This window comes from Alnus glutinosa, chromosome 2 (genome assembly GCF_958979055.1).
Source record: "Alnus glutinosa chromosome 2, dhAlnGlut1.1, whole genome shotgun sequence".
NCBI classification, from domain to species: domain Eukaryota; kingdom Viridiplantae; phylum Streptophyta; class Magnoliopsida; order Fagales; family Betulaceae; genus Alnus; species Alnus glutinosa.
The window spans coordinates 1,812,380-1,884,468 of record NC_084887.1 but is presented as its reverse complement, the minus strand read 5'-3'; the positions used below and the strand labels follow the sequence as shown (position 1 = coordinate 1,884,468).

General features: G+C 34.0%; 7 protein-coding genes and 1 pseudogene across 8 annotated transcripts; 1 reads left to right on the top strand and 7 right to left on the bottom strand.

Moving 5' to 3' along the window:
- Window positions 1–10,415: 10,415 nt before the first annotated feature.
- LOC133862079 (uncharacterized) lies at window positions 10,416–10,833 on the bottom strand (annotated as a pseudogene).
- A 1,760-nt stretch (window positions 10,834–12,593) lies between these two features.
- LOC133862075 (receptor-like protein 7) lies at window positions 12,594–15,613 on the bottom strand. The gene has a single exon (XM_062297938.1). It carries the CDS (start codon window positions 15,611–15,613, stop codon window positions 12,719–12,721), a length of 2,895 nt encoding a protein of 964 aa, XP_062153922.1. The 3' UTR covers window positions 12,594–12,718.
- Window positions 15,614–29,320: 13,707 nt separating this feature from the next.
- On the bottom strand, window positions 29,321–32,853 carry LOC133862069 (receptor-like protein 53). Its single transcript, XM_062297929.1, has 2 exons — window positions 29,736–32,853; window positions 29,321–29,590 (listed from the first exon to the last, which is right to left on the bottom strand). Exon 1 carries the CDS (start codon window positions 32,851–32,853, stop codon window positions 29,779–29,781), a length of 3,075 nt encoding a protein of 1,024 aa, XP_062153913.1. The 3' UTR covers window positions 29,321–29,590; window positions 29,736–29,778.
- Window positions 32,854–36,792: 3,939 nt separating this feature from the next.
- LOC133861566 (transcription initiation factor TFIID subunit 6-like) lies at window positions 36,793–39,691 on the top strand. Of its 2 annotated transcripts, none has more exons than XM_062297353.1 (3): window positions 36,793–38,651; window positions 38,753–38,854; window positions 39,240–39,691. In XM_062297353.1, exons 1-3 carry the CDS (start codon window positions 38,612–38,614, stop codon window positions 39,557–39,559), a joined length of 462 nt encoding a protein of 153 aa, XP_062153337.1. In that variant the 5' UTR covers window positions 36,793–38,611; the 3' UTR covers window positions 39,560–39,691. The 2 variants fall into 2 exon arrangements, with proteins under 2 accessions (XP_062153337.1, XP_062153335.1); XM_062297351.1 differs by having other exon boundaries at window positions 37,109–38,651; window positions 39,159–39,691.
- Window positions 39,692–40,198: 507 nt separating this feature from the next.
- Window positions 40,199–40,657, bottom strand: LOC133860173 (uncharacterized). The gene has a single exon (XM_062295831.1). It carries the CDS (start codon window positions 40,620–40,622, stop codon window positions 40,209–40,211), a length of 414 nt encoding a protein of 137 aa, XP_062151815.1. The 5' UTR covers window positions 40,623–40,657; the 3' UTR covers window positions 40,199–40,208.
- A 2,621-nt stretch (window positions 40,658–43,278) lies between these two features.
- LOC133862066 (receptor-like protein 7) lies at window positions 43,279–44,838 on the bottom strand. Its single transcript, XM_062297925.1, has 3 exons — window positions 44,236–44,838; window positions 43,764–43,993; window positions 43,279–43,480 (listed from the first exon to the last, which is right to left on the bottom strand). Exons 1-3 carry the CDS (start codon window positions 44,836–44,838, stop codon window positions 43,279–43,281), a joined length of 1,035 nt encoding a protein of 344 aa, XP_062153909.1.
- Window positions 44,839–49,957: 5,119 nt separating this feature from the next.
- On the bottom strand, window positions 49,958–50,335 carry LOC133862064 (leucine-rich repeat extensin-like protein 6). The gene has a single exon (XM_062297922.1). The coding sequence runs from the start codon at window positions 50,333–50,335 to the stop codon at window positions 49,958–49,960; it is 378 nt and encodes a 125-aa protein (XP_062153906.1).
- Window positions 50,336–67,761: 17,426 nt separating this feature from the next.
- Window positions 67,762–68,172, bottom strand: LOC133862053 (uncharacterized). Its single transcript, XM_062297905.1, has one exon. It carries the CDS (start codon window positions 68,170–68,172, stop codon window positions 67,762–67,764), a length of 411 nt encoding a protein of 136 aa, XP_062153889.1.
- Window positions 68,173–72,089: the final 3,917 nt, after the last annotated feature.

Sequence of the window (72,089 nt, the reverse complement as noted above, 5' to 3'; positions counted from 1 at the left end):
TAGTGATGTGTCAAATGTAAAACATCACTAATTCTTTCATTTATTTTTATTTTTTTCTTCCTCCTTCCGTTACAAAAATGCCTACAATTGGATGCCTAATCGATCGTGATAGGATCAAATGATCGATCAAACTTGACACAAGTGAAGGTTTGATCAAATATCTAATTCATCTTAGTGCATCGGTCCGACCTATTGTAACAGGAACATTCGATCAATCAAACTTGACACAATTATAGGTTCAATCTAACATGCGATCGATCATGACATGATCATAGGATCAATAGAATCATCCAATCGATCCAAGTGTATTACTCCGGTCGAAAAAACCAATTTTTCGAAAAAAGAAACTAAAAATTTATTTTTTAAAAACAAATTAAAAAATTAAGGAAAACGAAAAAAAAAAATGAAAATTAAACAACGAAAAAGTTTTTTTTTTAAAAAAGAAAAAAGAAAAAGAAAAAAGAAAAACCATTTTTCTATTAAATTAAAAAAAAAACGAAAAAGAAAGATTTTTTTTTAAAAAAAAATAAAAATCAAAAATTAACTGAAATTTTTTTTAAAAAAAATCCAATTTTTTGAAAAAAAATATAAAATGAAAAAAAAACTAAAAAGTTTATTTTTTTATTAACAAAATAAAAGAAGTAAAGAAAAACGAAAAAATATTAAAATTAAAAAAAAATTTGAAAAAAAAAAAACAAACGAAAAAGAAAAAAGTAAAACCAGTTTTGTAATAAATTAAAAAAAAATGAAAAAGAAAATTTTTTATTTTTTTTAGAAAAAAAAAAAAGAAAAAAACTATAAATTAAGAAGAAAAAAAACCAATATACATAATTTTTTTTTTTAAAAAAAACTAATTAAAAAATAAAAAAATCTCATCTTTGAAAAAACAAAAAAATATATAGACATAATGTTTAGTAAGGTTACTAATTTTGCATGTTACTAATTTAGTAACGTGGACAATTTTGAACGTTACTAAATTAGTAACATGCAAAATTAGTAACATTATTAAATATTTGAAATCATATTATTTTTTTAAAAAAATTTGTTGACATAATATTTAGTAACATGCAGAATTTTGTACGTTACTAATTTAGTAATATTCAAAATTGTCCTCGTTACTAAATTAGTAACATGTAAAATTCTGCACGTAAGTAATTCTTAAAAATTATATTATGTTTTAAAAAAATATATTGACATAATATTTAGTAACATACAGAATTTTGCACGTTACTAAACTAGTAACGTTCAAAATGTTCCACGTTACTACATTAGTAACGTGCAAAATTTTGCATGTTACTAATTCTTAAAAATTATATTATTTAAAAAAAATTATATTGACATAATATTTAGTAATGTGCAAAAGCTTGCACGTTACAATTTAGTAACGTGCAAAAGCTTGCACGTTACTTTAGTAATGTGTAAATTTTTAGCATGTTACTAAATTTAGTAATGTGAAAATTTTTACACGTTACTAAATGCTCAGGTTTTTGTAGTGAAGACAAATTTGTCAAAATAGTAGGGGCACCGTAGAGCTAATGTTCACCAAACTCAAATCAAGAATTTGTAGGCGGGTCAAATTTTGAACTAGGCTTCTTAGGCTGGGCTTTTTGAGTTCCAAATCATTGTTAGAAGACAATCGAGGGATGACAAGTACTGTGACAATTGTGAAATTTCTAACGGTATTTGACCAGAAAACATAGAGGAAGAGAGATTGAGATGTGTTAGTCTTGAAAGATCACGTACTTGGGATGGGATGTGAGAGTTGTTAAAGTGATTGTAGGCAAGGTTAAGCCTTTGGAGGTGAACAAGGCGAACAAGGCTATTGGTGGAGTGAATAGAACCAAATAGACAGTTGTTACTGAGGTAAAGGCCAATTACATGACCTATGTCCTCATCGCACTCCACCCTAGCCCAGGAGCAGCAATCACTTTTGTCACCTTCTACTGTCCAAGACGCAACCTTTTGATCAAGTAGGAAGAAAATAAAAAGATGGAGATTTGTTGATGATAAAGCTCTCCTTGAATTGCAACAAGGCAGAGCTGTCATCATGATGGCACAAGGGTTGCATGGAAGGAGAAGAAAGGGTGAATAAAAGATGCAACTGTGAAAGTAAGAAAAGAAAGAGAGAAAGCGAAGAACCCATAATTAATTTTTTGTGTGGCACTCTTAGATATAGGCTTGGGAGTGAAGCTTAATTGGAGAGAGCTTTTATTTATAGGCTGGACATGGAGAGTCTTACAGGCGCAGTGGACCAGACCATGCACGACGTACCCCAAAGTCCATTGTTTTTTTTTTTTTTTTTGGTGTTACAATTCTTAGAGAAGTTTATTTATTTAATGCAGAATTCAGGTAATTAATTATATGTGAATGGTTTTATTTTGATTAATTCATTACTAACCGAAACAACGTAGTAATTAATTATATATGATTGTTTATTACAAAGTTATATTAGCTTTTAGATTTGTATGCAATTAGTCATAATTAAGATCAGGTCGTCTTACTTATATTTAATGCATAACTGTTGACTGTTGTGAATAATAAACGACCAAGTCCTCCACGAAGTGCAGTGCAAGTTTGTAGGGAATATTGCTCAAAACAGGGGAAGACAGAAGGCTTCTCATAAAAAGAAGAAACACGCCTCCAATATGAAAAGAAAGCTCCAAAGGGCAGGAATTAGCTAAAACAGAAACAATCCCTACAATCAAAAGGAAACCACCAGTGCATGGAATTGAAAGCCCGGAGAACACTCCAGCAAATCAAGCCGGAAATCGCTCTCCCAAACCTCGAAACTATAAATGAACCTAAGTCATTGACTCCTGTAATCAGATTGATAATAATTATACCTGATTGATTTGATTGTAATCATATTTGATATATGATTTGATTATCATACTTATTTATCTAATTTTTTTTGTAAATATGGGTATTTTGTATTGTAATATTAATACTCAAGTAAATAAGAGGAAAATGTTGCCTTAGAGCTTTATCTTCTGAATATAAGTTATAGACCGAAGTCATCAAACCCTTGTGCTTTATTTTCTATATTTCGCTTTATGGAAGAAATGGAAATGTCTTTCGAGGATTAAAAAAAAAAAAAAAAAAAAAAAAAAACTTGGTTATGGAGACATATATGTAGAAAAAAACTAGAAAAACGTAAGGTGAATCATGAAAGCTCGTGGCGTAGAGTTTGCGTTGTTCAATTAAAGTTTAGCGTGCATCCCCGCTGATTAATATATATATTTAAAAAGAGATGATTATTGGAGTCCTTAAAATGAATTTTTCAACAGAAGTGGTGATCATGAGAGACATGAAAAATGACTTTTAGGAAAGAATTAGGTCCTCCACACTATGAAACGCTGATTATTTACTAATAATCTAGCTTATTACGAAATAAGTCCTCCACTATGAAAACGACGAAGTCCTCCACTAGCAGGTCTAAAGTCACCAAAAAGAGAAGTCGTAGTCCACTATGTTTATTTATTAAATAATTATAGCTTTTAGATTTGTATGCAATTAGTCATAATTAAGATCATGAGGTTGATCTATTATATATTGATGTTTCAAACTTCACATGTCGTCTTTGGTCTCGAATTGTTTCTGCTGTCGAAACTTCTTCCTCAAACAACCTAAGGACCGCCATAATTTTCAAATATTTTGGTACGACTCCTTCCTCGATCTAATGATCTAATTATACTGTTAAATTATTGATTAAAATAAACGATTAGTTAATCTAATATCAAAATAGACGTTTAAGTTCGAATCTAACTCCACATTATATATATATACCATGGAGGAGAGCCTAAACTCACATTCAGTTCTGCTTATCATATTCAACCTCTTGGCTATCAAAATCAGAATTATGTTATTATATATCTGTCATTTTTAAAAATATGATAATTTTTTTAAGAAATACGTTTATTTTTTATTATTATTATTATTTTTTTTTAAACCAACCAAAAATCTATCTTTCTTCTTTCTTTTATAGATTTTGATCAAAACTTATATGTTATTTGTTAGAATATATTATATTAATTATATTATTCTAACATTATTGATACCAAGTTCAAATGAAAGTTTTACTCTTTATCTTCCCAATGTAAAATTGGGGTGTTACAATATATATATATATATAATAGACTGAAATAAAAGAAAATTTTCATATCCAATTTAGGAAAAAAGAAAAATGGTTGTCCGCCATACACTTCCTAACTATTAAGTATTAACACACCTTGCATATTCTTCTCCTTGACTTCAGTTACTCCTTCCAATCCCACTCTTTCAAATAATAACATATATCAATTACCATCCAAGTACATTGGCTAAATAAAATATAAGGCTCTTTGTTTCGGCGTAAAATAATTTTTAAAAAACTTCTTGTGTTTTTTGGTGTTTGGTGCAATGAAAAATAATAGTCAACCGAAAACATTTCCAGTTTGATAGAAAAAGCTTATTAATTTTTGTAAAATGGTTTCTATTTTTTAAAATTGTAAAGTGTTATCTCTCACGGCATAGATAGTTACGTGTGTGGGGTTATCTCTTACAACCGGTTTAAATAAGTTTTTTAGAATATTTGACTACCATTGTCTTAAATCTAGTCTGCTAAGAACAGATTTACTCTTTAACTATTTTTGTACATGGATTAGTGAAAAATGAAAGTCATAGATAACACTTTATATATTGTAAGAATTTTGTTTGTATTTATGACTATGTAACCTCATAGCATGCGGCTATGATTTTGCAAAGCTTTATGCTTTGTTAAGCTTTATGCTCATGATCTTTGATCAATGAAATACTCAGATCTTTCGTTAAAAAAAAAAAAAAAAAAAAAAAAAGTGAATAAGAAGAAAATGTCACCTTAAGGTTTTATCTTGTGAATGCATATAGGTCATAGACCGAACTACGTAAAATCTTTTGTAGTTTATTTTCTTTATTTCGCTTTATCCAGTATTTTTAAAAAAAAAAAAAAAAAAAAAAAAAAAAAAAAACAAAACTTGGTTATCAAGTCATGTTGAAGAAAACTGAAAGTGTAACGTGAATCATGAAAGCCCGTAGCGTAGAGTTTGCGTTGTTCAAATTAAGTTTAGCGTGCATCTCCACCTATTAATATATTTAGGACAGAAATTTCCTACAAACCAGATTGTATGAAATTTCCTACAAACCGGTTTGTAGAAAATTTCATACAATCTACATATTAGACTGACATGTCTCCTTTAAATATATGAGAAACATATGTTTTTTTATTAATGCTATTAAAAAAACATGTGAGAATCATATGTTATTAAAACAACATGTGCTTCTCACGTGTTAAGGGACACATGTCAATTTTATATGTGGGTTGTATGAAATTTCATATAAATCAATTTGTAGGAAATTTCTGTCCATATATTTAAAAAGTGAAGGTTATTGGAGTCCTTAAAATGAATTTTTCAACAGAAGTGGTGATCATGAGAGACATGAAAATGACTTTTAGGAAAGAATTAGGTCGTCATCCACACTATAAAATGGTGATTATTTACTAGGAAAAGCTCAGTTTTTCGTAGTAATTACACAATGTGAAACTTAATACTCAAGTCATAATTATAAACCTTCCACTCTATGTGGGCTACTCCTCATCTTCTTAATGTGAAACCGAAATATTACAATAAGAGCTGATTAGTTTGAAGTTTCTTTAGAATTTCTTATAAAGCTCAGTTTTCCTAATAATTAGACAATGTGAGACTTAACATTTAAGTCATTATTATAAACCTCTAATTCTATGTAGGCTACTACTCATATTTTCAATGTGAAACCGAAATATATATATATATATATGACAGAAATTTCCTACAACTCACATATGAAAGTGAAAAATGTCCTTTAAGCATGTGAGAATCAAAAAACATATGATCCTCAGTTTTTTTTAATAGCATTAATAAAAAAACATGTGATTCTCACATGCTTAAAAGACACATATCACTTTTATACGCGGGTTGTAAGAAATTTTCTACAAACCGGTTTGTAGAAAATTTTTATCCATATATATATATATATATATAGAGAGAGAGAGAGAGAGAGAGAGAGAGAGAGAGAAATAAATGAAAAAAAAAAAAAGAAAAAAAAATCAAATTTAGAAAAAAAAAAAAAAAGAAAAAAAAAAAATCTTCGTCTGCCTTAGTAAGTTTCACTTTTTCGTAACTATTAACACAACTTGCATATTCTTCTCCATCACTTTAGTTACTCCGTCCAATCCCAATCTTTCCAATAATAACGTATAGAGATGTGTTGGCTTCGTAGCAACTTTTCATAATAATTGCATTATAATGTTGATGTGTTAAGTATTTTTAATTTTTAATTTAAAAAAAATTCTAGACACATAAGTATTTTTGTATAATTGTTGTGTAAGAATTGTGCAAATAACATATCTCTAACATAAATGGTTACCATCCAAATCCATTGGCTAAATACAATATAAGGGTCTGTTTGTTTCAGCATAAAATAATTTTTGAAAAATATTTTTCGTATTTTTTTGTGTTTAGTACAATGAAAAATAATAGTCAACTAAAATCATTTTCAGTTTAACAAAAAAATATTTATTTAACTCTCGTAATATGGTTTCTATTTTTAAAATTGAAAACATTTTTTTGAGTTTGTGCTTTCTATTAAAAAAAAATATATGTTCTCAAAGACATTTCAATGTCACGTAACAATTAATTTAATGAGATCTAATTTTGGCCGAACAACTTGACCCCAGCTTTGACGCCTCCTCTGTCTCTCCCCTGCCTATCCATTCTCATTAAGGAGTGGAAGGGGGGCATCTTCATTTTATTTTATTTTATTTTATTATTATTATTTTTTTCATCTTCAAAGTATGATGGAAACAAAAACTAGTTTCTTGATTAATATATTTCAATTTTCAACTGAAAAACCTTTTAAAATAGAACCCGATATTTTGCTATAGGCTATAGCCGTGCTGCTTCTTCTTCTACGTTACTGCCCTTGTTGCATTAAAAATTCTTTATATTGCTCCTAGAAACTATTGCTCATGCCAAATTTTTTTTAATGGCAGATTTGGGTTGTTGCTCATGATATATTTTAGCCATTTAAGGTATGAATATAAAATAACTTTTTTTTTCTTTTTTCTTTTTTTTTTTTTTTTTTTTTTTTTTTTTTTTTTTATAATAGGGCTAAGGGCCAGGCCTAATTATTTTTATTTTAACCTATATATATATATATAATGAATAAAATATTCAAAAAAGAGGAGGGCCATAGCCAATACTGACCATCCCCGGCCTCAGTTTCAAACAAGTACAAAAAAAGGCGGGAGGGGAAATGTAACGACCCACCCCCAATAACACAATATTTTTCACTTTTGGCTCTCCAAACTAGACTTTCTAGGAGGTCATTCATCCTGGGATTGCTCTCGCAGAAGCACGCTTAACTGCGGAGTTCTGATAGGTTTATCGCCCTCACGGCTTTAAAACGCGTTGTGTCGTAAATGATGCATTTATACATATAAGCACATCCTCATTCCCGGGCGATGTGGGACGTCACAATCACCCCCTCTTTGGACCTAGCATCCCCGTTGGCGTCCCTCATTGGGCTTGTACACGCTCCCACCATCTCAAGCTGGGCAATGGCTCTAATACCATTTGTAACGACCTACCCTCAATGACATAATATTGTCCGCTTTTGGCTCCCCAAACCAAACCTCTCAAGAGGTCATCCATCCTGGGATTGCTCTCGCAGAAGCACGCTTAACTGCAGAGTTCTGATAGGTTCACTGCCCTCACGGCTTTAAAACGTGTTGTGTCATAAATGGTGCATTTATACATATAAGCACATCCTCATTCCCAGGCGATGTGGGACGTCACAGGGGAGGGGGCGGGAAGGAGAAATTAAATTGAAAATCACAACACAAAATAAGGGTAGTTTCAACAAATACAACCCTTTTAATTGAATATGTAGTTTGTTTAAATTGATATCCAAACTATTTTATTTAATTTTAGCATCTCCCCCTACTGAGTGGCCTTATTCAAAAGGTCTTCATTAACCAATCATGCTTCCTTACGATCACAATAGACTAAATTATTACTCCAACAACAAATCCAAATTCATATCCAATCACAACTATTTTCCAACCAAATTCAAATGGCGATCCAGAATCTTGATTTTCTTCAAAAATTGAAGGTTGAGAAGACGGCTCATTAGAATTCCCACATTTCCTTGTCAATGGTCTCCCACACAATCTTGGATTCCCCTTGAATGAATTATTTTCAAATGTATCAAATTGATTCCCTTGTGGTTTTGACCCTCTTGTTTCTAATGGGCTTGAGTTTCGCCAACCCTAGCCCACAAAAAGACTGTCTACCACTAAGTCCAATAGTTCTCCAAGATATCAAAACAAAAAAAAAAAAAAAAAAAAGAGGAAAACTTCACTTATAATTTCTTATCTTTTATTATTTTTACAAAAAGCTACTCAAACTTCAGAAAAGTGTCAATTTAGAGTATCCATCTTTCAATTTTTTTCAATTTTAACCCTCCATTAGAATTTTTCATTAAATCCCATCACAATTCTCAAAACATTCATGTGTTTATTTATTTATTTATGGGGTAATTACCTTTCCCCCCCATGAACTACCAAAAAATACGCGATGCCCCCATAAACTACCAACTCGACCAAAATAGAGCATTCAACTATCAAAGACAACCATTTTCCCCCCTTCCGTCAGTTAGAGATGTTAAAAGAAATAGTTAACGAGTCATGTGCCGTTTTATGTGGGGGCATGTTAGAAGATGGTGGTAGTTCATGGGGGAAAAAGAGGAAGATGGTGGTAGTTCATGGAGGGAAAAAAGAAAGAAAATGACAGTAAAACGGCATGTGACGGTCACGTGACGCGTTGACCATTTGTTTTAACCCCTTTGACTGACGGAAGGGGGGAAAATGGTTGTTTTTTATAGTTGGATGCTCTATTTTGGTCGAGTTGGTAGTTTGTGGGGGCTTTGCGCAAAAATTGGTAGTTCATGGGGGAAAAGGTAATTACCCCTTTATTTATTTTTAATAAAAAAAACATTATAAAATTTTTCAAAGATTCAAGTATGGGTATTTTTTTGCAAATTACATTAAATTCTGACCAACAACTAAATCCTAGCAATTTTCTTTTCTTTTCTCTTTTCCCCTAAAAAAAAAAATAAGTATTTTGACATGATTTAATAGTAAATTATAGCTAAAGGTTGAAATTTAATAAAAAAAAAAATTGATAAATGAATACCCTAAATTGAAACTTTTTAAAATTTGGATAGCTTTTTGCAAAAGTGATGAAAAATTAAGGGTTATAACTTATAAGTGAAGTTCTCTACAAAAAAAGAAAGAAAGAAAGAAAAAAAAAAAAAGTACAATTTATCCTATACTTTTACTACTTTGTTTTCAGTACGTAATATATACTCCTAATTGCGTATTAGTAATTCAAAATAATTTATTCAGGAAAGATCAACACCAAATTGAGATAGCTAGCTATTCTCGATGAAACCATTGAAATCTTTTTTCTTTTTTTCTTTTTTAAAAAAACTTTGGGTTTGGAGAATTGATATTCATCAATTATCTCCTTAGACGTTCGCATTCGCAACATATTTTTCACATTACTTGATTTTGTTTTGGTAGCACTTGGTGACCATGAAATGTGGATTACAAGCTCCCAAATTGTAAACATTATTTGCATGTACAAGTATTTCGTCCCAACATAATAAGTTTTAATAAGCTTATCTAACTCCATTTATGACTAGCAAAGATGAAAATTGACACCTTTTCTTTTGTCCCGTGAGATTTTTATCAAATTATTATGAAGAGATAATTTTACTCACTCATATATGTACAAATTACACTTGCACATAGAATTTTAGAGTTCTCGAGACCAAATCTTTTGGTAAATTTCTATGAAGCTTTTATGAACATTTAATAATACTGTTGATCATTTGTTGATTGTCTGGAATTTGGATGTGTTAAGCCTATTTACTGGACCAAGATTAGCAAGTAGTTGGAGCTGGTATGACCACTAGAGTCTAGAGCTAGGAGTGACAATTCGTACGTGTTCGCATTCTGTCAAACTATTTGTGTATAACTATATAGGCCAATCATAATCGACTCATTTAATTAAACATGTCATACTCTTCAACCTTAACTTGTTAATTTTGTGTCGGATTCGCTAGTCGTATAAAAAATTGTCACTTCTTTAGAATCCTTAATAACCATCTTAGTTGACAAAACAAAGTTCATTTATTTCCATTAATACTATGATCAAAATTGAGGAAATAGAGGAACCAAAGCCAGAATGAAAATTACTTCACTATAGTGTAAAATATGGAGGATGCAATAGTTTCTAATCTGGGCAACCAACATAATCAGAGTTCGAATATTCAATATCTCCAATATATAGGTGAATCTAAACGGCTACCCTTGTGAACTCACGTTCAACAACTTTCTTTAGGAAACTATCCTCTTTCAGGGCCATCTGAACCGGCAAGAACCCAATGTCATTAGCCATAGTAAGCATCATCTTCTTAGTTTCCTCCTTGAACTCCTCAAGATCAACTGCTCCATTGGAGTCATGATCGAATTGCATGAACAAGGAATCATAGACACTAGCAAGCTCATCTGGGTCAGGCTTCACGTCTATCCCAAAGTGGGTCTCAAAGACCCTCAGACTCTGCAGCTCCTTCAACATCTCTGCATAGGAGAGAAGACCATCTTGGTCCGTGTCAAGGCGAGCAAAACGGTCACGTATTAAAACATTGAATGCTTCTTCATCCTCCACGAAGTTGAAGATGGTGGCAGCATCCGGCCAATACTTCTACACTCATTTTTCTCTTAAACTTGAAGATGGAGACTAGGGTTTTGATTTTGAATTTTTTTGATGAAAAAGAAGGTGGTGTTCTCATGTATATATATAGCCATGTTTAGAGGCGTTATATTTTTGTAGTAGAGCATGTGAACACATGTATGCTGTTTTCAACTCTCCCACTTTTCAGCCTCTAGTTTCTCTTTGCCATAGTTTTTTCAATTCTCACACCGTGCTTGGTTCGGTCATATTTTATCACATGTGAGTTTAAACGCTCTCTTGAACTTAGAATCACTGCTTTGATATTATGTTAAAATAATCAATTGTTTCAATAGAATAAATTTAATCATTTAATTAATATACTAACTTGAGTTCTCTCAACAGTATTATTGAAGGATTACGTGAAGTTCTCATGTGTGTCAAGTGGAATTGTGAAATCAATGGGCTTAGAATGTCTAGAAAGTCGAACAAATTAAGACGGTGACTACGGAAGATCACCGACCCAAAAGGGGAAAAAAAAAAAAAAGACTTGAGGAAGGTCAAAAGCATCCGAGAAAGGAAGGTTGTTTTGGGCAATCTGAGAAGACCATCCTCCATATATACGTTGTTGGATTCTTCATTCTTGTGGGTAGGAAAAAATGAATTCTTGACTTCATAAACAAGGAGACCCACAGATTAATTTTACTCCCACTTTCGGTCACCAAAGCCAAGATTTTTTTTTTTTTTTTTTTTTTTTTTATTTTAACGGGGTAAAGGGAAGGCAAGATTCAATTGTTACCGAACATAACAAAGGTTTTACTTCTAGCATTATTACACTTTATGATTTTTTTTTACTAAGATTATTTTCAAATTGGGAGAAAATTCTTTCAATTAAGTCTATTGCATTACATTGACGTATGGCCTTATTTCTTCCCAAGCATGTAATTCTTACATGCATACATGTTTTATTAAAAATGTACAAAAGAATTAAAAACAAATATGAAAATCTAAATTAGATATACAGAAGGTTGACTTGCAAATAAATTGGAACATTTTATTTCCAAAGCTTACCAACTTTTGAATCCAACTCCAGTGTGTTCCTTTCGTAAATTACATCGCAGTGCTAGTCCTCTATTGATCAAAGTGAAAGTATTCTCATTTCGTCCCTTGTGGCTTCCTCTTGTTATTGTAGTTCCTATTAGTAATATCAACCACCAGTCCAATTTCTTTTCTCCTTTTTCCTGTTTAGTTGCTTTAATTTGTTTTGTTTTGTAAAACATGAGAAATGTTAAATATCACATAATTATCCTACAAATATCTTATTATGATGTGATAGAGTGTAATAGCCATTGGATTAATCATTGTTAATATCCAATTAATAACTATTAGACCTTGTCATGTCAGCATAATGAGAAATTTGTAAATATTAATATGGTATTTAGCATTATTCACCAAAAAAAAAAAAACTAAAAGAAAAAAATTAAATAGAAGCTAAGTTGGCATACAAAAGATTATAAGTTATGAATCAATTACACTACGTACCCAATGAGCGATTGGTCTAATGCTCTATATTCAAACCCTTAAGAGAAAAATCTTGTACAAATTCAGAGAATTTTGGACCACAACCTTGAATATCACAACACAAAATAAGGATAGTACGTATCAACAAATACTCCAATGGAAGCACAGACATCCAACGATGACAAGAAAAATTAAAATTACAAATTAAAGTATATATAAAAGATCCTACCAAAGCATTTTACATACAACATCTTAATGTCATACTTCTCCAAAATACACCAAAACAATAAAGAAAAAGGGAGGGAACACATCACACATACAAAACTAAGATTAAAAGTAGAAAAACGACTATAACAATACATACATTGCTTTGGGAAGGTATCTTGTCCAGACTGTTTTATTTCATTTCAACGTCTCCTCCTACTCGGTGGCCTTATTCGGAAGGTCTTCATTAACCAATCGTGCTTCCTTACGATCACAATGGGCCCGATTAGTACTCCAACAACAAATCCACATCCATATCCAATTACAACTATTTTCCAACCAAATTCAAATAACGATCCAGAGTCTTGACTTTCTTCAAAGATTGAAGGTTGAGAGGACGGCTCATTATAATTCCCACATTTCCTTGTCAATGGTCTCCCACACAATCCTGGATTCCCCTCAAATGAAGTGTTTTCAAATGTATCAAATTGTTTCCCTTGTGGTATAGGTCCTGTGAGATTATTATGAGAAACATTGAAGAATCCTAAGAAAGTAAGTTCTGTTAGCTGCTGTGGAATCTCCCCTAACAATTTGTTTTGAGAAAGGTCCAATGCTTCCAACTCTGTAAGTTTTCCTAAGGACAACGGGATGTGACCGGTGAGATTATTATTAGAAAGATTGAGCAACTGAGCTCCATTTAAATTTTCAATAGATTCTGGGATCTCACCGACAAATTTGTTGCTAGAGAAATCAATGGCCGTGAATAATTCTTGAACCTTCTCGTAGAAAACATTCCTGCCTTTGTTTGTCATCATCATAGAGTAAGTATAAGGGTGAGGAAAATCCACACGTCGAACAAAACCTTTTTGTATTACGAAGTAAGAATTTTCATGAATATATGTGAAGGGATGCACATTCTCAAAATTTCTGGCCTTCCAATTTTCAAAAAGTCTTAATGGCAGCTTTCCTGTAAAATCATTGTAGGAGATGTCAAGGATTCGCATGCTGGGGAACTTCAAATAAGTTTGAGGGGTCCCAACTGGACCGTTGAATTTGTTTGACCGTAAAATGAGGACCTCTAAATTTGGAAGATGTCCCAACCAAAATGGAAATATATCAATGAATTGGTTATCACGAAGATCAAGGACCTTTAGCATTGTGCACTTGGCCAGCGATCTCGGTAAATGCCCTTGGAATTTGTTTTGACTGAAATTTATCATCACCAAGTTGCCTCCTTTTATCCAACTTTCTGGAATGCTTCCTTGAAATTTGTTCAATCGCAGGTCAAGTATCGATAAATAAGCACAAAAGCTGTCCAGGCATCGAGGAAGTGAGCCAACTAAGTTGTTATTAGCCAAATCAAGAACTTCAAGAGAAGTTAGATTGCAAAACAATTCTGGTATATTTCCAATCAATGAGTTGTTTGAAATCTGAAAAAACTTGGTGGAAACTGGTGGAATAGGAAGCGATCCTTGGAGCAAATTGGAACTGAGATCAAGAAAATATAGAGAAGTCCATGGAAGAAAAAATGAATGTTGACCAAAGCCTATGAGAAAGTTGTTAGAAAGATCAAGATATTGTAGACTTTTAGTACTTGTGTTCCACATCCATTCCGGGACTTGTCCATGAATCATGTTGTTGGACATGTTTAAATACTCCAATTCATGTTGGTTTCTTAGGAAATTCGGAAACACGCTCAAGTTGCACGAAGAAAATCCTAAAGCAACAAAATTTTGACGAGTTGCATTGGCATCAGTTTCTTTAGTAAGTAACAACAATTCATTACCAGAAATATCCAATGAAGTAAAATAATTGAGCTTAACAAACTCATCAAACTGCACAATGCCGTTAAGGTAGTTCTCAGAAAGATCAAGAGCTTCAAGATTCTTGAGGTTGAAGATTGAGTTTGAAATTTGACCATGAAGCTTGTTGGCTGCAAGGTCCAAGAAAAGTAATTGTGTGAGGTTTGTAGTCACAAAAGTAATTGGACCAGTTAACCGATTGTTGCTCAGGTCAAGGGCGATCAACTGTGTCTCGTTTATAAGCTCGAAATGCATTTCACCACTCAAAAGATTATCAGACAAATAAATGCCCAACAGTTGTGGCATGTTTAGAAGCTCAAAAGGGATAGGACCAGTCAATTGATTGTTGGAAATTTCTAAAAAACCGAGTTGAAGAAGGTTTCCAAGTGAAGGCGGGATTTTACCCACAAAAGAGTTTAGTGAAAGGTCAAGATAAGTGAGTTTAGTGAGGTTACCAAGTGAAGATGGAATGGACCCCAAGATATTGCAACCTCTCATTTTCAACTCAATCAGGAAGCTAAGGTTTCCCATGGAAGCGGGTAGCTTACCTGAGAAACTCGTTTCTGAGAGATCCAATGTCTCAAGCCGACTACTCCATGTAAAGCCAGACAAATAGCTGGTGAGGCCATAATTGCCACCTACAGAAAGAAATCGTAAATTTGATAGCTTGAAGATGCCTACTGGAAATTCCCCGTGCAAACCACAATCACCAAGAGAGAGGGACTTTAAGGATGACAAATTTGTCAAAATATTAGGCACCGTAGAGCTAATATTCACCCCACTCAAATCAAGCATTTGTAGGCAGGTCAAATTTCGAAGTAGGCTTCTTAGGTTGGGCCTTTTGAGTTCCAAATCATAGTTATAAGACAAATCAAGGGATGACAAGTGCGACAATTGAGAAATTTCCAAAGGGATTTGACCAGAAATCATAGAGTAAGAGAGATCGAGATGTGTTAGTCTTGAAAGATCACGTACTTGGAATGGGATGTGTGAGTAGTTAAAGTGATTGTAGGCAAGGTTAAGCCTTTGGAGGTGAACAAGGCGGAAAAGGCTACTGGTGGAGTGAATAGAACCAAATAGACAGCTGTTACTGAGGTCGAGGCCAATTACATGACCTGTGCCCTCATCGCACTCTACCCCATCCCACGAGCAACAATCACCTTTGTTTCCTTCTAATGTCCAAGACGCAACCTTTTGACAAGTTGAAGCAAAGAAAGATGCAGAATTGTTGATGATAAAGCTTTGCTTGAATTGCAACAAGGCAAAGCTGTCATCATGATGGCACAATGGTTGCATGGAAGGGGAAGAAAGGGAGGTGAATAAAAGATGAACCTGTAAAAGTAAGAAAAGGAAGAGAGAAAGCGATAAACCCATAATTAGTGTTTTGTGTGACACTCTTAGATAATAGATCGATATAGGCTTGGGAGTGAAGCTTAATTGGAGAGAGCTTTTATTTATAGGCTGGACATGGAGAGTCTTACAAGCGCAGTGGACTAGACCATGCATAACCCCAAAGTCCATTGTTTTTTTTTTGTTACAATTCTTAGAGATGTTTATTTATTTAGTTTGTTCCAATTAAATGCAGAATTCGGGTAATTAATTATATATGAATGTTTTTATTTTGATTAATTAATTACTAACCGAAACAACGCAATAATTTCCTAGAGATGACATAAACATAGACAATTGAGACTTGAGAGACATGTAAACGACTACTACGAAACAAGTCCTCCGCTACGAAAAAGGCTAGCAGGTCTAATGGTTCGTTTGGGTGTTTGATTTTTGAAATTAAATTGAATTCTTATTCGGTTTGTGAATTTCGATGCAAATAATAGGTGTTTGGGTGATGAGTAGAATTTAAATTCTATTTGAAATTGTGTTTGTGTGAGAGTTATATGAGATTGTTTTTTCACGGATAACTATGACAAGAAATTATTGGAAGTATGAGAAGTTGTGTATAATGATTGATATTATGCAAATTAGTGTGGAATCATTATTATTTAATATAAATAAATATGAAAAATTATTATTTAATTTAAACAATTATTAATTTATGACAGGTAGTATGATAACTTGTACCAATGGGTTGCAAAAGCAACCCATTTTCTCTGTGCATCAGACTTTGTGGGTGGTGCCTTGGAGTATGGTTTGGTTTTAAAATCAAAGGAAAAATGGGTTATTTTTTCGAGTTGGATGCGGGTTGTTATTTAAATACCCAAATTTGAAAAACAAAAAAAAACGCAAATAGAATATTTTTTTATGGTTTTGCATCCAAACAAACCATTAAGTCTACAAAAAATAAAAAAAAGTCGTCCACTAGTCACTATAGATGACAGGGGTGGATATACATAGGGGCTTGGGGGCCAGGCCCCCCAAGCTTTTCCCAAAAAAAAACCTAAAATTAAAATTTTACTCCAAGTATATATATTTTGTTTTTAGTTTTGCCTTCCAATTTTTTTATTTATTTATTTATTTTTTTTTTCAATTTGACCCCTTCAGATTGCAAACTTTGGCTCCGCCCCTAATAGACGATTGTTTATCACAAAGTTATATTAGCTTTTAGATTTGTATGCAATTAGTCATAATTAAGATTAGGTCGTACGTCTTACTTATATTTAATTCATAAGTGTTGTGAATAATAAACGATGAAGTCCTCCATGAAGTGCAGTGCAAGTTTGTATGGAATATTGGTCAAAACAGGGGAAAACCTCATAATAGAAAGGGTCCCGCCCAAAAGAAAAGGATCCTGCATGGAATTAAAAGCACCAGACAAAGAGGGAACACACCTCCAATATGGAAAGACGCCTTGTCAAGAAAGCTCAAAAGGTAGGAATCAGCTAAAACAGAAACAATCCCTACAATCAAGGAGACCACCGGTGCATGGAAAGCCCGGAGAACACTCCAGCAAATTAAGCCGGAAATCGCTCTCCCAAACCCCAAAACACGAAATGAACCTAATTCATTGACTCAAGGTACCAACTTGCTTACACCTTATTTTACTGACTAGCTTTCACTTATATTCTGTTTCGTAATCGATCTCTTGATTGTGTTTTTCTCGATTATTGACTTTAGCATCAAAGGTGGTGCCACCGCCATTACCTACTTGTACAGCACATCACACTTGATTTCATGTTCGTCTTGAAGGACTCTAAGATCACTAGCCACCATGCGTGACAATTACATCAACAATTGATGCCGATCGACAAGAAACCTCCCAATTCCATTTGAAATAGAAATAGAATCATTTATAATTAAGACATAATATTATAATATCTAATAATATAAATAATATCGCATTGATTAAATCTTCCCCCTCTTCCAATTAAAAGCAGAATTCGGGTAATTATAAGTGGTTTTATTTTGAGAAATTAGTAAACGAAACAACGCAATGGTGCTCACTCACCAATTACCATGACATATATATATAAGCAAAGTTGTGGACTTCTTCACACACACACACACACACACACACACACACACACACACACATATATATATATATATATATCTTTTAATTTTATTGAAGTTTCCCATCCTTTAAAATTGTTAAAACCCATCCAATTACTTTTATCACATTGCATGTTTAACTTTCTGTCGAATTGTAATTGTTCTGTTACATCAAGTTTGAGGAGGGTTTTGTTTCAGAAATTTGATTGTAATCTCTTGTAATCATATTGATAATAATCAAATTTGGTTGATTTGATTGTAATTATGTTTGATATCTGATTTGATTATCATATTTATTTACCCCAATTCTTTTATAAATATGGGTATTTTGTATTGTAATATATTCAAGTGAATAAGAGGAAACTATCACCTTAAGACTTTATCCTTTAATTGTAAGTCATAGACCAAACCCTTGTGCTTTATTTTCTTTATTTCGATTCATAGAAGACATGGAAATGTCTTTCCAGCTTTAAAAAAAAAAAAAAAAAAAAAAAAAAAAAAAAAAAAAAAAAAAAAAAAAAAGAGAGAGATTATGGAGACATGGAAAAAAAAACATTAGAAAAGTGTAATGTGAATCATGAAAGCCCGTGGCGTAGAATTTGCGTTGTTCAAATAAAGTTTCAACTGTTCCTTTGCTCGAATTATATGGCGCAATTACCCTTGGCCTTTAGACTTTGCTGCTCTTAATTTCTCTAACACCATAGATTGGGTCAAGCTAATTATTTCTCCTACTCTGTTAGGGATCCCTCCTATTGACCGTCATAAATTCCAAATTTTTGCAACAGTTTCTTGTGATCTTCTATGGTATTACAGAAATAAAGCTTTCCATGAGGCTCTATCATTTAATGTTCTTCAAGTTTCTCAGCATATCAATAAGGTTTCTTTGGAGCATTTTACAGCCTAGAATCAAATCCCAGCACATGTGGAACGTTGGATGCCTCCTATATTTCCTGGCTACAAATTCAATTTTGATACTGCTATACGTAATACCTTCTCAGCTCAAGCCATGGTTTGCCGCAATCATCAAGGTCATATTATTCATATAATCTCCCAAATAAGGCCTCCCTGTCTTCCAAATTATGGTGAGGCCTTAGCAGCACACTTAGCTGCTTCTTTGGCATGCTCTCTAAATTTCAATAATTTTATTATTGAAGGTGACTCTCAAGTGGTTATTTCATCTCTGCAACATTCTCAGAATTCTCTTGACAGGCGCATTTATTTCTCCTATTATATATGATATATCATTGGCTGAATTCCAGCATCCTTTTTTTGGAGTGCTAGGAAAATCAATAGAAGTGCAAACTTCTGTGCTTATTTAGTAGCACATTGGGCCGCAGCCAGATATTTTTCTGGCCACATTCCCATTGCGCCTCCTCATTTTTCTTCTGTTCCTATTGTAAGTGGGAAAGATCCATCCCCTACTAGGTTTTTAGGTTTATAGCTTTTGTTTGCTTTTAGTTTGTTTTTATTGTTCGGTTTCAATGTACTTACAAAAAAAAATATAAATAAATAAATAAAGTTTAGCGTGTATCCCCACCTATTAGTATATATATATATATATATATATATATATATATTTAAAAAGTGGTGATTATTTACTACTAATCTAGCTTACGAAATAAGTCCTCCACAATGAAAACGATGGAGTCCTCCACTAGTAAGTCTAAGTCACCAAAAACCTAGTGGCCACCATAATTTTCAAATATTTTGGTATAACAAAGTTTAACTAAATGAATCAATTAGAGTTGGACTATATAGTCTTTTATATATATATATGTTTCGATACAATTTGAATCCAATATAATTTGAATCCTACATGTGATATTTATGACTAGTATTTTTTAATACGACATTCAAATCTAACACAAAATTAATAAATTAAAATTGATATGCACGAAACCGGATATACAAATACAAATTAGAACCTCTAATTCTTTTTGTAATGTTATAACACCCTTTATGGTCTCGATTCCCTGAACAGTGAGAGCAACGTACACCATGGTTCAGAACTTAAGAAAAGGTAAATATTTATTATAGCTTACTTTTTCTTCAATCAGACATAATTTTTCTGCAGTCGTATATCTTGGAAGAAAAAATGTGTCGGGTTGATTTTTCAGTTTTCACACAAAGGAGTGTTATATGCGCAACAAAAGTTTGTATAAAATGTATATATTTATATGTCTTGTTGTGTACCTGTTATACAAATTTTTATTGTGTAAAAGTATTTACTCTTTCACATAGCCTTTTCTTTATGAGTTGTAATTCTTATGTAACTTTTACGCAACATATTTATATAAGGTGAGACTTATATGGCTATATGGTTGGCTCCGTTCATATGAATCTTACCCCGTATGAGTGTCTTGTATAAAAATTATGAAATTTTGTTAAGTAAATATCATTTCTTTTATTTATCGATAGTAAAGCCCACAAATTTTGACTGATTATAGCCCCGAAATTCGTGAACCCAGACAGTATACGCATTCACGATAGAGAGAAAAAGCCTTGCATGCTCAGAATATTTTATCTACAAAAATTGAAAATATGTTGCTTCATAAATCATACAACGATGTGATGGTTGTCAACAACATTGGTTGTCATCCATGACTTTTAATGAAGAAATGTCTTTGATATCACATTAAAGATACTTTTTTATTAAAAGTCATTTGTTTAATAAAAAGGAAAAGTTGGAGGGCGATTTTCTGTCCCCTACAAATTATTTTTTTAAGAAAAAATATTTTACCTCTAGAATAGACAAATTTGGACAGTGTTTAGTAAGTGAGCGTGAGTTAGGGATAATAGTAAGAACAGATAGAAATGATATAAAGTAAAAATAATTTATATAGAAAAGTGAAAAAAATTTGTATTGTAATAAATTTTTTTATTTAAATAGTAATAAAAAATTATTGATGTGATATAAATTAAGTTAGAATGTTTTGAAATTAATTATTTTTAAAAAAAATGAAAAGGGAGAGGAAGAATTTTCTCTCCTTGCCAAACATGCGCTTGAAGATTTGGAGGAAGGAAATTTATGTTAAATCTTGAAAAAAAAATTATTTATTATTATTTTTTAGATGCTTAAAAAATGAAGGCATCTGAAATTTGATATGAAAACAATGTACGACTACAAGGGACCGTGAAGTTAGGGAGTCGCACGTGCTCCTAACATGGTAGGCCCATGACCAAGGCCTCTTTTAATAACTCTCCTCCCCTCCCTTTATAAGGAAATTTTTTTGTTGAATGAAAGTAAAAGGTAATTGATGTGATATAAAGTAAAAAGAATTTCTATGAAAAAGTAAAAACAATTTGTATTGTAGTGAGTTTTTTTTTTATTTAAATAATAAAAAAAAATTATTGATGTGATATAAAAAATAAAAAGGATTAAAAATGTTTTGAAGTTGATGTTTTTTAGAAGATGTGAAAATAAGGGGAGGGGAAGGGGAGGGGGTTTTTAAATGGGGCCCAAATCTCCCCACTTTCTCAACAATTAGACAAAGACCCTGTTTAGTAACCCCCTCCCCTCCCCTTTGAAGAGAATTTTTTTGTTGAATAGAAATAAAAAGTAATTGATTTGATATAAAGTAGAAAAAATTTATATGGAAAAGTAAAAAAAAATTGTATTGTAGTGAGTTTTTTTATTTCAATTATAATAAAAAATTGTTGATATGATATAAGAAGTAAAAAAGATTAAGAATGTTTTGAAGTTAATGTTTTTTTGGAGAGGTAAAAATAAGAGAAGGAGGAGGGGAGCAAGTTATTAAACGGGGCCAAAAGTTGCTCACCTATTTTTGGGTGTTTGGTGTAATAAAAAATAAAGTAACGATTCTTGTACAACTCTTACATAACTCTAATTAATTTTTTTTATGATCAACCATTGGATTTGTTTTCCTACATGTAGGCCCTAAATATTCAATGATTGATCTTAAAAAGAAGTTGTTAGAGTTGTATAAGAGTTGCGCAATAAACATTACTTTACAAAATAATAGTCAATCAAAAATATTTTTCAGTTCGACAAAAAAAGATTATTTAATTTTTTGTAAAATGATTTCTATTTTTTAAAATTGTAAACCATTTTTTAAGTTTGAGCTTCTTATTCTTAAGTCAACGAAACACCATCAAAACTTCGTCAGAACTCAAATTTTTAGGTCAATTTTTTTTTTTTTTTTAGAAAAAAATGCATTTTATACTAATAGTTTTATGTTGCAAATAAAAATTGAAAAAATAGATTAATATGATTAAATGAAAATATAACAAATATTTGTGATTTTCTATAGGCACCAAACCCAGAAATATATTTTTAGCAAAAATATTTTTCTTAAAAATATTTTATTCGAAACAAACGAAGGCTAAATGAGAATTCGATTACTTAACAATGGAAACGAACAAAAGTTTAGAAGCAAGTACGGGAAGCATGGATAAAAAGAAAAGAAGTAATGCAATTTCAATTCTCTAAAATAAACAAACTACGCATCGTCTTCTTTTTATTGGATATGACCGATCGTGATGGTTGTGTGTCACTCATCACCATTAAAAATTATCAAAAGGGAAAAGGTTGGAGTTATTTTACAATAGTGCAAACCTTAAGAAGCAATTTGATAAAACATGAAACCTCAAGGATCTATCATGGAACATTTTTCCTTTAAATTTATAGAAGTATACTAAATTTATACATCTTTTAATTTGTGGAGCTAAATTGGTTTTTCTTTTTACTTAAATTAGAATTGTGGATAGCAGGAAAAATAAACATTTTTTTATTAAAAAAATATTATAATTCATAATTTTGGCTTTTGTTATCTCTCGTATAAGAATCCAAATCTATTAAATATTCTAAATTATGAAAATGTATTACTAATTAATGTAGATGAAAATAAGTGAGATCTATCAGAATTGATAGTACCCCAGCAGCCACAATATCATAATTTCTCACTAACTACACTCATAACTAAAGCAGCATAATTATTTAAAAAATATGTTCTCAAATACATTTCTATTTCATGACATCAAATTTTGGCCTAAGAACTAAACCCCAGCTTTGACAGCTCCTCTGTCTCTTCCCTGCCTATACATTCTCTTTAAGCAGGGGAAGGGTTGCAAATTTTTTTTTTTTTTTTTTTTTTTTCATCTTCTAAGTAAGACGTAAACAATAACTAGATTCTTAAATAAAATATTACCATTTTCAACTTAAGAACCTTTCAAAATAGAACCCTATATTCTGCTATAGGCTGTAGCGTGCCGCTTCTTCCGCATTGCTGCCCTAGTTGCGTTAAAAATTCTTTTATATTGCTCCTAAAAACTATTGCTCATGCCTATTTTTTTTATATTCTCTTTGCAATTGTTCTTCTCGTCTCTTTCGGCTTTAGTGGAAGCATAGACATTCAACAACGAAATAACTGTTTTTTATAATAGGGCTACGGGACAAGCTTAACTATTTTAACTCATATATATATATGGCTATTTATATATTATAATAAATAAAATATTGATTAAGTGATTAAATTTACTTCTTCTTATCAATTTAAACTTTTAAAAAAAATAATAATTTAATAGAAATAGCCGTAGGGAGGAGCTAGGCTCCCTCCAAAGAGAGGTCAGATCAAAGTCAAGATAATTTCCAAGTTTCTGGCGAAGTTGTCAGAGCAGCTTCAAAAGTAAGAAGAGGACTGTGCAGAAAGAAAAAGGTGGCAGAGGAAGAAGGCTCAAAGGACATGCCTCAGAAAGAACATTGTGATATCTACCTGAAATGATTTTGTGATAACAGCCGGAAATTATTGTCATGTGTACTATGTAGTCGCTCTCTGTCTCTGTCTCTCTCTCTCTCATTTGATAATTAAAGCAATTTGGTGGCCAGGCTTTAAAATGATGAGTTCCTTTTTTTTTTTTTTTAGATGAATGATTGAGCATATGTATTGAGCTCTCCAATACGAAACTTTCAACAAATTTTAGAAAAAAATCAGGAATCGCCCCACATACATCAAGCTCTTCAAACTATCATCAAAATGGGTTATGTCATAAAACCTCTCTAAATTTGGCTCCAAAATTTCTTAAGCCATTAAATTTTTAATATTTTCTTTCCTTCTCTCGCTTCTTCCCTCCCTTCCTTGGTGCCCCATTTCCTTTCCTTTTCTTTTTTCTTTTCCTTCTGTGACCTGCCGGTGATGACGGTGGAGGCCTTGGAGTACTGGAACATAGAGAATGTGTGGAAGGCGGAGTGCGGTGGAGCTTCTTGGGAGTATTGGTTAGCTTGGGTGAAGTGCGGTGGAGCTTCTTGGGAGCATCGATGGCTGTTTTCATGGTGGTTCTTTTACTTCAAGTGGGTCTTCTTCTTTGTTGGATGTTACAGGGTATCTCTGTTTCTGTCTTGCATTATTGGTCAGGAACCTTTTGGTTTACTTTATTGTCTGTACTTTCTACCTTATGGTGGGTTTCCGGTGATGAGCGACAAGATTAATCTCCTGGGTGTGGCTAATTTGGCGAAAGCTCGTGGAAGCAGAGATAGATAGGAAAAGAGAAGCGAGAAGAGCATCCATGGCGGATTGGGAATGAGACGAAGGAGTGGTGGTTAAAGTGGTTGTTATAAAAATCAAAAAAAAAAAAAATATTTAAGTTAAAATAGAAAAATATTTAGAATGTTTGATTCAGAAAACTTTTTAAAAGTGATAAATAAAATAACAAAAGCAGATTGTATGACTAAAATTTTGTAAAAAAATTAGAGAGTTTGATACAGATGCTCTTAATTTCATTGAAAAAACTCAACCTTACAAACACTTTAGCTAAAAAAGCTTGAACAAAATTACAAATGTCACCCAACAAACACAGCTCGCAGACGAGCAACCACAACAAATGAATTCCATAATTTTGAAATTCTCTTTGCAGTCGTTCTTCTTGTCTCGTCAGCTTGATCTAGTAGTGCAAGCACAGACATCCAACAATGATTAGAAGAAACATACGTTAGAATAACACCACTATTACTGTTTAAAATCATAGATTAATATATATATATTAATTTATGCACTTTTTGGGGGTTCCGATTTTCTTAAGTGTATCACTTTAATTTCTTGTATTTTTAGTTTCCTTTGATGCATTTTTCTGGGCCAAAATCCAGAGAGCAACTTCCTTTGTTAATTTTCAAGTTCTAGCTTAGGTTTTCAATTCCTTTTTCATGTTCTTTGTAATCCGAATTTTCTAAGTTAATACAGTTGTTTTGTTCTTCAATTTTCTAGCTTATTCTTTACTGTTTTCATTAGATTAATGCTTAGATTTCATTTTAACATGTCTAGCTAAACTCTTCCTTAGGGTTTTCATCAAATCTTTTCTAAAAACCATGAAGTGTTCTTGATGTTCTTGAAATTTTCTTAATATGTTTGATGATTGTGTAAGACTAGAGGATTGCAAAACCCATGCTAAAAGGTTTTGTCTTCAATATTCCAATCCATTTATTCATGAAAAAGAGCTATGCTTGTCTATGAGTTTTCTTAGATTCATGAATAAAATCAACGTTTTTGAAAGAGAACGATGTCTTGTGCAATGGTTCTATTTGACATAATGTATGTTCACTTATTAAAGTTACCTTATAGGGTATGCTAGGGAACACCGGTTGTTTCACACATTTGGTAATCTAAAACGTTTTTCAATTGTAGTGTTACTTTTATGTGGAATAGATCGGTGTGAAACTAAATACCGTATCATTGTGACCTAATTAGGGTTTTCATGTATTAAGTATGCTTATTAGGATGTTTTATAGAGTAGTAAGCTAATGAGCATTAATCACCCCACACTTTTTGTAGTGTAAACGTTTTTCAATTATAGGTTAATCTTTATTTGGAGTTGTTTAATGTGAAACGATGTGCTTTATCATTACGTCTTAACTAAAGTGTTTTCATATCGAGGTTGTCGTAGTGGTTGACGCCCATTACGCACTCATATCATGCATGTTAGAAAGATCCATATAGACTTTAAACATTTTATTGGTTTAGGATTTGATGCGATCATTACCCTAAGTTTCTTTTAAGTTTGTTTCATTTTCCGCTTTCATTTTATCACTTGATTCGTTGTAGCTTCAATTCTACAACTTTACTTTATTTTTATTTTTAAGTTAAGTTAAATACGTTCCTTTAAATATCCTGTTATACAAAACAACCCCCCAATCCTTGTGGTTTGATAACCCTTACTATAGTACAATTGATTCGTACTATTGCGAAATGGTTCAATATATAAATTTAAAATCTACGTAGTCGAGTCGACTACCAATTTTTGGCATTGTTGCCGAGGATTTAACGGTTGTTTATGGGATATTTAGGATTGTATTTAGTTTGATTTAGTACATATTGTAGATTCTGTCCATAAGCTGTTTTTGGTTTTGTATAAAAACTGTTTTTAGTGTTTGAATTCAGTTCTGCTTGTTTTCTGCAGAAAATATCTATCGATCGAATTTCGATCGTTAAGGGACTTAGTTAGTTGTCCAAGTTAGATTTCAAACTTTGCTATAGACTAAGTGTGGGAATTCAGAATCAAAGTCTGAGACTCAAATTTCTTGAGACTAGTCAATACTTTTTCCTCAAATGTAGAATTGATAAGAGGTGGAAGTGCTAATTGCTATTGTGGGTTGGGAGGACGACTATTAGGCAGCGACTGGTAAAATTGATTGTTGGACTGCTGATATGTTTGGTAAAATCCGATCGATCAACTTCTTTTTTTGAGCAGCACTGCTTTTCTGCTGTCTCTGGACCGAATCTGCCGGGGATCTCAATCTGAATACTTTTTGAAAAATAAATAGACTTCTAAATTTAACAGTGTGTGTGAACAGTGTGCAACAAAATATGAAATGCGGAATTTAAAGGAGACAAATATTTTGCTGACGAAGTGAAAACTCAGTTAAGAGAAAAACCACTCCGGGGCAGCCAAACCCAGGATATCCACTATTCAGAAGACAAAGCTAGATACAAAGCAGTAACACTCACATACCCTTGATGTAGTGGCCGTACCTTGCTCTCTAACGTGTAACCCAACACGAACGCTTCCCAACCAGGTCTCCTACCTGAAGGGGTCTTCAACGGAATCCTTTACCTTAGGGCCAACCCCTAAGATAGACTTCACAGCCGATCAAATCACACACTTGGCAAGGATTTAGAGGAAATATCACGTCTCTAAGCTGTAGAGAATTCACCACCGAATTCTATGTTGAAAGTATGCCTAGAGCCATTTATTTATAGGCTTAGGAAACCCAAAATCAACTCAAAAATGGATTCTGAGACACGCGCGTCCGGACGGGAGCCAGGGCCGTCCGGATGGGCCAAGTTTTTCTTGTCTGGAAAGTAATTCTGGAATTTTCTGCAGGGCTGTCCGAACGGGAAAATCTTTCCGTCCGGATGCTTATTGTGACCGTCTGGATGGTCAATTGACATCATTTTTTGTCAGCTTTCCAACGACACCGATTTCGTCCCAATCCGATATTTGAGTAAAACGTTATGTCCAAAATACTGGAGGGCGTCCGGACGGCTTAACCGAGCGTCCGGACGGTCAACTGCAACCGCTTTTCCAAAATAGTACTGAAAGCTCCCATAACAAGGCTACGTCCGGACAGTGTTGCCCTAGCGTCCGGACGGTTGCACTTTGGCTGCACGAAATTACCATAATAAGACTTGGAGCGTCCGGACCTTGAAGGCTAACGTCCAGACAGTTGAACTGGTGCACGCAATTTCCATATATGAAGCTTGATCGTCCGGACCATGAAGGTTAACGTCCGGACGGATGAACTTGGTCTGCACGTTCTTGCCTTATAGAGGACATCGTCTGGACGGGATCACACATCGTCCGGACGGTAGCAGCCGTCTTCTCATAATTGTGTCTTGAGGCAGAAACCCTAATTCTTGTCAAACACTGAATGGCGTCCGGACGGTATAACCACGTCGTCCGGACGGATGCACTGAAATACTGGGATTTTCTTGAACTCTGAACTGTGTCTTGAGGCAGAAACCTTAATTCTTGTCAAACACTGAATGGCGTCCAGACGGAATAACCACGTCGTCCGGACGGATGCACTGAAACACTGAGATTTTCTCGAACTCTGAAGAGCGTCTGAACGATTTGCCATTACATCCGGATAGATGCATTGAAACACTGAGATTTTCTCGAACTCTGAAGAGCGTCTGAACGATTTGCCATTACGTCCGGACGGATGCACTGAAACACTAGGATTTTCTCGAACTCTGAAGAGCGTCCGAACGATTTGCCATTACGTCCGGACGGATGCAATCTTGAACTGTTCGAAGCTTCTAGACATTGATGGGCTTCCGGAAGGAAAGATCTCGTCGTCCGGACGGATGTTGCTGACTGATGAGCGTCCGGACGGAATACCACGTCATCCGGACGGCTGACAGGAAAACGAAATAAATCCTTGAAAACTTCACAGAATCTTCTCGAAGAACATAGCTGAAGAGTAGACTCTGAATAAAGCAGCATCCCTGTGAAAGCAGGAACATTACATAAAAGTGATTTTGTCCAACAAAATGCAGCCAACACAAAAACTAACACTTTTCCCTAATAACATGTATCAGTTTTCATCTAAATCCATTGGTTAAATACAATACAAGGCTCTGTTTATTTTAGCATAAAAAGAAATATATTTTTGGTGTTTAGTGCAATAAAAAATAATAGTCAACCGAAAACGTTTTCAGTTTGACAGACAAAGCTTATGTAATTTTCATAAAATGATTTCTATTTTTTAAAATTGTAAACCATTTATTGAGTTTGAGCTTCTCATTCTCAAATCGCCGAATCACCACCAGAACTTCGCCAAAACTCAAATTTTTTGGTCAATTTTTTTTAAAAAAAGTATTTTATATTAATATTTTTATGTTGTAAATAAAAATTAATTTTTATTAATTAATATGATTAAATGAAAATATCAAAAATATTTATGATTTTCCGTAGGCACAAAACGCCAAAACAAACAGAGGCTAAATGAGAATTTGATTACTCAACTCAGGAAACGAACAAAGGTACTATAGAAGCAATTAAGTATGGGAAGCATGGATAAAAAGAAAAGAAGTGATGCAATTTCAAACTAGAACCTGATATTCTACTATAGGCTATAGTCATGCCGCTTCTTTTTCTTCTATGTTGCTGCCCTTGTTGCGTTAAAAATGCCTTTATGTTGTTCCTGGAAACTATTGCCCATGCCTATTTTTTTTAATGGAAGATTTGGGTTGTTGCTAGTGATAGATTTGAGCTATTTAAGGTTTGAATATGATATAACTTTTCTCAAAATAGGACTAAAGGCTAAACTTAACTATTTTAACCAATATATATATAGATTTAGCCATTTATATATTTTAGTAAATAAAATATTAAATAAATGATTAAATTTACCTCTTCCTATCAGCTTAAACTTTTGGAATAAGTGGTGATTAAACACCGACTATATATCCCCTCCCTCTTTTCCGAAACAAGTACAAACAAAATAAATAAATAAAAAGAAAAAAAATAAATTGAAAATCACAACACAAAATAAGGGAAGTTTCAACAAATACAACCCTCTTAATTGGATATGTAGTTTGTTTAATTGAAAAAGTGAAAAGAGTAAAAATAAGTAAAATAAAAAGAGAAAACAGGAGCTCCATTGCATGAATTCAAACTTCAATAGCTGACAAAGCTATTCACATCGATTCTTCTCAAATCTTCGTTATGAGATTTTGGAGAAACCCTTCACCCTCAAAAAATGAATTCCAGGATTTTGATATTGTCTTTGCAGTCGCTCTTCTCACCTCTTAAGCTCTAGTAGTGGAAGCACAGACATCCAACGATGGGAAGAAACGTACGTTAGAATAACACCTAAGCATTTTAAATACAACATTTTAAATGTCATACTTATCCAAAATACACCAAAACAATTAATAATGAAAAAGGCCTGGAAGAAACACATCACACACAGAAAAATAAGACTAAAAGTAGAAAACATGGGTATAATAATACATACATTGCTTTGGGAAGGCTTCCTATCCAAACTATTTTATTTAGTTTCAGCGTCTCCTCCTACTTGGTGGCCTTATTCGGACGGTCTTCATTAACCTATCATGGTTCCTTGCGATCAAAATGGGCCCAATTATTACTCCAACAACAAATCCAAATCCATATCCAATCACAACTATTTTCCAACCAAATTCAAATGGCGATCCAGAGTCTTGATTTTCTTCAAAGATCGGCAGGTGAGAAGATGGCTCATTAGAATTCCCACATTTCCTTGTCAATGGTCTCCCACACAATCCTGGATTCCCCTCAAATGAATCGTTTTCAAATGTATCAAATTGTTTCCCCTGTGGTATAGGTCCCGTGAGATTATTATGAGAGACATTGAAGAATTCTAAGAAAGTAAGTTGTGTTAGCTGTTGTGGAATCTCTCCTGACAATTTGTTCTGAGAAAGGTCCAATGCTTCCAACTCTGTAAGTTTTCCCAAAGACAATGGGATGTGATCAATGAGATTGTTATTAGAAAGATTGAGCAACTGAGCTCCCTTTAAATTGCCAAAAGATTCTGGGATCTTACCAACAAATTTGTTGCTAGAGAAATCAATCGCTGTGAATAATTCTTGGACCTTCTCATAGAAAACATTCCTGCCTTTGTTTGTGATCATCATAGAGTAAGTATAAGGGTGAGAAATATCAAAAAACTGACCAAAACCTTTTGGCATTTCCACGTCTCCATCTTCATGAATATACGTGGAGCCATGCACATTCTCAAATTTTCTGGCCCTCAAATTTTCAAAAATTCTTAATGGCAGTTTTCCCATAAAATCATTGTAGGAGATGTCAAGGATTCGCATTTTGGTAAACTTAAAATATGTTTGAGGTGTCCCAACTGGACCGTTGAATTTGTTTGACCGTAAAATGAGAACCTCTAAATTTGGAAGATGTCCCAACCAAAATGGAAATATATCAATGAATTGGTTATCACGAAGATCAATGACCTTTAGCATCGTGCACTTGGCCAGTGATCTCGGTAAATGCCCCTGGAATTTGTTTTGACTGAAATTTATCATCACCAAGTTGCCTCCTTTTATCCAACTTTCTGGAATGCTTCCTTGAAATTTGTTCCGTCGCAGATCAAGCACTGATAGATTTGCACCAAAGTTGTCCAAGCATCGAGGAAGGGAGCCACTAAGGTTGTTCTTAGCCAAATCAAGGACTTCAAGAGAAGTGAGATTGCAAAACAATTCTGGTATATTTCCAGTCAATGAGTTGTTTGAAATATGAAAAAACTTTGTGGAAACTGGTGGAATATGAAGCGATCCTTGGAGCAAATTGAAACTGAGATCAAGAAAATCTAGAGAAGTCCATGGAAGAAAAACTGGAGGTTGAGCAAAGCCTATGAGAATGTTGTTAGAAAGATCAAGAACTTGTAGGCTTGTAGTGCTTGTGTTCAACATCCATTCCGGGACTTGCCCACAAATCTTGTTGTTGGACATGTTTAAATACTCCAATTCATGTTGGTTTCTTAGGAAATTTGGAAACTCACTCAAGTTGCACGAAGAAAATCCTAAAGCAACAAAATTTTGACGAGTTGCATTGGCATCGGCTTCTTTAGTAAGTAACAACAATTCATTACCAGAAATATGCAAGGTATTTAAATGTTTGAGCTTAGCAAACTCATCAAACTTCACAATGCCGTTAAGGTAGTTCTCAGAAAGATCAAGGACTTCAAGATTCTTGAGGTTGAAGAGTGAGTTTGAAATTTGACCATGAAGCTTGTTGGCTGCAAGGTCCAAGAAACTTAATTGTGTGAGGTTCATAGGCACAAAAGTAACTGGACCAGTTAAACGATTGTTGCTCAAGTCAAGGGAGGTCAACCGTGTCTCGTTCATAAGCCCAAAATGCATTTCACTACTCAAAAGATTATCAGACAAATAAATGAACAACAGTTGTGGCAAGTTTAGAAGCTCAAAAGGGACAGGACCAGTCAATTGATTGTTGGAAATGTCTAGACCAAAGAGTTGAAGAAGGTTTCCAAGTGAAGGTGGGACGTTACCCACGAAAGCGTTATATGAAAGGTCAAGATAAGTGAGTTTAGTGAGGTTACCAAGGGAAGGTGGGACGTTACCCACGAAAGAGTTTTTTGAAAGGTCAAGATGAACGAGTTTAGTGAGGTTGCCAAGTGAAGAGGGGATGCTACTCGCAAAAGCATTAAATGAAAGGTCAAGAGAAGTGAGTTTAGTAAGTTTACCAAGTGAAGATGGAATGGACCCTGAGATATTGCAACCTCTCATATTCAACTCAATCAAGAAGCCAAGTTTTCCCATGGAAGCGGGTAGCACACCTGAGAAACTCGTGTATTGGAGATCCAATGTATCAAGCGGACTACTCCATGTAAAGCTAGGCAAATAACCGGTGAGGCCAATATTGTCACGTACAAAAAGAAACCGTAAATTTGATAGCTTGAAGATGCCTACTGGAAATTCCCCATGCAAACCACAATCACCAAGAGAGAGGGACTTTAAAGAAGACAAATTTGTCAAAATATTAGGCACCGTGGAGCTAATGTTCACCCCACTCAAATCAAGCTTTTGTAGGCTGGTCAAATTTTGAACTAAGTTTCTTAGGCTGGGCTTTTTGAGTTCCAAATCACTGTTATAAGACAAATCAAGGGATAACAAGTGCAACAATTGTGAAATTCCGAAAGGGATTTGGCCAGAAAGCATAGAATAAGAGAGATCGAGATGTGTTAGTCTTGAAAGATCACGTACTTGGGATGGGATGTGAGAGTTGTTGAAGTTATTGTACGCAAGGTTAAGCCTTTCGAGGTGAACAAGGCGGAAAAGGCTACTGGTGGAGTTAATAGAACCAAATAGACAGTTGTTACTGAGGTGGAGGCCAATTACATGACCTGTGTCCTTATCGCACTCCACCCCATCCCATGAGCAGCAATCACTTTTGTCTCCTTCTACCGTCCAAGACGCAACCTTTTGATCACAAGTAGGAAGATAAAAAGATGGAGAATTGTTCATGATAAAGCTTTCCTTGAATTGCAACAAGGCAGAGCTGTCATCATGATGGCACAGGGGTTGCATGGAAGGAGAAGAAAGGGTGAATATAAGATGCATCTGTGAAAGTAAGAAAAGGAAGAGAGAAAGCGATAAACCCATAATGCTTTGTGTGGCACTCTAATTAGATAAAGGCTTGGGAGTGAGGCTTAATTGGAGAGAGCTTTTATTTATAGGGTGGACAGAGCCTTACATGCGCAGTGGACCAGCCCAGACCACGACCCCAAAGTCTTTTTTGTTACGATTAATTATTATCTAGGTTGCTCCAATTAAATTCAATATATATGAATGGTTTTATTTTGATTAATTAATTACCAACCGAAACAACGCAATAACTCTCATAGGCACTTGAGAAACGTGGAATTGACTTCCACTACGAAAAGATGAAGTCCTCCACTAGCAGGTGATATATCTAAGTCAGCAAAAACAATGAAGTCGTCCACTATATATGATTATTAGCTTTTATTAGCTTTTAGCTTTGTCTGTAATTAGTCATAATTAATTTTCATAATATTTCATATTCATAACCGACCTTTGCACGCCTAATATATTTTCTCTGCTGTTCAAACATCTTGCCTCGGCAACCTAATTAATTAAGGTACGCCTTCATTAATATTTGGAATATCTCGGTACAACAACTCAACAAGGTTTTCCTCCAACACAATTTAATAAGGACATATAATTCTCACATGTTTTATTAATAGAGAATACAAAAAATACATCTAAAAATCGCATGCATTATATTTTGAACATATATCGAGATACTGCAAATTCTTCTCTTGTGACATTTTTGGCGTTCTTATATTATAACAACCCAAGAACTAAAATTAGAACACGTAACAAAATCTTAAGACTAATATATGTTAGTCTTTACTCTCGTGTATCACACTCATATCACACTGACCGATGTAACTATGATAAAAAAGGTTACCAAGTACAAGCAAAGTACACTACACATGAATTTTTCAATCAAATCTCATTGATTTGAATCATTTAATTACCATACTTATTTATCCAAGCTCTCTTATAAATAGGAGTATTTTTTTTTTTTTTTTGAACAGAAAAATCATGTATTGCATTATTAAAGAAATCATTAGAATTGATCCCATAATAAATAAGAGTCTAATGTACTATGAAAAGAATATCAAGGAATAAAAAGTAAAATGTAGCCCTTTGGGCTTTATCCTGTGAACTTAAGTTATAAACCAACCTACAAAAAATTCATTGTTCTTATTTTTATTTATTCCGCTTTTCATTTTATATTCCTATAACATTATGATTTTCTTCATGGTATCGATCAAAGCTTCAGGTCTCTTGTGATGATGGGTCTTTCCCTCTAGTTGTTGTCCACGTGTTTGGCCATTAGTTGTCACACGTGAGGGGGCGTGTTAAAGTGTCCCTCATCACAAAGATTTCATTCACCTAGGTACTTTATAAGCCATGATGTCTCATCATCTCTATGATTATAGGAGAAAACAATAATTACAATAAATCTCTTAAATCAAATCCCCTAATATACATGGAATATATTCTTTAACAAGAATTACAGTTAGTTCAGTATTTGACACCTACGTCCACCACTTCGAATGGCCTTTTAAGGCTATATTGTGCTCTCATCGACTTTGTTTACAATAAAAATGTCCCAATTTATAAGGTTGTGATTGAATACAAGTATGGTAACTTAACCCGTAAATAGATAATATTTCAATATATATCAACCAAATATGAAATATAAAGAAAATATAATATATTTTTCATATATTTTAACAATTCGTAGCTCTTAAAAGAAACTATATATGATTTTATCACTTCAGGTCTTGATCAAGCTCCAAAGAGCAGGAATCAGCCAAAACAGCAATAACCCCTACAATTCAAGCTAGGAAACCGCCTGCGCATGGAAAGACCGGAGAACATGTGAAAAACCCAGCTTTGGATCGACACACCACACTTGTACAACACATGCACCACTTCTGCGAAATAAGTGCTCCACTAAGAAAACGATGAAGTCTATTACATAATTATAGCTTTTAGATTTGTATGCAATTAGTCATAAAAAGATGACTAATTAATATTTATTCATAACCAACCTTTAATTGTTAGCGAATTCTTTTTGCTGTCGAAACTTCTTCCTCAAACAACCTAAGGACCACCATAATTTTTGGTACAACAAAGTTTTCTTTCAACTTAATTTACTAAATGCATATAATTCTCACATCCGTTATTAATAGAGCATGTGAAAAATGTAGATGAGAGTCACATACATTATATATATATATATATATAACGACCAAACGAAAAGATTATTTGCGCTATCCCTCAAAAGGATTAGACTGTTTAAAGTTTCTTTAGAATCTCTTGTAAAGCTCAGTTTCTCTTAGTAATTAGGTAATGTGAGACTTAACACTCAAATCATTATTATAAACTACCCACTATATCTGGACTACTCCTCATATTTTCAATGTGAAATCAGGGTATTCGTTTGATAGAAAAAGCTTATTTCATAGTTAACCAAAAATATTTTTAATTTGACAGAAAAAGCTTATTTAATTTTCGTAAAATAGCTTCTATTTTTTAAAATTGTAAACCATTTTTTTTAAGTTTAAGCTTCTCATTCTAAAATCTCCAAAACACCGTTAGAACTTTGCCGAAACTCAAATTTTTAGGTCAATTTTTTTTTTTTTTTTTAAAAAAAATGTATTTTATATTAATATTTTTATGTTGCAAATGAAAAATTGATTTTAATATATTAATATGATTAAATGAAAATATAAAAAATATTTGTGATATTCTATAGGCACCAAACACCGAAAAATGTATTCAATAAAAATAATTTTCTTGAAAAATAATTTTTTCAAAAATAATTTTTGGCAAAAAATATTTTATATCGAAACAAACGGAGCTTAAATGAGAATTTGATTACTCAACTATGGAAACAAACAAAGGTATAGAAGCAAGTACGGAAAGCATGTATAAAAAGAAAAGTAATGCAATTTCAATTCTATAAAATCAACAAACTACGCATAGTACGTACGTACCTTGATCAGCCCCAGAGCAGATATAGATCTTTTAGGAAACTGCTGCAAACTTAGTAGCCACTGTGAACCGATGAACACAATCTGTATAAATGGTGGATAAATTCAAATTTTGCCATCTTCTAAATAGTGTTTTTTGAAAGTAACTTGGTTACACTTCAATTTACGACTGGAGATTTCATTTTTCTGTTGTTACATATATAGGCCCATTTACATCTAATATTTTCCAATTCTGTTGCAGGTTAATTTGGGCAGGTTTATAACAATCTCCAGACACGTTTGACAAAAACTTTGCTCAATACATTTTTGGATCCAAAACGGGCATTGACTCAACAGTATGGTGCAATTCAAGAGTTAGCAGCCTTATGACCCAATGTGGTATTCTCATCTCCCATGCTTCATGTAACTGAGGAGGAAAAGAAAACTTTATGTACTGTTAAATTCATGTTTAATTTGAAAGTAATCTCTATATCCACAAACTGGTGGGCATCCTATAGCTGTTAAAGCCCAAGCTAAGCGATTAAGTTTTGGCTTAAGAGAAGTGGATGAAGTGCAAATTAGAGGAAATAGAAAAGTAGATGAGAGAATGGAATAAAAGAAAATTATATATAACTTTTGTCTTTCGTCTCAAAAAGGCGATCTAGTTCGCATGATGTTTCATAGCTGTTATTTTCTTTTATGGACCAAAAGAAAATAGCCAAATGGCTTAAAAAGGGCTTGGGTTTTTTAACATTGCCTCGAGCAAGAAATTTGGGCCAACTATAGGCTAAAAGGTTAAATGAGCTTGGGCCTTTAAACATTTGCCACAAGTTAGAAATTGGGCCAACAATGGGCCAAAGAGAAGAGGCCAATTATAGCCAAAATGATAACTCATGAATGATTTTTTTTTTTTTTTTTTTAATGTTCAACTGAAACAAATACAATACAACTGAAACATACCTTACAAAAAGTAAGGTTAGGTGAAAACACAAAAAGGAGACAAACAATGAAACAAAAGAGAAGTGAAATAAGGAAAGTGAAAAGAGACCCATAGGCCATACTGTGATGACCAATTTAAGGTAGAGAAGAGAAACATAGAACAAACTGTGATTCTGTGAAGAAATAAAATTCAAAGGAAGAGGGAGGCTCACGTGTAAGAGAAAAATAAAGAGAGGGAGATTGAGGTGTAGAAAATTTTGAGAGAAAGACATGTTTCTAGAAGACATGGGAGTAAGAAAGGACACAGATCATGGATGTAAAACCATTAAAAGTGAAGAAGAGGTCAAGGGCTCTTCTTTTCCTGTACTATAAAGAAAAACCATCAAAATTTGAGAGTAGAGCTGGAAGCTTGCAGAGCACTAGCTAACAAAAAAGAAGAAGAAAGAACTAGAAGCTGAGAGAAATGTGACATGAAAACGTGGCAGAAGGTGCATCAAACTAAAGGAGGCATTTTTTTTTTGGTTGTGTTAAGAAGAAATTAAAGATGGAGATTTAGACAAGAAAATGAAGTTGGTCTAGAAGGAAAAGAATATGGAGTAGGTGGCGTGTGTAGAAAATTAGAGGGGCTGACATGTATAAATTAAAGAAAAAGGAGACATGTGGCCGTGAAGGAGGAACGGAGGACTTACAGCAATAACGAAAAGAAACCTTTTATTCGGTTGAAGGACTTATAGCAACGGAGATTTCACTCACGTCCTAGAGGCGATGGCTATGGCATCGGTAGCTGGGAAAGGTCTGCAGAGAGGGTTTCTAGCAATGGGTTGTCTGAATCCGAGGTGGTGGTGTTGAAATACGACATTGTGAGAGGAGGTAACAAATGGGTTCTTGTTCTTGTTGAAGAATGATGTGTTTGATGAAAGGTCCGAAGGAACAAAGGATGTCTGACGAAGCTTTGTTTGAGGTGTTGCTGGGGGCTTGTAAGATTTATGGGAAGGTGGATGTAGCTAAGAGTTTTGATTTTGGTTGTTTGTTGTTTGTTGGGAAGATGGCCGAATAGGATGAAGTTCAAATTTGATTTCTTGGGTTTATGTGGCCGATTGGGTTGAGGCTTGTTGTGTGGCCTGAGAACGAGTTTAGTATCTACAGATAAGGATTTAACAAGAGACTGGGCGTGGATTCTGTGGTTAAGTGTTTGAAGATGAGGGGTTTACGGTTGCAGAGGATTATGTTACGGTTTCTGTGTGGGTGGAGAAACAGAGGTGAAGGTGATGGATTGTTTCTGGCTGAGCTAAAAAAAAAAAAGACGTTGCAGACATAATGGATTGTCTCTTCTTGGTGGTAGAGAAACAATGTTCGCATGATGTTTCATAGCCGTTATTGCTCTAGTTTAGTTTCTCCCTGAATCTCCGCGGATCAGCAAAAGATTTTCTTTCATGATTTTGCCTTTAATTTCCATAACTCCCTCCATGGGTCTCTTCTCCACAATGCCTTTAAACTGTGTTTAGTGTTTCATCAACTTTCTGAAATCAGTAGTAGTGATAAGGAAAGTCGCTACACTACTTAATTCCATTTGCTATGAGACCTTTCAATCTATGTAAACTTTCTTGGAGAAAAATAAAAAATGAAGACATGAGGCAGTATCTGAACTGCCTCATTTAAGAGTTGTTTTAAACCTTCTTTCTCCAATCCATGTTATGTTTGAGTTTCAACATCCTATTTCTACTTATCTAAAGGGATTTTGAGCTGTTTTTATGCTTCTATACTTTGCAAGTAGGTTCGCATCCTAATACTGCCAAATCTTGAGCCATATATGCGACTTCTTGAACCAGAGATGCTTCTTGAGGAGCAAAAGAATGAGATGAAGAGGCATGAGGCTTGGCGAGTTGGCGTGTTTATGGAGCCCTGCTGGTGAGCTGCTTTTCTAACCCAATGCTTGCATGATTGTACTATTGTAGAAGTTTTAGGAATGGGTTTACATTTAAGACCTTGCTTTTACCGGCATGCAACAGGTCAATGTATATATGATCGGCTCAACATGTTCTCACCTCAGCCATCCCTGTCAGCACGTGCAGTATGGAGGACCAATGCAAGAGTTATTACCACCCCACCAAGTAAGAAATATGCTGCTTCTTCTTCTTTTTTGGGCTCGAAACAATTCCATTTAAACATATGCTATTTATGAGTGTTTACATAGTTAAATGTATATGTAAGGTTTCAATGAACTGCAATTGGAGCACGATTTTTGTGTGAATGATGTTTAAGATTTGTTAGGTAGGAAGATTGTGCGAGTGATGTTTAAGATTTCTTTGGAATACTAGGATTGGATGCATATGTATGGTCACAGGCATATTTGATCAATGTTCATATTACTTGAGGCCAGACTAAATGCTTTTTAATCCTTGTTAAATCACAAAGATAAACGCAAGGGGAGCATGGAACACTTGGAAGAGCAGCCACCGCACAAGAAAATAGCAACTGATGGTCCAATTCTTGCAGGGTCGACCAATTCCTCGTCATCTCACATGGAAGAGACACCATCTCCCCTGGAAGAGAAAGCTGTGGTTCCACCAGCTCCTTCGGTTGATTCTAATGTAGGCCCATCATCATCCTATAGACAACCGCCTAATGACATAAATTTGGATGGCAGAGGTAGGACAGACATGCGTGATAGTCAAGCTCTCAATAGGTCAGCTGTCCTCTCCCAGATATGGAAAAATGACTTGGATTCTGGGCGTCTCCTGGTATTGATATTTGAGCTGTTTGGTGAAGGCCATTTATCCTTCATTCCAGCTCCCGAGATGTCTATGTTCTTATGACCATTTGTACAAAGATCTGCACTTTCATAGTTACTCATATGTGTACAAATTACACTTGCAGATAGAATTTTAGAGTTCTCGAGACCAAATCTTTTGCTGAATTTCTATGAAGCTTTTATGAACTATTAATAATACTGTTGATCATCTGTTCAAAAAAAAAATAATAATAATAATACTGTTGATCATGTGTTGATTGTCTGGAATTTGGATGTGTTAGGCCTATTTACTGCACCAAGATTAGCACGAAGTTGGAGCTGGTATGACCTCTAGAGTCTAGAACTAGAAGTGACAATTTGTGTTCCCGTCATGTCAAGCCATGTGTAAGTGACTATATAGGCTAATCATAACCGACTCATTTAATTAAACATGTTGGACTCTTTAACCCTAACATGTTAATTTTGTGTCGGATTCGCGAGTCGTATAATTTTTATTTTTTTTTACTTATTTAGAATTCTTAGCATCTTGGCTGACAAAAAAAAGTTCATTTATTTCCATTAGTAACTATTATCAAAATTGAGGAAAGGGGAAAAAAAACCAAAACGAAATTACTTCACTATAGTGCAAAATATGGAGGATGCAATAATTTCTAATCCGGGCAATCAGCGTAATCGGAGTTTGAATATTTGATATCTCCAGTACATCGGTGAACTTAAACGGCCACCTTTGTGGACTCACGTTCAACAGCTTTCTTCAGGAAGCTATCCTCTTCCAGGGCCATTTGAATCGGCAAGAATCCAATGTTATTAGCCATAGCAAGCATCATTTTCTTGGTTTCCTCCTTGAACTCCTCAAGGTCAATTGCTCCATTGGAGTCATGATCGAACTGCATGAACAAGGAATCATAGACACGAGCAAGCTCATCTGGATCAGGCTTCACGTCTATCCCAAAGTGGGTCTCAAAGATCCTCAGACTCTGCAACTCCTTCAACATCTCTACATAGGAGAGAAGACCATTTTGGTCTGTGTCAAGGCGAGCAAAACGGTCACGTATTGAGACATTGAATGCTTCTTCATCCTCCACGAAGTTGAAGATGGTGGCAGCATCCAATACTTCTACACTCATTTTTCTCTTAAAGCTTGGAGATGGAGACTAGTGTTTTGATTTTGAATTTTTTGATGAAAAAGAAGGTGGTGTTCTCATGTATATATATAGGCATGTTTAGAGGCGTTGTATTTTTGTAGTAGAGCATGTGAACACTTTGTATGCTGTTTTCAACTCTCCCACTTTTCAGCCTCTAGTTTCTCTTTGCCATAGTTTTTTGAATTCTCACCGTTGTGCTTGTTTCTGTTCCTCTTTTATTACCTGCCGGTTTAAACTCTGTTTTCATAAGTGAATCAAACATGTGAAATGTTTACTTTTAAATCGGAGGTGAATTATAAAGACTGTTTAAATTTAAAATCAATGCTTTGATACATATTAAATTATTAATTGTTCCAAAAGAGTAAATTTACTCATTTAATTAACATCCGAACAATAGTTTTCTCAACAGTATTATTGAAGGATTATGTGCAGCTCTCCATGTGAGTCAGGTGGAATTGTGAAACAATGGGCTTAGAATGTTTAGAAAGTCGAACAAATTGGAAGATCACCGACCCAAAAGGAAAAAGAGAAAGAAGACTTGAGGAAGGTCAAAAGCATCCCAGAAAAGAACGTTGTTTTGGGCAAACTGAGAAGACCGTCATCCTCCATACTCGGATTCTTCATTCTTGTGGGTAGGAAAAAACGAAATCTTGACTTCAAAAACAAGGAGACCCACAGATTAATTTTACTCACACTTTCGGTCCCCCAAAGCCAAGATTTTTTTTATTCCATGTCTCCAACTGTAATCTAACCCCAACCACCATAGATAACTCGCTAACGACGCTAAGGCCATATATCCAAAGATGATTATGCAACGAAGAATGAAAAGGGAAACAAAGTAGATGTCAAACGATCATCTCTGATCTTCCAAAAGCATCTACTGCACGTATTTACGCCTCTCTCGTAGCTGTAGCCTGTCGATGACAACCCAGCGACTTTTCTTCATATTCTTCCACCGGAAATTACAGAAGAATTTTGTAGTCCCCCAACTGTTTGGTTTAAAGCTGAACACGGAGGCGCCACGTGGTTTGAACGTTTGGACACCGAGATCGTCGTCGTTTGATTTTCGGTCCCCAAAGCCAATTTCTTTTCTCCATTTTCCTGTTTAGTTGCTTTGTTTTGTTTAGTAAAACATGAGAAATGTTATATATCACGTAATTAGTCTATAAATATCTCATTTTGTTGATGTGATAGGGTGTAGTGGTCATTAGATCAGTCATTATTAATATCCAATCCAATTGCTATTAGACCTTGCCATGTCAGCATAATAAGATATTTGTAAAATATTAATGTGGTAGGTATATAGCATGAATCATTAAAAAAAAAAAAAAAAAAAAACCAACTAGAAGCTAGGTTGGCATACAAAAGATTATAAGTTATGAAATAATTACACTACCCAATGAGCTTATTGGTCTAAATCTAATGCTCAGGATTCAAACCCTTAAGAGAATAATCTTGTACAAATTCAGAGGATTTTGGAGCCAAGCCTGCGGGCTAGTTTCAACAAATATTCCAATGGAAGCACAGAAATCCAACGATGACAAGAAAAATTAAAATTACAAATTAAAGTGTATATATATATATATATAAAAGATCCTACCAAAGCATTTTACATACAACATCTTAATGTCATACTTAATCCAAATTAAAATACACCAAAACAATAATGAAAAAGGGAAGGAATGCGTCACAGATACAAAAATAAGATTAAAAGTAGAAAACACACATTGCTTTGGGAAGGCATCCTATCCAAACTATTTTATTTAATTTCAGCATCTCCTCCTACTCAGTGGCCTTATTCGGAAGGTCTTCATTAACCAACCGTGCTTCCTTACGATCAAAATAGGTCCAATTATTATTCCAACAACAAATCCAAATCCAAATCCATATCCAATCACATTTCCTAATCAATGGTCTCCCACACAATCCTGGATTCCCCTCATATGAATTGTTTTCAAATGTACCAAATTGTTTCCCTCGTAGTATAAGACCCATGAGATTATTACGAGAAACATCAATGAATTCTAAGAAAGTAAGTTGTGTTAGCTGCTATGGAATCTCTCCTGACAATTTGTTCTGAGAAAGGTCCAACGCTTCCAAATCTGTAAGGTCTCCTAAAGACAATGAGATGTGACTGTTGAGATTGTTATTAGAAAGATTGAGAAACTACGCTCCCTTTAAATTTTCAATAGATTCTAGAATATCACCGACAAATTTGTTGCTCGAGAAATCAATGGCTGTAAATAATTCTTGGACCTTCTCATAAAAAACATTCCTACCTTTGTTTGTCATCATCATAGAGTAAGTATAAGGGCGAAGAAAATCCAAACGCCAACCAAAATTTGGATCTTTATGAATATATGTGAAGGGATGCATATTCTCAAAATTTCTGGCCTTCCAATTTTCAAAAAGTCTTAATGGCAGCTTTCCAATAAAATTATTGTAGGATATGTCAAGAATTCGCATGATGGGGAACTTCAAATAAGTTTGAGGTGTCCCGACTGAACCGTTGAATTTGTTTGACCGTAAAATGAGGACCTCTAAATTTGGAAGATTTCCCAACCAAAATAGAAATATATCAATGAATTGATTATCACGAAGATCAAGAACCTTTAGCATCATGCACTTGGCCGACAATCTAGGCAAATGCCCTTTGAAATTTGTTTTGACTGGAATTTATCATCACCAAGTTGCCTTCTTTAATCCAACTTTCTGGAATGCTTCCTTGAAATTTGTTCCACCGCAAATCAAGTATTGAAAGATAAGCACCAAAGCTGTCCAAGCATCGAGGAAGTGAGCCATTAAAGTTGTTATTAGCCAAATCAAGGACTTCAAGAGAACTGAGATTGCAAAACAATTTTGGTATATTTCCAGTCAATGAGTTGTTTGAAATATAAAAAAAAGAAGTGGAGATTGGTGGAATAGGAAGCGATCCTTGGAGCAAATTGGAACTGAGATCAACGAAGTCTAGAGAAGTCTATGGAAAAAAAAAAAATTGGATGTTGACCAAAGCCTATGAGAAAGTTGTTAGAAAGATCAAGAACTTGTAGAATTTTAGTGCTCGTGGTCCACATCCATTCCGGGACTTGTCCACGAATCTTGTTGTTGGACATGTTTAAATACTCCAACTCATGTTGGTTTCTTAGGAAATTTGGAAACTCACTCAAGTTGCACGAAGAAAATGCTAAAGCAACAAAATTTTGATGAGTTGCATTGGCATCGGCTTCTTTAGTAAGTAACAACAATTCATTACCAGCGATATCCAAAGTATTTAAATGTTTGAGCTTAACAAACTCATCAAACTCCACAATGCCGTTAAGGTAGTTCTCAGAAAGATCAAGAACTTCAAGATTCTTTAAGTTGAAGGTGAGTTTGAAATTTAACCATGAAGCTTGTTAGCTACAAGGTCTAAGAAACATAATTGTGTGAGGTTCGTAGGCGCAAAAGTAACTGGACCAGTTAACCGATTGTTGCTCAGGTCAATGGAGATCAACTATGTCTCGTTCATAAGCTCGAAATGCATTTCACCACTCAAAAAAATATTGGGCAAATAAATGTCCCACAATTGTGGCAAGTTTATAAGCTCAAAAGGTACAGGACCAATCAATCGATTGTTGGAAATGTCTAGACTAAAGAGTTGAGGAAGGTTTCCAAGTGAAGGCCGGATGTTACCCACGAAAGAGTTAAACGAAAGGTCAAGATAAGTGAGTTTAGTGAGGTTACCAACCGAAGAAGGAATGGGCCCTGAGATATTGCAACCTCTCATATTCAACTCAACCAGGAAGCGAAGGTTTCCCATGTAAGCGAGTAGCTCACCTGAGAAACTCGTGAATGAGAGATCCAATTTCTCAAGCTGATTACTCCATGTAAAGCCAGGCAAATAACCGGTGAGGCCATTATTTTCACGTACAAAAAGAAACCGCAACTTTGATAGCTTGAAGATGCCTACTGAAAATTTCTCGTGCAAACCACAATCAACAAGAGAGAAGGACTTTAAAGAAGACAAATTTGTCAAAATATTCGGCACCATAGAGCTAATGTTCACCCCACTCAAATCAAGCTTTTGTAGGCAGGTCAAGTTTTGAACTAAGCATCTTAGGCTGTGCTTTTTGAGTTCCAAATCACTGTTATAAGACAAATCAAGGGATAACAAGTGCGACAATTGTGAAATTTCTATAGGGATTTGACCAGAAAGCATAGAGTAAGAGAGATCGAGATGTGTTAGGCTTGAAAGATCATGTACTTGGGATGGGATGTGAGAGTAGTTAAAGTTATTGTACGCAAGGTTAAGCCTTTGGAGGTGAAGAAGGCGGAAAAGGCTAGTAAAAAATTCGATTCAAAGATCTTAATTAGTACTTGTAAGATCATAATTTAGTAAATCAAAATTCAGTTTAAGAGGACTATATAAGGTAAGGCATTGGGGAATTTTTATCTATATAATTTGGAGATACAGCACACAAGTACTTTAGAGTGTGATTTCAGAACAAGGGTGGACAAGAGGTCCTTGGACTCATGAAGAGGATAAAAATAACTATATAAAAATGTTTCATTTATTGGAAGTAAAAGCATAAATTATTACTCTCTTGTTAATTCAAGCACCAGTAGTACTAGTGGAATCGGGTACCCAGTATCAATTATTCATAACCAAATCCCAGAAACCGTAAGATTATGACAATAATACTAATGAAATAAATAAACGATAATTGTTATAGTAATAAAAAACTCTTTTCAGCATGATAGAATTTTTTGTTTTGTTTATTCCTCACTACAGATTTGCAAACATCTCTATCGCTAAGATTACGGATTTTGATCACCAGAGAAAACAGAACAGAAAAGAAAGTGGATGATGACATCGACAAAAGTCAAAAAACCAAAAAAAAAAATAAGAAGAAAAAAGAGAGAGAGAGAGAGAGAGAGAGAATATTCAGGTTAATAACATAACCTTTCTTCTACAGTTGACTGATCTTTATTTTAAAATCTTAAAGATGTTTTCTCACTATTATTTAATCTCATATCCTATTTCATCCAATAATGTGGAAATTCATCTAAATATCAAACATATTTCACTACAAAAGTCCAAACAAGCAAGTCAGTAAGTTTTAGGGTCATTATAGCGTCTTCAAAAGGTTTAGTTGATATGAATAAAGTCAAAATCCATCTTTAATTTATAGGAAGGAAACAAAAACAAAAAAAAATAAAACATAAAAATAAAAAGGACTATAAACAAAACTCCAAAACTTTATCCAAAATTCAATCAAAAGGATCCAAATAGCCAAAAATATGAATCTTCAACATTACATTATTCGGGAGTCAATAAACCAAAAACCAATTTCTATAAACTCAATTCTCTATAAACTCTCTTGTTAATCCAATAAATTATCGTTAATCCATAAATTATTGCTCATTGAAGCTACAGATGTTTATCCTTAAGTATCTAAAAAACATAAATTGCAAAAAAAAAAAACCCAAAATGCATGGAGCTAGCAACAGGGAAAAAAAAAAAAAAAAAACAAAACAAAACAAAAAAAAAAAACAAAACAAAAACATCCACAAAAACAAAAGCATCCACAAAAAATTCAAAATACTATGGGCTTCAATTCGGTTGGTCTTGCAACAGAAAAAAAAAAAAAAAAAAAAAAAAAAAAAAAAAAAGAGAGATCATCTAGCAACCGGAACACACAAAAACTAATAATAAAAAAAAAAAAATTAATATATATACCTGAAACTGGAGAGAGACACGAGGGGTAGCTGAAAATTCCGGTGGTCGTTCTTCAACGTCAGTGGCCGGTCCTTACTACCCGGAGCTGTGAGGGAGCTGAAACAGTGGTGGCCGGAGGGCGGAGGAAATGGTGGTGGCCAGCGGTGAGAGAGAGAGATCGATGGAGAGAGAGAAACTTTGAGAAATATTGATGGGGATCAAGATTTCTAGAAACAATTAGTGGCGTGTCTATATAGACACACCACTAATTGTTTAGACCTACGTGCGGGTTCTTAGAAACATTTAGTGGCGTGTCATTGTAGACACAATGACACCTCACTATGTAGTGACATGTTATACCTAACACGCCACTAATGTTTCAATGAAATAAACATGGAGCGAAAATTGTGAAGCGCGGGTTTCAGGAAAATTTTAACAATTTAGTGGCGTCTGAAAAAGACACGCCACTATTTGAATCGCCACTAAATTAATGAGGTGTCTGCTTGAGACGCCACTAATAATTAAAATATATATATATGGTGGCGTGGCATTATAGCCACGACACTAAATACTGACGTGGCAAAATGTAAATGCCACTAAAATAAAATAGTGGCGTAATGCAACTTACCACCTCACTAAATAGTAACGTGTCGTAAAAGTAAGTACTGTAAACATGCCACTAATCATGGAGTTTTTTTTTTGTAGTGATTAATTGCACAAAGAATAATGATTCCCTTACAACTCTCACACAACCCCTAAACACATTGGGTGGGACTCATGCATGCGAGTCCCCCACACGTGAAACTCACATGCATGGGTCCCACCCAATGTGTCTGGGTTGTGTGGGAGGAGTTGTAAGAAAATCACTCTCCTTGCACAAATACCAAAAAAAAGCTGCTTATCTTCCATCTAAAGTATTCCTAAAGACAATGCTACTTTTAAACACTCAGAGTCTCAGATATTTTTTTTATTATTATTTTATTTAACGTGGGAAAGGGGGAAAAGAAAATCAATTTGAAGTTGAAAAAGGAGTATCAGGTACCACATAGATTCTCCCAAAAGAGGATAGAGACAATTTTGCTGCTCGGATCACTAGCAATTGAAGCAGTAAATACGATAAAGTTTTTATGAGGCTTATTTGTCCTGATAAGTCTCAAGCAGTGCGCCCACCTTTTAGGGTAGGTGAACTCTATAAGAACAATCAGAGCAAAAAGTTATTGGTGATCTCGAACTCGATAAATAACTCATTGCACGGAATCTCGATCGACTTATATGAGATTTTCTCTGTTTCTAGTTTTGTTGAATAAAACAATGTTGATGATCCAAGTGGTGTTCAGTAAAGATTGCTAATGTGTTTTTTTTTTTGAAGTAAAAAATAATTGATGTGGTATAAAGTAGAAAGAATTTGTATGGAAAAACAAAAAAAAAAAAAAAAAAAAAAAAAAATTGTATTGTAATGACTTTTTTTTATTTAAATAGTAATAAAAATTAATTATGTGACATAAAAAGTGAAAAACAAAAAAAAAAAAAAAAAAAAAAAAAATTAGATTCTTTTTTTTTTGTTAACGAAAAATTTGAATATTTCGTTGATAAAAAATCATGAGTATAAAACTTTTACATTACAAAGCATAAAACTATGCAAAATCATAATCATATGCAATGAAGTTACATAGTTATAGATACAAACAAAATTCTTACAATAAAGTATTATATATGACTTTCATTTTCCGCTCAGGGGCGGAGGGAGGGGGGTCGAGAGGGGTCGAGAGGGGTCAAATCCCCCCCCCCCCCCCCTCCTTCAACTCCAAACAATTATCCTTACCTATGGTAGAATTCGTCCGGATTTATGGTTGCCCTCCTTCAGCCACTCATAAGAGGGCAAATATTTTTCACGAAGACCGAATTTCACAACTCACGCCATTTTTTCTGTCACTCACTGTAATTAGGTCAGAGTAAGGAAGGTTGAAGAAGCTGAAGAAAGGTAGAAGATGATGACACAGCTCTTTTACTTTTTTTAAAAACGCACTGTTTCCATCACTTAAACAATGCAAAACGAAACGTGTCGTTTCACGCAAAACTTTTGTTTAAGCTAACGCCGTTTGTTGAATAAAAAAAAAAACACTTAACGCGCATCCACACCGTTTGTTGAGAGGCTGAAAACGTTTAAGAGGCTAGCACAGACTTCGATTTGTCAAATTGAGGTATCATATTACTCTTTAATTTAAAAGTTAAGATCTTGATGTGTGAAACACTAAAAATTAGTGCTATTTGGGTATTTACAATTTGTCAAATTGTCTTTCTTTAGATAAATAAGAAGCCTTTCAAAAATTCAACAATTTGTGATTTTGAATTTTTTATTTCATATTTTCTTCTTAATTACTTCGGTGCCTTCAACAATATAAATTAATTGCTCTGTTTTATTTATTTATTTATTTTTTATAGAACCTAAGAAGTGAGAGGTATATATGTAATTAAACTTTTACATTAATTACGCTTTTATATTTAAATTGCTCTTTTTTAAATTAATTATTTATGAATATATATAATTTTTGTTAAATATTTTAATTATATGAAGTATATAATTATAATTACCTAACATTATAGAGAACATCAATAATTCTATTGAGTTCCAATTAAATTATAAATTAACACATTACACATGAGAATATAAATTGTAATTAAGTTACATTTATATTTTTTAAACAATAATTAAATTTTGTTAAATTGTTTATCTATTCTGCTAGTTATATTTTTTAATATTTTTAGTCAATTTTGTTCAACTTTGATTTTTTTTTTTTCATTCATTAAAAAAAAAAAAAAATCTTGACCCCCTTGAACCAAAATCCTAACTCCGCCACTGCTTCCGTTAATCTATGTACAAAAATAGTTAAAGAACAAATATGCTCCGAGCAGACTATATCTAAGACAATAGTCAAATATCCTAAAAATTTATTTAAACCGACCGTGAGAGATAACTCTTCACACCTGACTAACCTTCATCCCATAGATCGTTCATAATGACAGATCTAAAGAAGAAAAAAAAAACTCTTATTCAAAGCAAAAAAACACAACTAACAAACAACAGCAACGACAGGGAGGAGATAAACAACATAACACAAAGGTAAATGCATAGACGGATGCATAATAGAGAGGCCGGAGTTGCTGATTTGATCGAAGAACACCTAAAAATAAAAGAAAAAATCAGAACAAAAGAGGGTTAGTAGAAAGGGAAGAAAATCATATACGACTCAAAATCATGACAAAAGTTAAAAGAGCAAATCTTTAAGAGTATATGAGGCTGGATAATTGTTATTGAAGATTATCGAACAATTTCGATAAAAACATGTACCAAGTGATCAGATACTAATTAATACCGATCGAGGACAAAATTCCCCTGTCCATAAAATCTTGATCCATCTTAATTTACCTATTTTGATAGATATATATATTATATGTATTTTTTTGTACATTTTTTTTAAAAAATAATTAATTAATTATTAAATTTGTAAGATTACGTTCAGATATACGTGGATCCTATAAATACAATAATTAACTTAAAAAGAAAAAATGTACGATAAATGTACAAATATAATTTCCCATATTTACCCCAATAAAGTCACTAAAATGCCAAAAGACCCAACAATCCTCCCAAGGCTACCAAAACAGGCAACCTCATGATCGAAGTCTGGGCGGCAGCACTGAAGTCGTCAAAAGGATGCAAGTTCCCCGGCTGACATGTTATGCATATGAACAATACTGGAGGCGGAGGAGGAGGGGCTGGAGGGCAGTATTGAGACGGTGGCGGTGACGGCGGTGGTGGTGACGGCGTCGGTGGGCAGTATGGGGGCGGTGGTGGTGACGGCGGAGGCGGTGACGGTGGTGGTGGGGAGTTTTGGGCGCACGGCGCACACTCCTGATCATCAGCTGTCCCCGGCGCTGTGAAAACGGCAATCGCGAGGAACAGATTTAGTAGCAACCGGGCGTTGAAACGATGCATCTTGAGGGTAGTCGTTGTGAATTTGATTGCCAAGAAGATGTTGTGGCGGTTTGATTTTCGTGGGCTTGATCGGGGATTCGGGAGGGACGACTGTGGAAGGAAATGGGCAGAACGTACGTACGACTGCTGGACGGTTTTGTTACGTTATTAGTTGCATGGAAGATGTAAAAGACTTAAAAAGGCCTTTCAGCCTGGGTGAGTGGGCGTTTTTAGAAGGCAAATTGTTGAGAGTGAGGATCAATTAAATGCAGAATTCGGATAATTATATACGAATGGTTTTATTTTGATTAATTAAATGGAGTGGATCCTATTCCGTCCAAGTCAGCAGAGAAAGAAGTCGTACGTCCGCTATGGATGATTGTTTATTAGAGCATTCTTAGTGACCTCATCAAATTTTACTAATCAAATAGCGGAAACAAATCTTTTCCATTTTAAGTGAAATTTACAGGAGCCGGTTAGTTGTTTTACAAGCTAGGGACAAAATTATTATTTCAATTTTTTGGACAATTTTGCCCCATGTAAAATAACTAACCGGCTCTTCTCCATTTCACTTGAAATGGAGAGGATCTTGTTTCCCAAATAGCTAAAAACTACTTTCTTTCTTTTTTTTTTTCTATTTTGGTGAGCCATTTTTTTAAGAGTAATGATTATTGCACAACTCATACACAACTTTTGCAATTTGCACAACTCTAACTACTTTTTTTTCTTTTTTTTTTAATTTTTTTATGATCAACTATTGAATTTGTTTTCCTACATATGAGCCCCAAATATGCAGGGTTGTGATTCTTACACAACAAGATTTACATAACTTTTACACAATACACTCACATGGGGTGGGACCCACTATCATTTCTCAAATATTCAATGGTTGATCTTTAAAAAAAATTGTTAGAAGAGTGGTGCAAGAAACACTACTCATTTTTTAATGCACTCATAGCAGCTTCATTATTTTAAGGAAAATGTTAAATTACTGGGGGCCCACCCTCATGTGTGTGGTTATTGTGATGGTGTTGTGTATGAATTAAATCACTTATTTTAATTATTCACTATCGCTATTCCATTTAAATAATATTTTTCAGATTTCTTTATTCTTTCTCTATTTAATCCTTTTTGAATGTTTGTCTTTACCTAATGGTTATATTTTTAAATATTTGTTTTATTCTAATGGTCATATTTTTTAAAACAAATTTGTATTATATTATATTATTCGTTACTATATTTAAAATTGCGAATACCAAGAAAATTTGTTTTTTAAAATTATGTTTGTATGATTTAAAGAATCCGAGACAAAATTAAAAAAGTTAGATAAAACTTGAGTAGAATTTGAATTTAAAAGACCTACCCAAATATGTTTTAAAAATTAATAATAATAAAATGCTACCCAAACATGCATGTCCCTTCAATTTCACAAAACCCGTTGGAATATGTGAACAATAAATTTGTACGGCACTGGCCAGATGTCTAAAGCGTAGAAATATTGTAGTTTAGAAGAAAAAATATATATATTTTTTCAGCCTAAAACACTGCAGAACGAAATAAAGCTGTGCATGAAAGATAAAAATAAAAAATAAAATAAAAAAGAGCGAATTTGGTGAGACTAGCTAGCTAGGAATGCTCTCAAAGTTATATTAGCTTTTTTAGGTTTGAATGCAATATTGTCATAATTAAGATCAGGTCGTCTTACTTATATTTAATTCATAACAGTCGTGAATAATAAACGATGAAGTCCTCCACAAAGTGCAGTGCAAGTTTCTAGGGAATATTGCTCAAAACAGAAAGGGTCCCCAAAAAGGAAAAGATCATGGAATTAAAAGCACCAGAAAAAGAAGAAGCACGGCTCCAAAATGGAAAGATGCCTTGTCAGGAAAGCTCCAAAGGGAAGGAATCAACCAAATCAGCAACAATCCTTATAATCAAGGAAACCACCCCTGGGCCCATGAAAGGCCCGGAGAACACAACAACATGCAAATCAAGCCGAAAATGGCTCTCCCAAAATCTGAAGGAACAAATGAACCAAACTATAAAACCTAACTCAATGTACCAACTTGCTTTCACTTGTATTTTGTTTTGTTATCTTCTGATTGTGGTTTTATTATTATTATTATTATTATTATTGACTTAAACATCGAAGAAGATAGTATCGCCGTCATTACCCACTTGTACACCACACCACACCTGATTTCCTAGGACTCCAAGATCGTCGGCCGCCGGACGTGGGAACTGGATCAACAATTTATGGTTGTTGATGCTGATCGACAATGAACCTCCCAATTTCATTTAAAATAGAGGTAGAATCATTTATAGTAGGGACACAATATTATAATATATAATAATATAAATAATATCACATCATTTAAAATTTTCACCTCTTCCAATTAAATGCGGAATTTGGGTAATTATCACTGGTTTTATCTTGAGAAATTAGTAACCGAAACAACACAATGGTACTTCTTCACCAATTACCATGACGTATATAGAAGGAAAGTTATGGACTTCTTCACACACACACACACAAAGTTTGAGTGGGCCGGGTTTTGTTATAAAAGATTAGGGCATTTAATTTTAAAGATTTAAATCTCTTGTAATCAGATTGATAATAATCAAATTAATTGATTTGATTGTAATTATATTTAATATCTGATTTGATTATTATACTTATTTACCCCTATTCTCTTATAAATATTTATAAATATGAGTATTTTGTATTGTAATATATTCAAGTGAATAAGAATAAAATATCGCCTTAGAACTTTATATTGTGAATATAGACCATAGACCGAACTTTTGTGCTTTATTTTCTTTATTTCACTTTATAGAAGACATGAAAATGTCTTTCCAGCTTCAGAGAAAAAAAAAAAAAAAAAAAAAAAAAAAAAAAACAGTTGGTCATAGAGATATGTAGAAGAAAACTAGAAAAGTGAAACGTGAATGATGAAAGCCCGTGACATAAATTTTGCGTCGTTGTTCAAATAAAGTTTAGTGTGCATCCCCACCGATTAATATGTTTAAAAAGTTATAATTATTGGAGCTTTAAAATGAATTTTCCAACAAAAGTGGTGATCAAGAGAGACAAAGTATTAGGTCTTCCACTATTCCTATGAAAACGATGAATTAAGTCCTCCAATAGTAGGTCTAAGTCACCAAAAAAGAAGTCGCCCACTGTGATTATTTATTAAATAATTATAGCTTTTAGATTTGTATGCAATTAGTCAAAATTAAGATGAGGTCTACTATTGATGTTTCAAACTTCGTAGTCGTCTTACTAATTAATATTTATTCGAAACTTCTTCCTCAAATAACCTAAGGACCATGTAGAAGTATTAAGTGATTACATTTATCTATTTCTTTTAACTTAAATTATTGGGATAAGTGATAATATAACATGATATCAGAGTCGAAGGTTCTGAGTTCAAATATTGACTCCATCAATTCATCACATTTAAATTTTAATATTTCACTTGTTGAGGTTAAAGGAAAGTTTGAGCTCACATGTGAGGAGGAGTGTTAAAGTATTTATTAAGTTATAAAATTTATCTCTTTCTATCGGCTTAAGTTTTTGGAATAAGTGGTAATTTAACATATCACCATAATTTTCAAATATTTTGGTGCAACAAAGTTTTCTTTCAATTTAATTTACTAATTGCATATAATAATTCTCACATCCATTATTAATAGAACATGTGAAAAATGCATATGAGAATCACATACATTATATATATATATATATATATATATATATATATATAACGACATAAAGAAAAGCGTTAGTTACATTTGCACTATTTTCCCAAAATAATCGAACAATTTAAAATCCCTTATATAAAGCTCAATTTCTCTTAAGGCAATATGAGAGTTAACACTCAAGTCATCTTTATAAAACCAGGGTGTTACAATATATATATATGCACACTCAAATAAAAGAAAATTTTCAAATCCACTTTTGAAAAAAAAAATAAAATAAAAATTGTAAGAATTGTACGTCTTAGTGAGAACATTTTAGTGGAACAAGTAAAATTTTTTCAGTTTACTAAAAAATGACTAATAAAAAAAAAAAATTCCACTATGAGATGTATGAACTCGGATGATATAGAAGTTGAGATAATAGTGCCTAGTGAAGATTAGAGAATTTCACTTGTGTCTTTCATTAAATAAAGGGGGGGGAGACAGAGAGAGATGATGGGAGAGATGGGGTTGGAATGGTGATGTTGGTGATTTGGATATATATGTGTTTTCCAAGGACAAAGAACCTCCCAATTTCATTTAAAATAGAGGTAGAATCATTTACAGTAGGGACACAATATTATAATATATAATAATATAAATAATATCACATCATTTAAAATTTTCACCTCTTCCAATTAAATGCGGAATTTGGGTAATTATAACTGGTTTTATCTTGAGAAATTAGTAACCGAAACAACGCAATGGTACTTCTTCACCAATTACCATGTCATATATAGAAGGAAAGTTATGGACTTCTTCATATATATATATTCATCTTTCAATTTTATCGATGTCGCCCCATTCATTAAAATTGTTAAAACGTACGCATCCAATTACTTACATTGCATGATTAACTTTCTGTCGAATTAATTGTAATTCGTTTTGGATTTTTTGTGAAGAGATCCTTGTTGTACGTATATAGATATAGCTAGTGTCGAATTGTAATTGATGCTTTCTCTTACATCAAATTTGAGTGGCCGGGATTTGTTAGAAAAGATTAGGGCATTTAATTTTAGAGATTTGAATCGCTTGTAATCAGATTGATAATAATCAAATCTATTGATTTGATTGTAATTATATTTAATATTTGATTTGATTATTATACTTATTTATCTCAATTCTCTTATAAATATAGGTATGTTGTATTGTAATATATTCAAGTGAATAAGAAGAAAATATCGCTTTAGAACTTTATCTTGTGAACGTAGATCATAGACCGAACTCTTGTGCTTTATTTTCTTTAAATCACAGTATAGAAGACATGAAAATGTCTTTCCAACATAAAATAAAAAAAATAAAAAATAAAAATAAAAACTTGGTTATGGAGACATGTAGAAGAAAACTAGAAAAGTGGAACGTGAATCATGAAAGCCCGTGACATAGATTTTGCGTCGTTGTTCAAATAAAGTTTAGTGTGCATCCCCACCGATTAATATATTTAGAAAGTGATAATTATTGGAGCTTTAAAATGAATTTTCCAACAAAAGTGGTGATCATGAGAGACAAAGTATTAGGTCTTCCACTATTCCTATGAAAACGATGAAGTCCTCCAATAGTAGGTCTAAGTCGCCCACTGTGATTATTTATTAAATAATTATAGCTTTTAGATTTGTATGCAATCAGTCAAAATTAAGATGAGGTCTATTATTGATGTTTCAAACCTCGGATGTCGTCTTTACTAATATTTATTCGAAACTTCTTCCTCAAATAATTAACCTAAGGACCATGTAGAAGTATTAAGTGATTACATTTATCTATTTCTTTTAAATTAAATTATTGGGATAAGTAGTAATATAACATGGTATCAGAGCCGAAGGTTCTTAGTTCAAACATTGACTCCATCAATTCATCACATTTAAATTTTAATATTTCACGTATTGAGTCTCACCTTTTAAATGAAAGTTTGAAGTCACATGTAAAGGGGAGTGTTAAAGTATTTATTAAGATATAAAATTTATCTCTTTCTATCCACTTAAGTTTTTAGAATAAGTGGTAATTTAACATACCACCATAATTTTCAAATATTTTGGTACAACAAAGTTTTCTTTCAACTTAATTTACTAAATGCATATAATAATTCTCACATCCATTTTTAATAGAACATGTGAAAAATGCATATGAGAATTATATATATATATATAACAACATAAAGAAAAGCGGTAGTTATATTTGCGCTATTCTCCCAAAAGTACCGATCAATTTGAAATCTTTTTAAAATCCATTATAATAAAGCTCAGCTTCTTTTAATAATTAAACAATGTGAGAGTTAACACTCAAGTCATCTTTATAAACTACAATGATGAAGGAATGGGAGGCCGGCAAGGGTCATGGCCCCCCTCCCCCTCCCCCTCCCAATTTTTTAAAAATAATAATAATAATAATAATAATAATTATAATTATAAGGTTGCCCAATTTTTATTTTTATATATATAAAAAAAATAAAGAAATTGAGAATTTGTTTGGATTTGGGCAACGTGTAGTTGCTGCTATAGAATATTTGGGATAGATCGACCGCGATACGTAATTTATAATAAAGAAGATGATGGCTGAAATGAATTTCTTAAAAAAATTAATTTTAACCCATTGGCCCTCTCAACAAATTATGCTGGCCAACCCAATAATTTTTTTTTTTATTATTTTTTTTTATTTTGCTCTGTTCATTAAATTTTTTTGGCCTTACCCAATTCAGCCAAGAAATTTTTTTGGCCCCTTCCCTTTTATTATCTCTGTAACTGGTTTCATCTCATTTGGAACGATAACTTTATTGTCAAAACTTTTTCTTTTAATATTTCACAGGTAGCAACGGACATGTAACAATGGAAGAAGCTTTACAAAATTATACAGGTTTTGTTCAAACTAATTAACTAAATGAAAGGGGTTTAGTAAAACAGTACATTGGAAGAAGACATGTGTGGACTTGATGAGTCACACGTCTGGCAAAGCTTGATTTCCTAAGGATGCATGGCAAAGATAATGTAAAATGAGGATGCATTTCAATATAGCCAAATGGCATTAGAAAATTTTAAAAGATATATGTTTCATTTATTTTGTTTTGCGTTTAGCAGAATGTGTTTTGTGTATAATATAGTGTGTTTTGTATTACAGTTAGTGGGCTACTATATTAGTTAGAGTAGATTGTTCTAACAAAAGGAGCAAGAGAATGTTTGCTTTAAGAGTCATGTCATCCAGGTAAAGCCTTGCGAAAACACCGAGAAGCACACTATTCATCCAACTGAAATTTCTCAATTTCAGTTTACTAAAAAATGACTAATAAAAAAAAAAAAAAAAAAAATCGCTGTGAGATGTATGAACGACCCTAATGATATTGAAGTTGAAATAATAGTGCCTAGCTAGTGGAGATTAGAGAACTTCACTTTCTTCTTTCATTAAATAAATGCAAGTTTTGATTGGTTTGACATGAAATTCCGTTTATGATACAAAATAAAACCCACCTATAAAAAAATAAAGTCGTTAAAAACCCAGAGTCATATATTAGCGTCGACGCTAACAACTTATTATCAGCGTCAACAACTAATAGTCGACGCTGAAAATATGTTATTAGTGTTGACACTGACGCTGAAAATATGTTATTAGCATTGACTTTTGGTGTCGACGCTGATAATGATTAATTAGAGTCGACGAAAATGGACGCTAATACTTAAATGTTATTGTTATTTCTCAACCTGTGCGTGACTTTTTTTGGACGTCGACGCTAATAGTGTAATGTCGACACTGATAGTCGACTATTAGTGTCAACGTTGATAGTGTCACCCCTAATGGGCGAATTTCTTGTAGTGTACCCATGTCCCTCTTGTGTATCTTTAAAAATAATGTGGCTTTTAAAATAATCATTTGATCAAAATTTAATTTTGATTAATCACAAGCCTAATGGTGATTTTAGAAGCCACCTCATTTTTAAAGGGATATGACTATGACATCTAGAATTACTCAGAAGTGCTACAAGAAGTGTCTAACAATATATAGTTATTGTGAATTGGAGATAACAATCTAATTAATTATTTGCATTTTCGTCACAGCTCCATACACGTACAGAAGTTTGAATCTGAACCATCCGGAATAAATATATAGAGAAATGATTTTTGCATATCATTTGTACATTTTTTGTACATCACTTTTCTAAATTAACTGTTGAATTTTGTAGGACCTACAAGAATTTACATGTGGGTCCTACAGATCTAATGGTTGGTTTAAAAAAGTGATGTACAAAAGATGTACAAGTAATATGCATGTAATAAATCCATCACTTCAATCAATTACAAACTTTGTCACTACTGTTCTTTACTTTTCATTACCTCACGTGTTGCTCCGTGATTGGACTCCACACTTGCACTGCTAAAAATAAAGTAGAGTTTACGAATTTACAATATTATATATTGGGGTTGTGATATATGCACTAAAGTGCACTACAAGTGCACAACTTCAAGGTATATTACGGTGTGACCTACACATGTGGATCTCCTATTTGGAGTTATGCACTTGTAGTGTACTTGTTGTAATTTTAGCATTACCTTATATATTGTTAGTGGAAATACAAATATTTATGATGTCATTTTTAAAAAAAAATTATTTAGATTAAATAAATTTAACTTTTGTTGATATTAAATAAGTTAATGTTTATTTTGGACTTTCACATAGAAATAGCGAGTAGTGTTAGTCTCCACCAATTTCTCTAGGAGGCTTCTTAATTAAATAAGATCATTTTATTAACCATTGAGCAAAAAATTATATATATATATATATATATATATATATAGAGAGAGAGAGAGAGAGAGAGAGAGAGAGAGAGATGATGAGAGAGAAGGTTTTTGTAATATATATGGTTGGTCAAATTTTCAAAGATTTTGCTCGGACGGCTAGGATTTCTCCAGCATTTGAAGTTCGAGATGGACGTGAGTTCAATGGAGTTTGTATTACGTGTGAAGCATGCGGAGGAGCATGCCAAGGCCAATGGCATATGGGATGCGCGCCTCATCCTTTTTTTTTTTTTTTTTTTTGAACAAAAGAGAATAGCACCTTCATTGCTATGGAAATAAGTCCCAGAGGGAATACAAATAACCAAAGGACATACATCAGTTCAGAAGGCTAACAACAAAGCTCGAAAGCTAAATCACTGCCCGAAAACCATCACAGTGACTAGAGATGAAGAATCTCTACCCACTAAGTCAGGAAAGTCCCAACTTGAAGCAGCTACCAAGGGTAGACTGTGAACAAGATCAAGAATATACAAAAACTACAGCTATCCAAATAATAAACAAACATTACAAGGAGCAGACATGTTAAACCTCTCTTGACAGTAAAGCACAACCAAAACAAATAAAGAGAAGTAGATCTAGCATCAGGCCATCAGACAGATCCTCATAATGTCTGAAAATTACAAAAGATAAACTGTAAAAAACACAAGCAGAAAAAACACATCTTCAGAGCATGCACAGAGAAGACACCATCCCGGCACCGGCGCGTGGCTTACACGCGCCACCCCCCGGACTCCCCTTTTGCTGTCAAACGCCGACCAACCCGAAAGCACCAACAACCAGGCCGGAAGAAATGGAGCGTGGCCCTCACACGCAGTTCCATCCCCGGCACATGCAAGCCACGCTCCGAGCGTGGAGTTCTGACACGGTCGAAAGTTGCAACGACTGAAACGGAAGTTGATGGCGAGCAACTTAGAAAGGGACGTGTCGCAAGATTTCCGGCGTATCAACGTAGATCTAGCTCGAAAGGAGGCCGGAAAAAAATGAAACGGTCACTCCCATGAACGTCTCCACCGAAGTGCTTCTGCCAAAAGAAAAACACAAAAAGCAAACAAATAAACAAAGCTCCATAGCCCCAACAGCTAGGAGGACAACAACCTCCACCGGATCTAATCAGGAGGAACTAAAAACTCCACAGCCCTAGTGGCTAGGAGCACAACTATCCCCACTGGAACAAGCCAGGGGGAACCAAAAGAACCCATGGCTCTAAAGGAGCTAGGGACCAACTGGGAGGAGTGAGGCGTGAGACGTCCCTCCTCCCAGAGCTACAGACTTTCACCGCACTCTCACTCAAGGAAGAAGACGGAAGACCCAGAGGAGAGAGAAGAACGTTTCCGCGCCTCATCCTTGGCTAAACTTGTTCGTATCAAAATCAGACATTGCTGAAATTGACAGCCACGTGTTCAAGAACTAAAAGAAAATAAGAAAGGTTGAAACTTCTGCTTAATTCATTCAGTAAACTAATACAACTTGGAAAATGTTAAATTTACAACAGCAACACAACAACCACAAAACAACTCCTCACATGAGGGTGGACCCAACACACTGGGGCCCACCCTCATGTAAGGGGTTGTTGTGTGGTTGTTGTGATGGTATTATGTATGAATCAAATCCCATACAACTTATATACTGTTTTTACATAGATTGAGAAAAGGAAAATATAATATACTTATGATGCAACACAGAATACAATTCTAATTTATTGAAATCATAATAATGCTCCAACGGGTCTCCTCCAAGTCTTTCCTTCTGTGGTATCCCCATTCTGCTTGTATCAGCCTTGATGAGCACGACAGTCCATGATTTGTGGGTGTGTGCTGCTTTCCATAAAGGGTTGATTGCCTTGACAGTGAATTGGTCTGCTGATTTCCATATTGCTGATCTTGGTTTCCTTTGATAGCATTCATCACAACAAGATATGCGGCTATATGTTGATTAGGTAATGTTGAAGCTAGCTGATCCTTTCCCCAAGTCTTGTGATATTTTCCTTTGGTGGCTGCAGACTCATTTACTGCTGCAGTATCTTCAGAATCGTGGTTCCATGTGAGCTGGTCCTCTTCAAGGGGTGTTGTCGTGGCTGCTACCTTAGCAATATGTGTTGGTGTTGGTGTGGCTGCTGCATTACATAGTTTAACAAGAACATCCTAAAGGCAGGGGTTGATGGGCCCATGCTGATCTACCCGCTGATGCGAAGCATGTAAGTATTGCCCACCTGGCCTGGGTGTCTCACATGTTTTTTGTGTGCGCGCACATTACATCGAAATTTGCAGCATTTATTTAGAAACGAGGAATGCTAGGCATCCAAACACTTGTTTTTAGAATTTAATTAGTTCCAAACTGATGTGTCACAATCCCATGAGATCTATCATTTTGGGAAGTGTGCAACAATTTCATAGGATTGTGACACATCAGTTTGGAACCAAATTCTAGAAAAAAAAAAAAAAAAAAAAAAAGTGTTGGGATGTCCAGCCCTTGTACAACCCTTGAGATTATTTTGAGAAATGAACCTTTATACAACTATTTTACAATTTCAAAACATATTGAGTGGGATTTACATGTAGAATTCACATGCATGAATCTTACCCAAAATATCTTGATTGTGAAATAATTATGTAATATTTGTGTAATAGTTTTTATTTTTTAAAATTGTAAATAATTTTTTGAGTTTGAACTTCTAATTCTCAAATCGCCAAAACATCATCAAAACTTCACCGGAACTAAAATTTTTAGGCCAATTTCTTTTAAACCTATTTTATATTAATATCTTTATGATGCAAATAAAAATTAATTTTAATAGATTAATAAGATTAAATGAAAATATAAAAAATATTTGTGATTTTTCATAAGCATCAAACGCCAAAATAAACGGAACCAAAATGAGAATTTGATTACTCAACTAAGGAAACGAACAAAAGTACTATAGAAGCAAGTATGGAAAGCATGGATAAAAAGAGAAGAAGTAATGAATTTCAATTCTATAAAATCAACAAATTATGCATACATTACAAAAAAATTTGCATTTAGCCACTTGCATGTTGCCACGTGTATGGGGTCCATACACGTGGCAAACTGTTAGACACGTATAAATGGCCACATGTGCGCGGTGTGGTGGATTCGGTTGTTGCAAAATGCACAACTTGCCACGTGTCCACCAAATACACGTTGCCACGTGTCCCATAAAACACTCTGCGACATGTCAAACATGTGTAATACACACGTGGCCGAGAGTCAGCCGTGTGGATTTAATCCATGTGGCCGACAGCCCACGTGACCATTGATCCACGTGGCCGACTGCTGGCTACGTGGATAACAGTCAACATTGCCGATTGCTGCTACGTGGATTATAATGATTGGGATAGTAAGAATGAGTGATTAATGTGATATAATGTATAAAAAAGTTTATATGAAAAAGCAACAAGGTTTTGCTTTATAGTAAATTTTTTATTTGAATAATAATAAAAAAAAATAATTAATTTCATATAAAAAATGAAAAAAGAAAAAAAAGTGTGAATGATTCCAAAAGTCGGTCATTGCTCAAATTTAGCGCCTTCAAAACATTTTCCCATGACTTCTTTTAAGGGTTTAAACCGTCCATTCTTCCATTTAAATTTCAGTCGCTACTTTTTGCAAGCTATGAAACACTATCCTTTTAAGCATATTCCGATTTCAGCCGTTTAGATTGGACCTTGTACTTCCAATTCTTATCAATTCTGGATCTAATATCTCTCACCTACTCAGCTATGTAGCAGTCAATGCCCGAGTTCGATAAAAAAAATTTAGTTTTATTTTTGAATAGCAAGAATGAGTAATTGATGTGATATAAAGTAAAAAAAAAAAAATTATATGAAAAAAGCGACAAGGTTTTGTTTTGTAGTAGATTTTTTATTTAAATAATAATAAAAAAATGATTAATTTTGCATTAAAAGAAAAAAAAAAAAGTGTGAATGATTTCAAAAGTCGGTCGCTGCTTGACTTTTGCGCCTTAGCTTCCAACAAGTTTACCTTGTTTACGTAGAACTGCCGCTACTTCCATACGGATGGGCTCCCATGGGGGGCCAACTCAATGGTTTTCAGGTTTCACCTACTCCTTTGTATCATTATGTAAGAATTTATTTATTTATTTATTTTTTGAGAAACAATATGTAAGAATCTTAAGTCGTATAAACTATGTGAGCATGTGTTTGTATTTAACGTTGAAACAAATGATTGGGATCCAATAAATTGACTACCTAGCGGATTCCAATCGTGTGTAGTACTAATTAAAAAGTAAAAACTAAAAAGAGCCTCATTAATTAAATGAGTATGGGTGTATTGATTAACCCACTTCTTTATTCCGCTCAAATAAGATTTCAATTTTAGGGAGAGCAGGTGGTAATTATTAGATTGTAATTTTGAAAAGATTAACACAAAGATGGGTTAATAATGCCCGTTATAAGTGAAAAATTTCAGTGTACAATTTGAGGTCATATACCCGGCCCATTTTTTCAGTCCAAATCATTAATGCTTTATTTGTTTTGATGTAAAATTATTTTTAAAAAATGATTTTGGTATTTTTCGGTTTTTGGTGGGACGAAAATAATAGTCAACCTTAAAATGATTTTTGTTTGACAAAAAATGCTTAATAAATTTTGAAAAATTATAAAAACGTAAAACATTTTCCTTAGACGATGGACGCATTCAACCCTTTTTTAAACGTTGCAATTGACCTTTATGCTCAAACAAGACTATCGTCGAAAACTTGCCAGTGCTGAAATCTGTCTCAGGAATCCTGCTGGTACCGAAATCCTGCAACGTCCTACCACTGTTGCCGGATTTTGGCAACACGATTCCGGCCAGATCTGTCTGAAATCAAGCCAAGCAGGCCGGGTTCAAGCCAGAATCAGGCCAAGCAAGTCGGGTTCCTGCTGGATCTGGCCAGAATCAGGCCAAGCAGGCCAGGTTTCGGCCGGAATCGGCCAACCTAGCCGGATTCCGGCCACTACTGCCGAAATCTAGCTCGCCGAAATTTGGCCACCACTGCCGAAATCTGGCTCGCTGAAATCTAGCGACAGCGACCGGACGTTGCCAGATTCAATTTTTGGCTATTGGGAAATTTTCTGTACGAGCTAAACGCCGAAAAAAAATTTCGGTAAAATTTTTTTTTTTTTAAATAATTTCGTCGAAAATATTTTATGACGAACATCATTTTACGTCGAAACAAATGGAGCATAAATTTGCATTGCAATCGCATGCTTAATTAAAAAATCAGAAAACACAATCCCAATTATTATTATTATATGAATACATTAAATTAACAAATAAAAAACAAATATAATTAGAACTCTCAATCAGGTAAATAAACTAGAAGTTTTTAAACCATAGGTTTACAATTTGAACTCGATCAATCCAGATTATACTTGAGGGAAATACCTATGGTCTGTTTAGGTTTACGATTTCAAAAAATACATTATTAATGTGATATAATGTAATGGTTATTTAATTTTATTATTAGTTTTATCAATCAGGCTTAATTAAGATTAGTTTTTATTATCATTATTTTAAAATTAACAGTGCCATCATTTGATGTGGCAAACCGGAACACCCCAGTGTCGTGCTTGAACAAAACGCATAGAATAGCCCGATCAATCGGAGCAGCACTTACACCCCGAGCTCAAGTTCATTCGCCCAGCCACCGTCACGTACAACTAGAGGGGCCTAGCGACCAGAAGCTAGCACCGGCAAATGAGTGGGTTTGTGCCAAAAATAATATTGTGGTTAGGCTAGGCAATTCAGGTTGGTCAGGTCAACTCATCGGGTTGGCAGGTCAACTCATTTAGTTAATCTGGTCATAAACGTGTTATAAACGGGTTGACGTGTAATAAATGTGTCATGAACATGTCATAAACGTGTCATAAATGGATTAACGGGTTATAAACGAGTCATATATAAATGTGTCATAAACGTGTCATAAACAGGTTGACGGGTCATAACGGGTTATAACCTAAACCCAAACCTTATAACTTTGTGTTGTATTTGTGTCGGATTCGCGGATCGTGTTAAAATTGCCAAGCCTAATTGTGATGTATGGAAGAAAACTTGTGCTATGCAATTTGAACCACACGTACATGACACAAGTCATCCGCAAAGATGAGCTTGAAATGACCACGGAGTGTCTATTTAAGACTATAGTGTTAACAAAATGAGGGATGAGTTCATTTTTATCAAAGTTTAGTTACATTTGTTGGGAGGGTTAGGTTCTTTGAACCATCTTACCTAAATTAAGTAGGTGAGATTTTCCAAATTATATATCTTACAAAAAAAATTACTCGATCTTGTGAATTTTCCATCATAAATTACATGGGTACATAAGGACTATATAATGTGATAAGTGCCACAATCACATCAGTTTATAAATATCTTAAGTACTATTATGTTTACATTTTGAGTAATGATTTACTACCATCTAAATATATTACTTTTATTACCTTGTCTATGTGGCAAGGTGATCCCCCACCTTATTTTATTTTTAAAAAATAAAAAAACTTAAACAGTAATAAGGGATCACCTTGCCACATAGATAAGGTAGTGAAAAGTGGTATAATTAAGAGGTGGTGAATCATTACTTTTTCATTTTAGTGTTTGTCATGATAAATGTGTCACATGAACTATCATGTCAGTTTATAAGAGATTTGTAGTAAAAGGAATACATTATAGGTAAATAACGTATATTTATTCCAAATTACAAATAGCCGCAAGAATAAAACAAACCAATATATAAAATGGAGTAAACAGTATTCTCCAATGTACAACCAAGGGAGTTCACAGAAAACTGAGGTGGGTCACATGGACACTCTTAAGTACCAAAATTTTCATTGCCAGAACTTTTGTTGAAATTGTATTCTTTGATAGTACTATAAACATACATCAACATATATGTTCCCCTTTTTTAAATGCTTGGTGGGTTGCTGTATTTGGGTCAACCCACTTAATTGCCCTTTTTTTTTTTAACACTGAATAGGGCCTTTTCATCTATGGTTTCTGGACTGGGTTGACCTGAATGGGTTGGCCCACTTCATCCATGGTTCCTGAATTGGGTTGGGCTAATGGGTTTTAAACCCTACCCAATTCCCAACCCGACTTGACATGTTCTTAATAAAAAAAAATTGAAACCCTAGCCACCGCCCCTCTTCTTTATGCCAACCGACGCCGCTGCTGCCTCCCACTATCTCCTCATGCAGCAACCACGAGGGCCACCGCTTAGCAGGCCACGACGATCCATGGGGGTCGTTGATTGGCTCGTAAGACCTGTCATTGCTCTCATCGGTGGCCCTTGTGAGCCACCCATGACAGTGACAGGGATTGGAATTTGAATCATCTTCATTTAGTGTAAAAATAAGGGATTAGTTCTCTTTTCACATTTCATAAAAAAATGAAAAGACAACTATGCTCTTACTATTACATTAAATAGAGAGAATCCTCTCAACGGGAATTGAAGCCTCAGGAGCGGCCTCTACTTATGCGGCAGTGATGCCGCTGCAGCCGGCGTCTTTGCAGGGAACACTGGTGACAGGCACTGACAGATCCGAGTTTCACAGCAAAACCCATATACAGTGTTGGTTCCACGATGGTTCCTAGAATGTTCCGTAAAGCTTTGTTTTTGCAGGTTTCGAAAACTTTCAGAACAAAACAAAATTTTGTTTTACTACTGCTATTTTCACAAAAACATATTGAGAAATAATACCCATATGCCTTTCAACCGTACGTGAACAATAACAATAAAACAGAGGCACAAAACTGCAGCCAAAAAGTTCAGCAAAACTTCATGAGCAATAAAACAGAGGCAAATTTTATTTACATGCTCTCATAGCACATGTAAGGGCCTTTATCATAATTTACCATTACAACAATTTAAATGTGTCTGAGAGACACACATGTAATTTCTTACTTGGAGCACTTGGAAGAGCAGCCACCGTATAAGAAAATAGCAACTGATGGTCCAATTCTTGCAGCTAGCGTCGACCAATTCCTCGTCATCTCACATGGAAGAGACGCCATCTCCCATGGAAGAGAAAGCTGTGGTTCCACCAGCTCCTTCAGTTGATTCTAAAGCAGGCCCATCATCATCATCCTCTAGACAACCGTCTAATGACATAAATTTGGATGGCAGAGGTAGGAGAGACAAGCTTGATAGTCAAGCTCTGAATAGGTCAGCTGTCCTCGATCTCTCAGATATGGAAAAATGACTTGGATTCTGGGCGTCTCCTGGCCGGTATTGCTTTTTGAGCTGTTTGGTGAAGGCATTTTATCCTTCATTCCAACTCCGGAGATGTCTATGTTCTTATGAACATTTGTACAAAGATCTGAACTTCCATACTTACTCATATGTGTACAAATTACACTTGCAGATAAAATTTTGGAGTTCTTATGACCAAATCTTTTGGTAAATTTCTATGAAGCTTTTATGACTTTAATACTACTGTTGATCATGTGTTGATTGTCTGGTATTTGGATGTGTTAGGCCTATTTACTGCACCGAGATTAGCAAGTAGTTGGAGCTGGTATGACCTCTAGAGTCTAGAATTAGAAGTGATAATTCGTGTTCGCGTCGTGTCAAATTATGTGTAAATAAATATGTAGGTCAATCATAACTGACTCATTTAATTAAATATATCATACTCTTCAACTCTAACCTATTAATTTTGTGTCGGATTTATGAGTCGTATAAGTTTTTTTTACCTATTTAGAAATCTTACCATCTTAGCCGCCAAAACAAAGTTCATTTATTTCCATTAGTAACTATGATCAAAATTAAGAAAAGGAAAGGAAAAAAAAAAAAAAAAAAAACGAAATTACTCCACTATAGTGAAAACATGGAGGATGCAATAATTTCTAATCCGGGCAACCAGCGTAATTGGAGTCTGAATATCTGATATCTCTAATACATCGGTGAACTTAAACAGCCACCTTTGTGGACTCACGTTCAACAGCTTTCTTCAGGAAGCTATCCTCTTCTAGGGCCATTTGAATTGGCAAGAATCCAATGTCATTAGCAACAGCAAGCATCATCTTCTTGGTTTCATCTTTGAACTCCTCAAGATCAATTGCCCCATTGGAGTCATGATCGAACTGCATGAACATGGAATCATAGACACGAGCTAGTTCATTTGGGTCGGGCTTCACATCTATCCCAAAGTGAGTCTCAAAGACCCTTAGACTCTGCAACTCCTTCAACATCTCTGCATACGAGAGAAGACCATCTTGGTCAGCGTCCAGGAGAGCAAAACGGTCACGTATTGAGACATTGAATGCTTCATCCTCCACGAAGTTGAAGATGGTGGCAGCATCCAATATTTCTACACTCATTTTTTCCTTAAACTTGAAGATGGAGACTAGGGTTTTGAATTTGAATTTTTTGATGAAAAAGAAGGTGGAGTTCTTATGTATATATATAGCCATGTTATTTAGAGGCGGCGTTATATTTTTGTAGTAGAGCATGTGAACACATGTAATCACGTCGCTGTTTTCAACTCTCCCACTTTTCAGCCTCTAGTTTCTCTTTGCCATAGTTTTTTGAATTCTCATGTTGTGCTTGGTTCTGTACGTACTATTTTTTCATGTGGGCGTTTAAATTCTTTCTTAATAAATGAATCTAATAAATGAAATGTTTATTTTTAAATGAGAGGTAAATTATATATGAAGACAGTGTTTAAACTTAGAATTACTGCTTTAATACCATGTTAAATAATCAATTATTTCAAAAGAGTAAATTTAATTATTTAATTAACATACTAACATAGAATTCTCTCAACAGTATTATTGAAGGATTATGTGAAGCTCTCCATGTGAGTTAGGTGGAATTGTGATACAATGGGCTTAGAATGTTAGAAAGTCGAACAAATTGGAAGATCACCGACCCAAAAGGAAAAAGAGAAAGAAGACTTGAGAAGACCATTCTTGTGGGTAGTAAAAAAACGAAATCTTGACTTCAAAAACAAGGAGACCCACAGATTAATTTTACTCCCACTTTCGGTCCCCAAAGCCATGATTTTTTTTTATTTTCTATTTTTTTAACAGGGTAAATTAATGGAAGGCAAGATTCAATTGTGACTGAACATGACATAGGTTCTACTTCTAGCCATTATTTCAATTTATGATTTTTTCTTTTTCTTTTTTACAAAGATTATTTTCAAATTTAGAGAAAATTCTTTCAATTAATTAGTCTATTACATTTATGACATTGACGTATGTCCTTATTTCTTCCCAAACATTTAATTCTTATGTGCATACATGCTTAATTAAAAATGGACCTATTGTTTTGATTGGCAATTGGAACATTTTATTTCCAAAGCTTATCAACTTTTAAATCTTATTCCAATTTGGTCCTTTCGTAAAAAATTTTCGTCAATTTCATAGCAGTGCATGCTAGTCCTCTATTAATGAATGTGAAAGTATTCTCATTTCATCCATTCCTCTTGTTATTGGAGTTCCTATTAGTAATATCAACCCCCAGTCCAATTTCTTTTCTCCTTTTTGATGGTGTACGTTTAAACTTAGAATCACTGTTTTGATACTATGTTAAATCATTGATTGTTTCAATAAAATAAAATAAATTTAATCATTTAATTAACATATTAACCTGAGTTATCTCAACATTATTATTGAAGGATTACGTGAAGCTCTCCATGTGAGTTAGGTGGAATTGTGAAACAATGGGCTTAGAATGTTTAGAAAGTCGAACAAATTAAGACGGTGACTACGGAAGATCACCAACCCAAAAAGAAAAAAAAGAAAAAAAAGAAAGAAGACTTGGGGAAGGTCGAAAGCATCCTCCATACTTGGATTCTAATTTACTCCCACTTTCGGTCCCCAAAGCCAAGATTTTTTATTTATTTAATTGGTTTTTATTTTTATTTTTTTAACGGGATAAATGGAAGGCAAGCTAAGATTCATTTGTTACTGAACATGACATAGGTTCTACTTCTAGCCATTATTTCAATTTATGATTTTTTTTTTCTTTTTTACAAAGATTATTTTCAAATTTGGAGAAAATTCTTTCAATTAATTAGTTTTTTACATTTATTACATTGACGTATGTCCTTATTTCTTCAAGAATTAAAAACGAATGTGAGAATCTAGATTAGATATTCAGAATGTAACTCGCAAATTGTTATTTTTACTTTTCTCAACTAGGACCCATTATTTTGATTGGCAATTGGAACATTTTATTTCCAAATCTTACCAACTTTTGAATCCTATTCCAGTGTGGTCTGTTCGTAACATTACAAAAAAACCGGCTTTTAGAGCCATTTTTGTTAAAACGGCTCCAATTGGAGCCGATTTAGTTCAAACCGACTCTAATTGGAGCCGCTTCATACAAACGGCTCAAATTGAAGCCGTTTTAATCAAAACGGCTCAACATGGAGCCGCTTAAACAAAACGGCTCCATTTGGAGCCGCATTAACTAAAACGGCTCCAATTGGAGCTGTTTTTCTAAGGTGTCTCGAATTAAAGCCGTTTTTAAACGGCTCCAATTTGAGCCGCTTTATGATAAACGGCTCTACCGTTCTAACGAGACGAATCCATTTGGAGCCACATTGAATAAAACGGCTCCAATTGGAGCCGTTTTTCTAAGGCGTCTCCAATTTGAGACATTTTAAAACGGCTCCAACTGGAGTCGCTTTATAAGAAACGGCTCTAAATTGGAGCCGTTTTATTGAAAACGACTCTAAATTGGAGCCATGTTATTGAAAACGGCTCTAATTGGAGTTGCATTGTTAAAACGGCTCTAATTAGAGCCATTTGTATAAAAGCAGCTTCAATTGAAGCCGATTTATAGCAAATTAAAACGGCTCTAATTGGAGCCGATTTAAAAAGCCTCCAATTGAGGCACGTTTTGTTAAAACGCTTGTAATTAGAGTCATTTTTGTTAAAACACTTCTAATTCAAGCATTTTTGTTAAAACTCCACTTGAAGCTGTTTTGAAATTGAAGTCGTTTTAAAAAATAAAAAGAACTCCATTTATAATAACCTTAACCCTAGGATTTAAGATTTCAAGACTGATTCGTTTATGAGTTGAGCTTAATTGAATAGTTGATCTCGAATTAAAACCGATCTATAAAATGTGTGTTCAAGCTCGTTGAGAATGCCCCATTCGAGTCGATGCGGGTTACTCGACAAACTCAGCTCAACTAGAGCTCGAGCTAGGTTATTAAATTTTTTAAGTTCAAACCCGAATTTGAAAATAACTCGCAATTATATCATGTTAGAGTTCGTTATATATATATGGCATATGTATCATGTTAGAGTTCATTATATATATATATGGATAATTTTTCAATCTTGAACTAGTACCAATCTATAAAATGTGTGTTTAAGTTCGACTCGCTCATTTAAAACTTGGGCAAGCTCAAACTCAAACTCGTTGAGATTGCTATTCGAGTTCATAAATTAATGATATATGTATAATGTGAGCAAGTAGTTATAAGTCTAATATATTTTATATAACTAAGTAACTATAATATAAGTATAAAATATATATATATATATATATATATATATATATATATATACACACACACACACACTAATTATATACTAACTATATTTACAATATATGTTATATATATACTAAGTATTAATAATTTATTAATATGTTAGTTTAACATATATATAAAACGACTCCAACCGGAGTCGTTTTCTCGAAAAAAAAAAAAAAAAAAAAAAAAAAAAAAAAAAAAAAAAAAAAAAAAACGGTTGTAGTTGGTTTAGGCGTGCGCGCAGGACAGGAAATTGTCATGCGCACACACCCCAACTGCCAAATCACAAAACTTTCCCACATCTCACAGCACGTACTGGGGGTGGGTATTGGGGGAATCGGGAACGGTAAGGGGTTTTCCGCCTACCGTCCCGACTTTGTCGGTGAAGTTGGTAACTTCACCGACTTTCTTCCGACGAGATTTATTTCGACCATTACCGGTGACGGTAACCGGTCGGCAATCGGTTAAAGGTTTGCTTTGTTGTTACTGTTAGTTTGTTTGTACAAAAAAAAAAAAATGAGAGACTCTGCTGTTAGACTGATGAGAAAAATGGCTTCTACGTCGCTGGTTCGTGAGGCGGCAAGACTACGGTTATGGTGGTGGTGACGACGGCGGCGATGGGCTTGATTTAGTAGAAATTCAACTCAACAAAAAGGAGACCAGGAAATTCCACACTTAGCTTGACATGCAACAAATTCTCCAAAACAAATACACGAAAAACACAAAACGGACAAAATCAGAACA

What these genes read in the sequence shown, in the direction of transcription:
- LOC133862075 (XM_062297938.1), bottom strand. Translation starts at nt 15,613, where the DNA reads ATGCAACCATTGTGCCATCATGATGACAGCTTTGCCTTGTTGCAATTC.
- LOC133862069 (XM_062297929.1), bottom strand. Translation starts at nt 32,853, where the DNA reads ATGCATCTTATATTCACCCTTTCTTCTCCTTCCATGCAACCCCTGTGC.
- LOC133861566 (XM_062297351.1), top strand. Translation starts at nt 38,612, where the DNA reads ATGAGGCTTGGCGAGTTGGCGTGTTTATGGAGCCCTGCTG. An exon ending in GTGTTTATGGAGCCCTGCTG is followed by an intron (nt 38,652 to 38,752) that starts GTGAGCTGCTTT and finishes GGCATGCAACAG; the next exon opens with GTCAATGTATATATGATCGG. An exon ending in AGTTATTACCACCCCACCAA is followed by an intron (nt 38,855 to 39,158) that starts GTAAGAAATATG and finishes TAAATCACAAAG; the next exon opens with ATAAACGCAAGGGGAGCATG.
- LOC133860173 (XM_062295831.1), bottom strand. Translation starts at nt 40,622, where the DNA reads ATGAGTGTAGAAGTATTGGATGCTGCCACCATCTTCAACTTCGTGGAG.
- LOC133862066 (XM_062297925.1), bottom strand. Translation starts at nt 44,838, where the DNA reads ATGCTTTCTGGTCAAATCCCTATAGAAATTTCACAATTGTCGCACTTG. An exon ending in ACAATCGATTGATTGGTCCT is followed by an intron (nt 43,994 to 44,235) that starts GTACCTTTTGAG and finishes TTCAACTTAAAG; the next exon opens with AATCTTGAAGTTCTTGATCT. An exon ending in AGAAACCAACATGAGTTGGA is followed by an intron (nt 43,481 to 43,763) that starts GTATTTAAACAT and finishes TTGCAATCTCAG; the next exon opens with TTCTCTTGAAGTCCTTGATT.
- LOC133862064 (XM_062297922.1), bottom strand. Translation starts at nt 50,335, where the DNA reads ATGCATCGTTTCAACGCCCGGTTGCTACTAAATCTGTTCCTCGCGATT.
- LOC133862053 (XM_062297905.1), bottom strand. Translation starts at nt 68,172, where the DNA reads ATGAGTGTAGAAATATTGGATGCTGCCACCATCTTCAACTTCGTGGAG.